At 36.2% G+C, this 72,089-nt stretch overlaps 2 protein-coding genes, 1 long non-coding RNA gene, 1 other non-coding gene and 2 pseudogenes across 4 annotated transcripts in view; 3 read left to right on the forward strand and 3 right to left on the reverse strand.

Annotated features, from left to right (window-relative positions):
* The window catches only part of LOC104732669 (putative serine/threonine-protein kinase PBL7), a 3,044-nt gene extending 1,381 nt beyond the window's left edge, over positions 1 to 1,663 (reverse strand). Inside the window, exons 1-2 of the mRNA XM_010452239.3 lie at positions 492 to 1,663; positions 11 to 268 (exon numbers count right to left, since the gene is read on the reverse strand). Coding sequence (XP_010450541.2) covers positions 11 to 268; positions 492 to 1,110 — 877 coding nt within the window. The 5' untranslated portion in view covers positions 1,111 to 1,663. The remainder of the gene's footprint in view (positions 1 to 10; positions 269 to 491) is intronic.
* A 14,942-nt stretch (positions 1,664 to 16,605) lies between these two features.
* Positions 16,606 to 17,139, reverse strand: LOC147932879 (uncharacterized). The gene has a single exon (XM_087477210.1). The coding sequence runs from the start codon at positions 17,137 to 17,139 to the stop codon at positions 16,606 to 16,608; it is 534 nt and encodes a 177-aa protein (XP_087333336.1).
* Positions 17,140 to 33,824: 16,685 nt separating this feature from the next.
* Positions 33,825 to 33,898, reverse strand: TRNAN-GUU (transfer RNA asparagine (anticodon GUU)). Its single transcript has one exon. It is a non-coding gene; the product is annotated as a tRNA-Asn (tRNA).
* A 6,253-nt stretch (positions 33,899 to 40,151) lies between these two features.
* On the forward strand, positions 40,152 to 45,932 carry LOC104733889 (uncharacterized; annotated as a pseudogene).
* Positions 45,933 to 45,999: 67 nt separating this feature from the next.
* Positions 46,000 to 47,043, forward strand: LOC104733891 (uncharacterized; annotated as a pseudogene).
* A 1,179-nt stretch (positions 47,044 to 48,222) lies between these two features.
* On the forward strand, positions 48,223 to 52,617 carry LOC147932880 (uncharacterized). Its single transcript, XR_015574020.1, has 2 exons — positions 48,223 to 48,498; positions 52,344 to 52,617. It is a non-coding gene; the product is annotated as an uncharacterized LOC147932880 (long non-coding RNA).
* The last annotated feature ends 19,472 nt before the right edge of the window (positions 52,618 to 72,089 follow it).

A 72,089-nucleotide genomic window follows, 5' to 3' on the forward strand; every position in this document is an offset into this window, starting at 1 on the left:
TTTCTCTTACCGTGTAAATAGTGTTCGAGGCTACCACCAGAGACATACTTGTAAACCAAGAATAGTCCTTCTTCAGGATCTATACAGAATCCAAGAAGAGGCACAATGTTGGAGCTATGAAGAGAACTTGCAATCATCAACTCTCTGCAAAATGATTTAGGAGACTCTTTGTCTTCCTTATCAAGTCTCTTGATTGCTAAAGCCGTTCCCCAAATTCCGATTTTGCCTCTAAACACATAGCTACAAGCTCCTCTTCCCAACACTCTCCCTATAAAAAATAACCATTTAATAAAAACACATAGCTACAAGTTCCATTTTGGGACGGTTGACCCGATCTGACCCAAACCCGGTATTTACCAAACAAATAGCTAAAACCTACCAAAAGTTTCTCAAATTTGTACCCAAATTACATGTATTCGAATGTTATTACCAAACAAAGAGTTTTCAAAATTCAATATTTAATTACTAATTTTAGGGTCTTTTTTTTTTACCTTTAGAGAAATTACGAGTAGCTGCAACGATTTCACCGTAGCTAAACCGAACCAAAGTATTAGCGACCGGAGAGATACTCTTCTCAAGCGACCTAGCTCTCGTCCACCTCAAATCATCAGTAGCATTACCAGTAGTCTCCGTAACACCATTCTCCAAATTCACCATCAGAACAGTTGAGGAACCACCGGAGACAGACAGATTTCGACAAGAAGACGAAGCGGACAGAGACGGCGCTTCACCTTTCAGCTTCTCTAGCTCAATCTGTGAACAAAGACTGAACCTAAACGATGAGTGAACTGAGTGTGGATCAGGATTCATATTCTCCGGTGCTGTTTCCGCTAAAAGCCAAGCCTTGTTGTTCTCTCCTCCTCCTCCGCCTCCATTTTTGTTGTTGCTGCCGGAGTTTTCGGTTGAGGTTGATCCAGTTACAGGAGGAAGGAAACAAGCTAAACCCAGATCAAAGATCATATTTTTCAAACGGGTTTTGATTCCTTTCTTGTCATTGTTGTCTCCATCAAGATCTGATGATGATGATGAAGAAGTGAGAATTGGTATGTTCACTGAGCTTGTAGTTTCTGGGGTTTTTGGATGAACTGAGGATCCCTCATAAAAACCCATTTTTTATCTCTCTCTCTCTCAGTGAACAGATCTAGAGAAAGACACAATTACCAAGAAAAAAGCAAAATTTTGATTCTCTCTTTTGAAAAAAATTGATTCTTTTTGAAGAGCTTTGCTTGATGGAAGAGAAAGAGAGAATATATATTTTATTTTTAGGTATATAAATGGGAAAATGAAGAAGAAGAAGAATATTAATTAAGTTAATATATGATTAGTGGTGGAAGGTGGAAGCAAATTTTAATTTTGTATTACCGTTAAGTTGTTGTTGCGATCTTGAGCAAGAAAAAACAGGAGAGCGAGGGGAAAATAATTAGGTATGATTAATGATTTTTAAAAAATAATAATAATTGAGAGTGTTAAAATAATTGAGAGCGTTACAAAAAAATGTAAAAATAATTGAGAGCGTTACAAAAAAATGTAAAAATAATTGAGAGCGTTACAAAACCAATCAAACAAGTGTTTTTATGTAGAAAATATAAATGATTTAAAAAATGTTTTTTTGAGGGTCATATGGGTAAAGGCTGTTTAGCTCATCTTCAAAGGGGACAAGAACAGAGCCCACGAGGTTATGGTTCTCGGAAATAATGGAGAAGTGAGAGAGAAAGAGATAATATTTAAAAAAATTCACAAGTGTTACTATCGAAATAAAAAAATTTTAAAATTCACAAGAGTTACTATATTTAGTTTTTAATTTTTTATTCTCTTGTGTTTTATAATTCGTACATGTGGCGAAATGTAGACATATGTAGGTAAAAAACTTTTACATGGTGTTCGGTGGCCCGGGATACATATTATTTCATGATTATGTTTTTTTTTTGGGTTCATTTAAATACACTGAAATAAAATATGAACCTTCTTGTTCAACAACTATGAAACAATATATATTTGAAGAAAAAATTTATACATGGTGTGGAAAAATAATCATTTTTTGGTATATATAACACTAAAGTATGCTAATTGAATTTACTAGCTATGTAAGAAATTCAAAGAGAATAAAGAAGACAAAAAAAAAAGTTATGGTAAGTGATATTTCATGCTGTGAAGAAGAGTGAGAATTACAACTTTTTTTTTTTTGCTCGTTTATATGGACAATTTTATATAATTATCTGTAACATAGTGACAAATGGTTCTACCATAAACTATTCATTATATAACAAAGCTTAATCTTCTAACACTCATTGGAGATCTAGCCTCACTGATATATATTTTTTTTTCCAATGTACGTACCATTTTGTTGTTTAGTTAACCAAAACATACTAAGAGTTATATTGTGCTAATGACGTGTTATATAATATACTAATGCAATAATAACTAAGAGTACTTGTAAAACATTCCTTGGCTGGGATATTTAAATATTTTAAGAGATGGGAATTACAATAAAATGTTTTCATTCTTATTCATAGGTGAAACTTATAAAGATTTTAGAATTTGTTACTATGTTGAATAGTGATAGGTACGTACGTAGGTCCACCACAACGTATTCAATGAAAATGTCACATTGTGTCCATTTTTCTTTGATAAAAGAAATAGCGGTTAAGAGATAGTCATCATTATCGCAGTTTTGAAGCATATAATATATATATATATATATATTCTTTTTGTATAAAATGGAAAAAAATACGATTTAAATTTTTTTACATCAATACTTTATGTTTTAAAAGATTAACGAGATTAAATAGACTAAGAGACTGAAGGATATATATGTTATATACCATACATCACAATCAGATATTCCAGGGACACACCAAAGGTACATCTTTTTTTTTTTTTTTTCTAAACTGTAAATATTATATAAATGAAAAAGTTTGGTTTTTCAACCTTTACATTGGTTTCTTGGCAAAAAAGATACAAAAAAGCAATACAATCTTCGATTTAAAAAGATAATACACTTATAACCACATACTCATGAGATTCTTGAATTGTTTCTTACACTGGCGTGCAATGATGGAGTTTCGAATCTCTCTATCAATGTCCTTGAAGATCACTGAAGGAAGGATGTGGGCCTGATTATGAAGCAGATTATTTTTCTGTTTCCAGATAGCATATATTACAGTCTAAGCGACCAGCTTTCGGAGTGTTGGTGGTGATGTTGTATTTTTGACTCTTGTTTAGGACATCAAATCAGCCCAGCAGTTGAAGTTGATGTGAGGCAAATGGAGGCGAACGCTAACTCGATTCCAGAGGAACAACGCAAAAAATCGCAGGTTAGCAGTAGATGATCCTGGTTTCCTGAGAAGAGGAACATAGAACGCATTGGGTATCAATGTTCCTGAAACTTATAAAGATTTTAGAATTTGTCACTATGTTGAATAGTGACAGGTACGTACGTAGGTCCACCACAACGTATTCAATGAAAATGTCACATTGTGTCCATTTTTCTTTGATAAAAGAAATAGCGGTCAAGAGATAGTCATCATTATCGCAGTTTTGAAGCATATAATATATATATATATATATATATATATATATATATATATTCTTTTTGTATAAAATGGAAAAAAATACGATTTAAATTTTTTTACATCAATACTTTATGTTTTAAAAGATTAACGAGATTAAATAGTCTAAGAGACTGAAGGATATATATGTTATATACCATACATCACAATCAGATATTCCAGGGACACACCAAAGGTACATCTTTTTTTTTTTTTTTTCTAAACTGTAAATATTATATAAATGAAAGAGTTTGGTTTTTCAACCTTTACATTGGTTTCTTGGCAAAAAAGATAAAAACAAAAAAGCAATACAATCTTCGATTCAAAAAGATAATACACTTATAACCACATACTCATGAGATTCTTGAATTGTTTCTTACACTGGCGTGCAATGATGGAGTTTCGGGTCTCTCTATCAATGTCCTTGAAGATCACTGAAGGCAGGATGTGGGCCTGATTATGAAGCAGATTATTTTTCTGTTTCCAGATAGCATATATTACAGTCTAAGCGACCAGCTTTCGGAGTATTGGTGGTGATGTTGTATTTTTGACTCTTGTCTAGGACATCAAATCAGCCCAGCAGTTGAAGTTGATGTGAGGCAAATGGAGGCGAACGCTAACTCGATTCCAGAGGAACGACGCAAAAAATCGCAGGTTAGCAGTAGATTATCCCTGGTTTCCTGAGAAGAGGAACATAGAACGCATTGGGTATCAATGTTCCTGAAACTTATAAAGATTTTAGAATTTGTCACTATGTTGAATAGTGACAGGTACGTACGTAGGTCCACCACAACGTATTCAATGAAAATGTCACATTGTGTCCATTTTTCTTTGATAAAAGAAATAGCGGTCAAGAGATAGTCATCATTATCGCAGTTTTGAAGCATATAATATATATATATATATATATATATATATATATATATATATATATATATATATATTCTTTTTGTATAAAATGGAAAAAAATACGATTTAAATTTTTTTACATCAATACTTTATGTTTTAAAAGATTAACAAGATTAAATAGACTAAGAGACTGAAGGATATATATGTTATATACCATACATCACAATCAGATATTCCAGGGACACACCAAAGGTACATCTTTTTTCTTTTTTTTTTTCTAAACTGTAAATATTATATAAATGAAAGAGTTTGGTTTTTCAACCTTTACATTGGTTTCTTGGCAAAAAAGATAAAAACAAAAAAGCAATACAATCTTCGATTCAAAAAGATAATACACTTATAACCACATACTCATGAGATTCTTGAATTGTTTCTTACACTGGCGTGCAATGATGGAGTTTCGGATCTCTCTATCAATGTCCTTGAAGATCACTGAAGGCAGGATGTGGGCCTGATTATGAAGCAGATTATTTTTCTGTTTCCAGATAGCATATATTACAGTCTAAGCGACCAGCTTTCGGAGTGTTGGTGGTGATGTTGTATTTTTGACTCTTGTCTAGGACATCAAATCAGCCCAGCAGTTGAAGTTGATGTGAGGCAAATGGAGGCGAACGCTAACTCGATTCCAGAGGAACAACGCAAAAAATCGCAGGTTAGCAGTAGATGATCCCTGGTTTCCTGAGAAGAGGAACATAGAACGCATTGGGTATCAATGTTCCTGAAACTTATAAAGATTTTAGAATTTGTCACTATGTTGAATAGTGACAGGTACGTACGTAGGTCCACCACAACGTATTCAATGAAAATGTCACATTGTGTCCATTTTTCTTTGATAAAAGAAATAGCGGTCAAGAGATAGTCATCATTATCGCAGTTTTGAAGCATATAATATATATATATATATATATATTCTTTTTGTATAAAATGGAAAAAAATACGATTTAAATTTTTTTACATCAATACTTTATGTTTTAAAAGATTAACAAGATTAAATAGACTAAGAGACTGAAGGATATATATGTTATATACCATACATCACAATCAGATATTCCAGGGACACACCAAAGGTACATCTTTTTTTTTTTTTTTCTAAACTGTAAATATTATATAAATGAAAAAGTTTGGTTTTTCAACCTTTACATTGGTTTCTTGGCAAAAAAGATACAAAAAAGCAATACAATCTTCGATTCAAAAAGATAATACACTTATAACCACATACTCATGAGATTCTTGAATTGTTTCTTACACTGGCGTGCAATGATGGAGTTTCGAATCTCTCTATCAATGTCCTTGAAGATCACTGAAGGCAGGATGTGGGCCTGATTATGAAGCAGATTATTTTTCTGTTTCCAGATAGCATATATTACAGTCTAAGCGACCAGCTTTCGGAGTGTTGGTGGTGATGTTGTATTTTTGACTCTTGTTTAGGACATCAAATCAGCCCAGCAGTTGAAGTTGATGTGAGGCAAATGGAGGCGAACGCTAACTCGATTCCAGAGGAACAATGCAAAAAATCGCAGGTTAGCAGTAGATGATCCTGGTTTCCTGAGAAGAGGAACATAGAACGCATTGGGTATCAATGTTCCTGAAACTTATAAAGATTTTAGAATTTGTCACTATGTTGAATAGTGACAGGTACGTACGTAGGTCCACCACAACGTATTCAATGAAAATGTCACATTGTGTCCATTTTTCTTTGATAAAAGAAATAGCGGTCAAGAGATAGTCATCATTATCGCAGTTTTGAAGCATATAATATATATATATATATATTCTTTTTGTATAAAATGGAAAAAAATACGATTTAAATTTTTTTACATCAATACTTTATGTTTTAAAAGATTAACGAGATTAAATAGACTAAGAGACTTAAGGATATATATGTTATATACCATACATCACAATCAGATATTCCAGGGACACACCAAAGGTACATCTTTTTTCTTTTTTTTTTTTCTAAACTGTAAATATTATATAAATGAAAGAGTTTGGTTTTTCAACCTTTACATTGGTTTCTTGGCAAAAAAGATAAAAACAAAAAAGCAATACAATCTTCGATTCAAAAAGATAATACACTTATAACCACATACTCATGAGATTCTTGAATTGTTTCTTACACTGGCGTGCAATGATGGAGTTTCGGATCTCTCTATCAATGTCCTTGAAGATCACTGAAGGCAGGATGTGGGCCTGATTATGAAGCAGATTATTTTTCTGTTTCCAGATAGCATATATTACAGTCTAAGCGACCAGCTTTCGGAGTGTTGGTGGTGATGTTGTATTTTTGACTCTTGTCTAGGACATCAAATCAGCCCAGCAGTTGAAGTTGATGTGAGGCAAATGGAGGCGAACGCTAACTCGATTCCAGAGGAACAACGCAAAAAATCGCAGGTTAGCAGTAGATGATCCCTGGTTTCCTGAGAAGAGGAACATAGAACGCATTGGGTATCAATGTTCCTGAAACTTATAAAGATTTTAGAATTTGTCACTATGTTGAATAGTGACAGGTACGTACGTAGGTCCACCACAACGTATTCAATGAAAATGTCACATTGTGTCCATTTTTCTTTGATAAAAGAAATAGCGGTCAAGAGATAGTCATCATTATCGCAGTTTTGAAGCATATAATATATATATATATATATTCTTTTTGTATAAAATGGAAAAAAATACGATTTAAATTTTTTTACATCAATACTTTATGTTTTAAAAGATTAACAAGATTAAATAGACTAAGAGACTGAAGGATATATATGTTATATACCATACATCACAATCAGATATTCCAGGGACACACCAAAGGTACATCTTTTTTTTTTTTTTTTCTAAACTGTAAATATTATATAAATGAAAAAGTTTGGTTTTTCAACCTTTACATTGGTTTCTTGGCAAAAAAGATACAAAAAAGCAATACAATCTTCGATTCAAAAAGATAATACACTTATAACCACATACTCATGAGATTCTTGAATTGTTTCTTACACTGGCGTGCAATGATGGAGTTTCGAATCTCTCTATCAATGTCCTTGAAGATCACTGAAGGCAGGATGTGGGCCTGATTATGAAGCAGATTATTTTTCTGTTTCCAGATAGCATATATTACAGTCTAAGCGACCAGCTTTCGGAGTGTTGGTGGTGATGTTGTATTTTTGACTCTTGTTTAGGACATCAAATCAGCCCAGCAGTTGAAGTTGATGTGAGGCAAATGGAGGCGAACGCTAACTCGATTCCAGAGGAACAACGCAAAAAATCGCAGGTTAGCAGTAGATGATCCTGGTTTCCTGAGAAGAGGAACATAGAACGCATTGGGTATCAATGTTCCTGAAACTTATAAAGATTTTAGAATTTGTCACTATGTTGAATAGTGACAGGTACGTACGTAGGTCCACCACAACGTATTCAATGAAAATGTCACATTGTGTCCATTTTTCTTTGATAAAAGAAATAGCGGTCAAGAGATAGTCATCATTATCGCAGTTTTGAAGCATATAATATATATATATATATATTCTTTTTGTATAAAATGGAAAAAAATACGATTTAAATTTTTTTACATCAATACTTTATGTTTTAAAAGATTAACGAGATTAAATAGACTAAGAGACTTAAGGATATATATGTTATATACCATACATCACAATCAGATATTCCAGGGACACACCAAAGGTACATCTTTTTTTTTTTTTTTTTCTAAACTGTAAATATTATATAAATGAAAGAGTTTGGTTTTTAAACCTTTACATTGGTTTCTTGGCAAAAAAGATAAAAACAAAAAAGCAATACAATCTTCGATTCAAAAAGATAATACACTTATAACCACATACTCATGAGATTCTTGAATTGTTTCTTACACTGGCGTGCAATGATGGAGTTTCGAATCTCTCTATCAATGTCCTTGAAGATCACTGAAGGCAGGATGTGGGCCTGATTATGAAGCAGATTATTTTTCTGTTTCCAGATAGCATATATTACAGTCTAAGCGACCAGCTTTCGGAGTGTTGGTGGTGATGTTGTATTTTTGACTCTTGTTTAGGACATCAAATCAGCCCAGCAGTTGAAGTTGATGTGAGGCAAATGGAGGCGAACGCTAACTCGATTCCAGAGGAACGACGCAAAAAATCGCAGGTTAGCAGTAGATTATCCCTGGTTTCCTGAGAAGAGGAACATAGAACGCATTGGGTATCAATGTTCCTGAAACTTATAAAGATTTTAGAATTTGTCACTATGTTGAATAGTGACAGGTACGTACGTAGGTCCACCACAACGTATTCAATGAAAATGTCACATTGTGTCCATTTTTCTTTGATAAAAGAAATAGCGGTCAAGAGATAGTCATCATTATCGCAGTTTTGAAGCATATAATATATATATATATATATATATATATATATATATATATATATATATATATTCTTTTTGTATAAAATGGAAAAAAATACGATTTAAATTTTTTTACATCAATACTTTATGTTTTAAAAGATTAACAAGATTAAATAGACTAAGAGACTGAAGGATATATATGTTATATACCATACATCACAATCAGATATTCCAGGGACACACCAAAGGTACATCTTTTTTCTTTTTTTTTTTTCTAAACTGTAAATATTATATAAATGAAAGAGTTTGGTTTTTCAACCTTTACATTGGTTTCTTGGCAAAAAAGATAAAAACAAAAAAGCAATACAATCTTCGATTCAAAAAGATAATACACTTATAACCACATACTCATGAGATTCTTGAATTGTTTCTTACACTGGCGTGCAATGATGGAGTTTCGGATCTCTCTATCAATGTCCTTGAAGATCACTGAAGGCAGGATGTGGGCCTGATTATGAAGCAGATTATTTTTCTGTTTCCAGATAGCATATATTACAGTCTAAGCGACCAGCTTTCGGAGTGTTGGTGGTGATGTTGTATTTTTGACTCTTGTCTAGGACATCAAATCAGCCCAGCAGTTGAAGTTGATGTGAGGCAAATGGAGGCGAACGCTAACTCGATTCCAGAGGAACAACGCAAAAAATCGCAGGTTAGCAGTAGATGATCCCTGGTTTCCTGAGAAGAGGAACATAGAACGCATTGGGTATCAATGTTCCTGAAACTTATAAAGATTTTAGAATTTGTCACTATGTTGAATAGTGACAGGTACGTACGTAGGTCCACCACAACGTATTCAATGAAAATGTCACATTGTGTCCATTTTTCTTTGATAAAAGAAATAGCGGTCAAGAGATAGTCATCATTATCGCAGTTTTGAAGCATATAATATATATATATATATATATATATTCTTTTTGTATAAAATGGAAAAAAATACGATTTAAATTTTTTTACATCAATACTTTATGTTTTAAAAGATTAACAAGATTAAATAGACTAAGAGACTGAAGGATATATATGTTATATACCATACATCACAATCAGATATTCCAGGGACACACCAAAGGTACATCTTTTTTTTTTTTTTTTCTAAACTGTAAATATTATATAAATGAAAAAGTTTGGTTTTTCAACCTTTACATTGGTTTCTTGGCAAAAAAGATACAAAAAAGCAATACAATCTTCGATTCAAAAAGATAATACACTTATAACCACATACTCATGAGATTCTTGAATTGTTTCTTACACTGGCGTGCAATGATGGAGTTTCGAATCTCTCTATCAATGTCCTTGAAGATCACTGAAGGCAGGATGTGGGCCTGATTATGAAGCAGATTATTTTTCTGTTTCCAGATAGCATATATTACAGTCTAAGCGACCAGCTTTCGGAGTGTTGGTGGTGATGTTGTATTTTTGACTCTTGTTTAGGACATCAAATCAGCCCAGCAGTTGAAGTTGATGTGAGGCAAATGGAGGCGAACGCTAACTCGATTCCAGAGGAACAACGCAAAAAATCGCAGGTTAGCAGTAGATGATCCTGGTTTCCTGAGAAGAGGAACATAGAACGCATTGGGTATCAATGTTCCTGAAACTTATAAAGATTTTAGAATTTGTCACTATGTTGAATAGTGACAGGTACGTACGTAGGTCCACCACAACGTATTCAATGAAAATGTCACATTGTGTCCATTTTTCTTTGATAAAAGAAATAGCGGTCAAGAGATAGTCATCATTATCGCAGTTTTGAAGCATATAATATATATATATATATATTCTTTTTGTATAAAATGGAAAAAAATACGATTTAAATTTTTTTACATCAATACTTTATGTTTTAAAAGATTAACGAGATTAAATAGACTAAGAGACTTAAGGATATATATGTTATATACCATACATCACAATCAGATATTCCAGGGACACACCAAAGGTACATCTTTTTTCTTTTTTTTTTTTCTAAACTGTAAATATTATATAAATGAAAGAGTTTGGTTTTTCAACCTTTACATTGGTTTCTTGGCAAAAAAGATAAAAACAAAAAAGCAATACAATCTTCGATTCAAAAAGATAATACACTTATAACCACATACTCATGAGATTCTTGAATTGTTTCTTACACTGGCGTGCAATGATGGAGTTTCGGATCTCTCTATCAATGTCCTTGAAGATCACTGAAGGCAGGATGTGGGCCTGATTATGAAGCAGATTATTTTTCTGTTTCCAGATAGCATATATTACAGTCTAAGCGACCAGCTTTCGGAGTGTTGGTGGTGATGTTGTATTTTTGACTCTTGTCTAGGACATCAAATCAGCCCAGCAGTTGAAGTTGATGTGAGGCAAATGGAGGCGAACGCTAACTCGATTCCAGAGGAACAACGCAAAAAATCGCAGGTTAGCAGTAGATGATCCCTGGTTTCCTGAGAAGAGGAACATAGAACGCATTGGGTATCAATGTTCCTGAAACTTATAAAGATTTTAGAATTTGTCACTATGTTGAATAGTGACAGGTACGTACGTAGGTCCACCACAACGTATTCAATGAAAATGTCACATTGTGTCCATTTTTCTTTGATAAAAGAAATAGCGGTCAAGAGATAGTCATCATTATCGCAGTTTTGAAGCATATAATATATATATATATATATATTCTTTTTGTATAAAATGGAAAAAAATACGATTTAAATTTTTTTACATCAATACTTTATGTTTTAAAAGATTAACAAGATTAAATAGACTAAGAGACTGAAGGATATATATGTTATATACCATACATCACAATCAGATATTCCAGGGACACACCAAAGGTACATCTTTTTTTTTTTTTTTTCTAAACTGTAAATATTATATAAATGAAAGAGTTTGGTTTTTCAACCTTTACATTGGTTTCTTGGCAAAAAAGATAAAAACAAAAAAGCAATACAATCTTCGATTCAAAAAGATAATACACTTATAACCACATACTCATGAGATTCTTGAATTGTTTCTTACACTGGCGTGCAATGATGGAGTTTCAGATCTCTCTATCAATGTCCTTGAAGATCACTGAAGGCAGGATGTGGGCCTGATTATGAAGCAGATTATTTTTCTGTTTCCAGATAGCATATATTACAGTCTAAGCGACCAGCTTTCGGAGTGTTGGTGGTGATGTTGTATTTTTGACTTTTGTCTAGGACATCAAATCAGCCCAGCAGTTGAAGTTGATGTGAGGCAAATGGAGGCGAACGCTAACTCGATTCCAGAGGAACAACGCAAAAAATCGCAGGTTAGCAGTAGATGATCCCTGGTTTCCTGAGAAGAGGAACATAAAACGCATTGGGTATCAATGTTCCTGAAACTTATAAAGATTTTAGAATTTGTCACTATGTTGAATAGTGACAGGTACGTACGTAGGTCCACCACAACGTATTCAATGAAAATGTCACATTGTGTCCATTTTTCTTTGATAAAAGAAATAGCGGTCAAGAGATAGTCATCATTATCGCAGTTTTGAAGCATATAATATATATATATATATATATTCTTTTTGTATAAAATGGAAAAAAATACGATTTAAATTTTTTTACATCAATACTTTATGTTTTAAAAGATTAACAAGATTAAATAGACTAAGAGACTGAAGGATATATATGTTATATACCATACATCACAATCAGATATTCCAGGGACACACCAAAGGTACATCTTTTTTTTTTTTTTTTCTAAACTGTAAATATTATATAAATGAAAGAGTTTGGTTTTTCAACCTTTACATTGGTTTCTTGGCAAAAAAGATAAAAACAAAAAAGCAATACAATCTTCGATTCAAAAAGATAATACACTTATAACCACATACTCATGCGATTCTTGAATTGTTTCTTACACTGGCGTGCAATGATGGAGTTTCAGATCTCTCTATCAATGTCCTTGAAGATCACTGAAGGCAGGATGTGGGCCTGATTATGAAGCAGATTATTTTTCTGTTTCCAGATAGCATATATTACAGTCTAAGCGACCAGCTTTCGGAGTATTGGTGGTGATGTTGTATTTTTGACTCTTGTCTAGGACATCAAATCAGCCCAGCAGTTGAAGTTGATGTGAGGCAAATGGAGGCGAACGCTAACTCGATTCCAGAGGAACAACGCAAAAAATCGCAGGTTAGCAGTAGATGATCCCTGGTTTCCTGAGAAGAGGAACATAGAACGCATTGGGTATCAATGTTCCTGAAACTTATAAAGATTTTAGAATTTGTCACTATGTTGAATAGTGACAGGTACGTACGTAGGTCCACCACAACGTATTCAATGAAAATGTCACATTGTGTCCATTTTTCTTTGATAAAAGAAATAGCGGTCAAGAGATAGTCATCATTATCGCAGTTTTGAAGCATATAATATATATATATATATATATATTCTTTTTGTATAAAATGGAAAAAAATACGATTTAAATTTTTTTACATCAATACTTTATGTTTTAAAAGATTAACAAGATTAAATAGACTAAGAGACTGAAGGATATATATGTTATATACCATACATCACAATCAGATATTCCAGGGACACACCAAAGGTACATCTTTTTTTTTTTTTTTTTTTTTCTAAACTGTAAATATTATATAAATGAAAGAGTTTGGTTTTTCAACCTTTACATTGGTTTCTTGGCAAAAAAGATAAAAACAAAAAAGCAATACAATCTTCGATTCAAAAAGATAATACACTTATAACCACATACTCATGAGATTCTTGAATTGTTTCTTACACTGGCGTGCAATGATGGAGTTTCGGATCTCTCTATCAATGTCCTTGAAGATCACTGAAGGCAGGATGTGGGCCTGATTATGAAGCAGATTATTTTTCTGTTTCCAGATAGCATATATTACAGTCTAAGCGACCAGCTTTCGGAGTGTTGGTGGTGATGTTGTATTTTTGACTCTTGTCTAGGACATCAAATCAGCCCAGCAGTTGAAGTTGATGTGAGGCAAATGGAGGCGAACGCTAACTCGATTCCAGAGGAACAACGCAAAAAATCGCAGGTTAGCAGTAGATGATCCCTGGTTTCCTGAGAAGTGGAACATAGAATGCATTGGGTATCAATGTTCATCCCCCAACGAGCCAGCCTTGTTTTTGTGGGGAGACGATCAAGGTTCACAATCCACATGTTAAACGCATTCCTTGGTGTCGCTCCCTTGAACCACACAAACTTTGACCAAGTTACCTTCATTTGCTCATGGTCGCATAACAGACCAAATTTTAGAGGAGGAGAAGCCAACACAATCTTTTCCATCTACTACCCAGTTGTAAGAGTCCGTATCTTGGTCGATGGTTGGTAGGCTGATACTCGTTAGGTAGATTTGCAGATTTAGAGCTTGGTCAGTATGAGGATCGGCTATGGTCCACCTAATATCGTTACAAACATCATGGACTTTTGCTTGCAATGGAACTCTTAGGCTTCGAGGACCATTTGTGCCTATGTACTTAATAAGAGGACCAAAGGGTGTCCAATTATCAAACCAAAAGCTAGCCTCTCTACCATTTCCTAAGTTGCAATGAACAAATTGTTCTGCTAGATCTCTCAGCCTGAGAATGCATTTCCAATTCCAGGAGTCTACAGCTCTTTCTGTTTGATTCCAGAAACTGGTAGTGGAACTGCAACTATGGAGCCGATGCCAAGCCGCCCAGAGAGAGCCACTTGAGGAGAACAGCAACCAGATCAGGCGTAGGCATAAGGTTCTATTCCAAGTAGCGAAACACCTGAGCCCTAGACCTCCTTCTGCTTTGGGAAAACAAACCTGAGCCCACGCTACCTTTGCCATCCCTCTATTATCAATCCTGCCAGACCACATATATTTAGAACACAAAGATTATATTTTTCTGATCCATCCTAGTGGTAAGATAAAAGCTGAAATCCAGAAATTGACGATTCCTGCGATAACTGTGGATATTAGTTGAAGCCTTCCTGCGAAAGATAGAGATCTTACAGCCCACACTTTAAATCTTTGAGAGATCTTTTCTATCAGGGGTGCGTACTCTGCCACTTTTAGCTTCCTGTTCATCAACGGTAGACCCAAATAACGGATCGGTAGAGATCCCATCGTGAAACCGTAGCTTGCCAATGCATTGGATTTGATAAGGCTTAAACCGGCATGGAATAATTGAGTCTTCTCCCGATTTATTTCTAAACCTGACCATCCTGCAAAACCTTCCAGGGTCTCGTAAATACCATGAAGGGATGAGCTGTCTCCATTGAAGAAGATCATAACATCATCCGCAAACATCAAGTGAGAGATCTCCAATTCCTCTGTTTTGGGATGGTAGGATATATAGACTGATTCATACCTCGACTGAAGTAAGCTGGAGAAAACCTCCATGGCTAGGACGAAGAGGTAGGGGGAGATGGAATCTCCTTGTCTTAGACCTTTAGTACTTTGAAAGTAACCGCCATTCTGTCCATTTACAATCACCGAGAAGCTTGCAGTAGAAATACATTGGTGGATCCATCCAATGATTTTTTCGGGTAGATTGATAGCTCTTAGGGTAGATAAGATGAAATCCCACCTGACAGAGTCAAATGCCTTTCTCAAACCCACTTTTAACATGGCACTAGGTGCAACATCCTTTTTATTATAGCCCTGAACGATCTCTGTTGCAAGGAGAACATTGTCGATCAGCAACCTCCCAGGCATGAAAGCTGATTGTGAATGATTGATGAACATAGAGAGAATTTTCTTAAGACGCCCTACTAGCAGCGTGGATATAACCTTGTAAACAACATTGAGGCATGATATTGGTCGAAAGTCAGACATTCTTGAGGCATTAGTGATTTTTAGGATTATAACCAGGTTGGTTGCGTTCCACTGTTTGAGAATCTTGCCTGACCGAAAGAATTCAAGCACTGCTTCAGTGACTTCTCCTCCCAGAATGGGCCAGCAGCTACAGAATAATTCAACAGTATATCCATCAGGGCCACTTGCTTTATTTCTTGGCAAGGAGAAAAATGCTTCTTTGATTTCCAGAGGAGTGAAAACAGACTCTAAGTTACTGCGCTGAACTTCAGAGCATTTAAACCTGATAAGGCTTGAAATGTCGTCTTGGATAAATGAAGGAGGACCTTGTTCCCCTCCCAGGTTCGCTTGGAAATACTCCACACTGTGAGCTATAATGTCTTCATGGGACTCCAATTGATCATCATTACTGCTGTACATGTAATGGATATGATTCATTGCTTGCCTGGTCGAAGTCATTTTGTGGAAATAGGTTGTGTTCATATCTCCCTCCTGAATCCAGGTTACCCTTGAACGTTGCAGGAAGAAGCTTTCTTCAGTTTTGGATAGGATGAGCCATTTTCTCTGCATTTCCAGCTCTATATTTGCGTTAATCGAGGTAGGATACTGAAGCATTCTGTTTTGAGCATGAATCATACGGTCATGAGCCTCTTGAGTTCTTTTCTCTAGGTCATAGAAGTTTTGTCTACTGAATTCCCGAATTACCTGCTTTAACGCCTTGAGTTTCGCAGTCACTCTAAACATATAGGATCCGGAGGCGGGATAAGAAAACCAATGCTCGCAGACTAGAGGCAGGAAATCTTCACTTTTTAACAGGAAGTTGTAGAACCGGAATGGCTGCTTACGTCTAGGATAGGCTGTGTCGAGCCTTACTTCACAACTTGCATGGTCAGAGAAGTCAGGTTCACCAAAATAACCCATAGAGGAGGGGAACAAGGTAGTCCACTTGTCATTTACGAGGATTCGGTCTAGTTTCTTTGCTATCGGATCATTCTTTTTTTTATTCCATCAGGTAAAAGTATTTCCTCTGAAATTTAGGTCCACGAGGCCAGCTGAAAGTAGAGAATCTCTAAAGATTCTGGTGGGACTGTCAATATTGAGGTCAGTAGAGGTGGAGTGTTCTGACGGAGATAAAGTCTGGTTGAAATCTCCCATCACTAACCAAGGCTTGCCCGAAGCTTGAATAACTGAAGATAGTGTCACCAATTCCTCCCACAGACTCGAACGAGAACCTTCATCGTTAGCCGCATAGATCGAAGAGATAACTAGCACTTCAGCACAGTCTGGAAGATTTACCTCATAGGTAATCATCAGAAGCGATTTGGATATAACCGTCGCCAAAACACTTGGATGCCAGAGAACCCATATTTTTCCCAGCTCAAAGTAATTGTAGTTATTATCAAAAGACCAACCTGTCAACATGGCCTGAAGAAATTTATGTTGCTTTGGTTGCTTCACATGAGTCTCGAGGAGACTGCCAAAAAGAGGAACATGGCTTCTATACCATTTCTTAAAACCGCATCGGTGAGAGGAAGAATTCATACCGCGGACATTCCAACAAAAAACTGTTGTACACATATGGAAGATTACTTAGATTTGGGGCCTTTGCCCCTCGCACTTCGTTGTTGTCTTTGAGAAAACACTTTAGTGAAATTCGCCCCATCCTCTAGATCCAAATCATTGTCCTGTTTGGACGTTAGAGGAGGATTTTGTGCATAATATGTTTAACGTACGTCTTTGTGCTTGTGGCGAGTGTGTTTACAAATTATCATGTGATAATGATGTGTTTGTTTCCACATAAAGTGGCATATATGTTTTTATATGGTGGCACCTAAACTTCCTTACAATGTGGTTTATAACAAAAGTTAAATTTGATGTTATTTGCAAAATAAATGGCTTATAACAGCACAAAAAATAGGGGAATTGGGTTGTATAACCCAAAAAAAAACTATAATTTACAAACTAACCATACTAACCATCAATCAATTATATTTTGTGTATTTATGTATTAATGACAGGTTTTGCCCTTTTATTTTCTTCTTTTAATTTTTTTTTTCAAACCACCACCTCCGGTCAACCTCCGACTTCCGGCGACCACCTAACCTCCAGCCAACCTCCGGCCACCCTCCAGCTACCATCCGGCCACCGTCCGGCCACATTCCGGCCAACCTGCCAATCTCCAGCGACCCTCCGGCCAACCTCCGACCACCACCCCTATCCACCTCTAGCCACCACCCCATATCATCATTTCCACCAAACCAACACTAAAATGGTAATTTTAATTACTCTCTATGTTATTTTCTTAATTGTTTCAAATAGTATGCTATATCCTTCTATAGTTTTTTCTATTTGATTATACAGCAAATTCACCCCAAAAAATATTCATATAGTATATATAGAAAAAAAAACAAAAGTCATGGAGTTTAGATAGATGAGAACATGTACACACCCCTTCAACTTTTGATAATAAATGAACGAAGAATTTAGGAGATAAATTTAGATAAAAGCAAGTCCAAGGTATGCATGGATTAATGTAACTGATTACCGAATAAATCAATTGGTGATGGTACGTGGTCAAAGATTCTTGATTTCATAGTCTAGAAATTAATTCTTCAATTTTTATCAAACCACATGTGTCTACATAGAACTAGCAAACATATATAATATTTGAAGGAAGTAGTTTTCAGAGACCATAGGATATTACATTAAAATTTAATATTAATATGACTATCCTAATTAACTTATAAAACTAAAATATGAACACCAACATTTATCTTGACACCAACATCCTAACTTAAAGGTTATATTAATATGACCATCCTGTTTGTAACAAAAAGGTTTAAACAGAATTTAGATAATTCCATATTTCTACAATATAAAATAAAAGAAAAAGATAGTCCATGAGAACGTTTAAAATATTCGACAGATTTAGTAAAATAAAAACATTCGAAAGTAAATAACTTTTAACCAACAAACACTCTTTAATTCAAATTCACTAATAATCTACCAAGAGTAAATATTCCGTTTTTTTTCTTCTGTTGAATTGATTGTAGATACTAATTAGTGCAATAAAGATTGTAACAAGAAAAGAATGGTCCTAACATGAGCTCATTTAAAGGATAATATTTAGTTATTAGAGAGGAATGTTCTCTGGAACCGACGAGACATATGACTATAACGTCTCTTACTCAGTTACTCTACTCGTTCAACCAAGTAAACGATATATAATATAAGACGACTCATATAAATATTTGAGTTAGAAATAATTTTCACTAAAACAATTAAACCCCCCTTTTTCAAAAAAAAAAAAAAACAATTAAAACCTTTTGATAAATTGCAAGAAAAATTATGAAACTTCGCAAACGCGAAAACTAGACGAAACGGAGAATTGTGAGATGGATAAAGTCTGGGAGAGCATATAAAGACCAAAACATCAACTCAAGTCAAAACTATAATCTACCACACAATGGCCCATTGAAGAACCTTTTTTTTTTTTTTAATTATTATTGTTATTATTGATAGTACGTAGATTTTGATCATTATTGTTATTAACGGTGGCCTAACTTAGCCATACCATGAGTCGTGTAGGTAAACTAACGAGAGGATGTGGTGTGTAGATAGATCGATTCCAAGATGTGATGATGTGATGATGTGATAATGAGAGAGGTCCAAAAGTAGATGGACCGGTACGGTGTTGGTTCGTTCATCTTACCACCGGTGTCGGTTTGGTCATATTTTCACTTTTGAGATAGCATCATTGACACCAATGATGATAATCATCATCATGATCAACTTCAACTTGGATTAGTTTTTATTTTCATGTATACAACACACATCCCCTGCGTACGTGTGAGTCCGTACAATTTTGTAATTATATTTCGGAAGAAGAGTTACGTCATTCATATATATATAAGGATCTGTCCGATGTGCGGGTTTAAAGTTTGTAATTAAAATTAATTTTAATTAAAAAATATATTAAAATTTATTGTACATTATTTATATATATCTTTTTTACTGTAATACACTGATTTATATCCATATACAAATCTTTTATGTATGGTACCATTAAAAGTGTATTTTTTACACCTAGGTATACTATATGTTACAAATGGAGTATTATTTACCACCACCTAAAAAATGTCCATATAAACAAATTAAGCCAACTATTATATGTCTTTTTCCTTTCACTTTTGCATAGTATCTTTAATCACTAAAATTGTTAGCTTAAAACTTCGGCACCCCTCTCCTTGCGGTTAAGGTAACGACTTCGGTACCACCTTTCTCCCATGGAGATAACCTCGGTTCTGCCCTCCTGCCTTATGGGGAGACCTTGCGTCCAACCTCCTCAACCATGGAGAGAAATTTGGCTCCGCCTTCCTCCCATGGGGATATAACCTTGCGTCCAACCTCCCCCACGTTCTTTCCTTGGGGAGATAACCTTGTGTCCAACCTCCTCCACCATAAAGAAAACCTCGGCTCTGCCCTTCTCCTGTATGAAGAGAACATGTTCAGGTCGTTTAGCTATCTCTAAATGGCTTGCTCCAGCAACCAATGAAACTAAAGACCCTTTTCCAACGTCACAAAATCTTTTGATAGTAACTAATGTTAAATTTGCTAATGTATTCATGGAAGTTTCTTTGACACACCATGATATAGCCTCTGTCTCCGACCTCCTATGCATCTATCAACAACGATTTATGTTTTTCCAATCTATCTATATTTGTTGTAAGCTTGTTTTTGATTAGCCTATTTTATCCAACCATTAGGTTGATGACCTTTTCCTCTTTATCTTCTTTTGGGATTGAACGAATGGTAACAATTATGTCTGCACAAAAAGAAAGGTATATGACCAACTAATCAAGGTTGAGAAAATAGAAGAAAATTAATTTGACATAATTAAAGAAATAATAGAAAATTATAAAGACAGTAATATATAAATCTCAAATAATTCAAAGAGGAAATTATAAATTAAATAAAACAGTCTAAAACTACTATAACAAATTTTAAAATACAGTATTGGAAAAAGAAGATGCATCTATTAATCTTGGGGCATTCTCAAAAATGCCCCTTTTTCCATACCCCTTTTTAAAAATACCCCTTCATGTTGACCATTTTTAAAACTACCCCTCTTTATATACAAAATGACCAAATTACCCTTTTTGAGTGACAGCAAGAATATACAGTCATCAAAATCGAAAATATTTTCCCGCCATAAATAAAAAAAGTTTCCCGCAAAATTTTTTTTTCCACCAAAATCGAAAATTTTTCCCGGCAAATATATTCTTTTTCTGCAAAAAAACAAAAGTTTTTCCGCCAAAATCGTAAATTTTTTCCGCCAAAAATATTGAAATTTATACCTTATAAAAACATTGTAAACGCTTTTAAAAACCTTTTAAAAGCGTTTACAATGTGTTTAAAAACCTTGTAAACGCTTTTTAAAAGCATTTAGAAGGTTTTTAAAAGGGTTTTACAAGGTTTTTAAACACATTGTAAACGCTTTTAAAAGGTTTTTAAAAGGGGTTTAAAAGGTGTTTAAACACCTTGTAAACGCTTTTTAAAAGCATTTAGAAGGTTTTTAAAAACGTTTACAAGGTGTTTATAAACCTTTTAAAACCTTTTAAAAACCTTATAAAAACCTTATAAAAATGTTTTTAAAAAGATTTTTAAAAGGTTTTTAAACACCTTGTAAACGCTTTTACAATGTTTTTAAAAACCATTTGAAAACCTTTTAACCTTTTAAAAACCTTTTAAAAACCTTGTAAAAGCGTTTACACGGTGTTTAAAAAACCTTTTAAAACTCTTAAAAAAATATTGTAAAAGCCTTTACAAGGTGTTTATAAGGCTTTTATAAGGTAGAAACCTTATAAAACCTTTTAAAAACCTTGCAAATTTTATTTGGCGGGAAATTTTTTTATCGAAAATTTTTATCAAATATTTTTTGATAAAAAAATTTTGGCGGAAAATTTTTTCGAAAATTTTTTGGCGGAAAAATATGTCCAAAATTTTTAGCGGAAAAATTTTGTTTTTCTTTTTATTGATTAAAATATTTTTCATCTAAGGGTAAAACGGTCATTAAAAATTAAAGGAGGGCAAAAATAAAAATGGCCAAAAAATGGGGTATTTTTGAAAAGAAATATATCAAAAAGAGTATTTTTAACAAATTCTCATTAATCTTCCATTTTTTGGGTCAACATATTAATATTACCTATTCCAAACTGAAAAAAGAGAAAGTAGGAGTATATTTTGGTTTAAAAAAATAAGGAAAATTTGCCTTCCCATTAAAAAAATTTCACCTATAGAACAAAGTTGAAAGCAATATCGTGGTACATAAAAGCAATAGAACAAAGTCGAAATTGTCTATGAAAATCATATGTTGTTGAAAACTTCTTGGTAGACAATATTTTGTAGAACATTATTGTCGTAGTGTTTTTTGTCTCCTTTAAGAATCTGAAGTCTGTAGTTGTAGTGACTCTCGAGAGAGCTACATATAATTGTCTGTGAGAAAAGACTGGACTTGGCAAATATAAACCAACCTTTTTTAAAGCTTTGACTTTGGCTCTTATTGATAGTCATTGCATAGCAAACTCGTACAAAAAATTGACGTCTTTTTAGTCGCGCAACCACAAATTTCTCTATAAATAGCAAGACAAATTCTTCATCAAACATTATATTCTACCTCTCACATAAATTTTTAAATTTAGTAATATCACTTTGTACTTAACTATAATATCTTTTCTTTTCTCTTTTATGTGACTTTTGTAGGCTTTGAAACAAATAAGTAGAGTCAAAATTTTGGAGCATATATATAAAGGCTAGGAGAGAGAAAGAAAAGAGAGAAACCGACGACGGCGATGGCGATGAGATCTGGGTTTTGAATGTTGGGTTCCGGCAAGGATGGGAGACGGAGAGAGGGTCTCTTGCGTGCTCCGTTGGGTGAGAGTAATCGGGGTCAGACCAGAAGTCTGATTCTGATCTTCCAAGGGTCTTCTCCTTTGGTAATAGATTCCGGTTTTAAAAGTGGTAATCTGATGCAATCGGGTCTTTATGGTTTGATTTGGCTTGATCTGAAGATTCCCTTATGGTGTAATGGTTGGGTTGGTAGCAGGATTGAGGGAATGATTTTGGTTACTGATTGGGATTCGATAGTACTTATGCTGGTGATCTGGATCGGGTGTAATAAGGTTAAGATTCGATGGTTGTCTCGCTATGGAAGGTTCTGCTTCTATATCTCATGGATTATGGGATTCGGGAATGATAGTGATCCAATTTCTGTGTGTATTTTTGGAATTTCGTTGATTGGCATATCTCGTCTACTGCGTCGAAGGTTTAGAATGGCTATATGGGTATTTATTTGGAGTCTTGGTCTCATTCGAGTCATCCAGTTTTCTCTTCTTTGTATTCTGCTCTGTTCCTACTATTGCGGACTGCAGTGTGCTATTGTCCAAAGTATTTGGTTGTTGTGTGTGAGACTCGTTATGGCTCAATCATCGTTCCTCAAGGGTAAAGCTCCTCTGGTGCGTACAGAAACTGTGGAAATCTCCAACTCAGTTTTGGCTCAGAGGATTCAGCAGTTTTCTCTCATACTTATTGGGAGGCTGATGAATCCATCGGTTCAAAGGATGGAGTCTTTGGTGTCCACTTTGCCTAAGATATGGAAGCTCGAAGATAAAGTAGTGGGAGCTGACCTGGGTCAAGGTACTTTCCAATTCAACTTTGCAGAGGACGCTGATCTGCAAGGAGACTTACAAAATGGTCGTTACCATTTTGATGGTTGGATGATTTCTTTGGTTAAGTGGGAGCCAATCATATCTTCAACCTATCCTTCTGCCATCAATTTATGGGTGAAAGTTACTGGTATACCGATGCACCTTTGGGAGGTTGCTACTCTGGAGGCTATTGGTAAGAAGATTGGCATCATTCGAGAAGTTGATGAAGAGACAGGTAGCGTTTTTGTTACTGTCAATGGTTTCAATCCCCTTCTTTTCAAGCTGGTTGTGCCATTTGATTTTGGTGATGAAGTGATAGTTACTCTTGAATACGAAAAGATGTTGGGTTATTGTGATAACTGCTACAGGCTTACCCACGAGGAGAGAGTATGTCCAGATCTCAATAAGGTTGTTAGAGATCAGGCTTTTGAAAATCAAGTGGATAAACGAGGGGCTTCGAGACAACAACGGTTGGTGAAGCAAGGGATGTTTCACAATGATGGTGGATGGGAGAAGCCTAGAAAGCATGTTAAGAGAGCTTTGGATTTTCAAACTCATGATGCGTCTGGGGTGGGTAGTTCCAGTTCTTACCAACAGGATAGACATCGGGGTTCAGTCTAGGAACAAAAATGACCGCACGGTACGGCTGCGATGGGGTATTTGGGCGGTAAGCATGGGGTTTGATTGCTACTGGGGAGCATATGGGACATGCTCCTTCTTTTTCTCTTAACCGAAAGGGATCAGGGTCAGTTTGGCCTAAGCCTTTATGATGTCATAAAAAGCTAAGCATGGTCATGGTCATAAAAAAAAGCAGATACAAGAGGTTGTTGGTGATGGACCTATTGCTACAGAACTTGGTGATTCTTAACTGGCTACGGAGATGGAGAGTTCTCCTCAACACGGGAATGGTAAGGAATTAGCAGGGTCGGATTTTGATGAAGCTAACGATGATCTCTTAGAGGAGGGTGAATTCCCGGATGGTAATCTCCAAGAGAAGGGTGAGGCTGCGAGTGGGCAGGGTACTAAACTTTTGGTGGGTATGGGGTCGAGTGGTAATGCTCCAACCGAGGAGGATCTGCAAGGTATTCATACATCCTCTCTTCCTATTGATTTGGATTTGAGTGTTGTAAGTTCTACGTTGCGTGATGTTACTCTAGGTCTCAAGGCTGACGAGAGTTTAAGGCTGTCTAGCTCTCGGCATAAGAAAATAGTTAAAAAAACTGTTTCAACTTTGGCATCTCCCAGCAAACGCTTGCTTGCTAAAGCTTTATCTAAACCTGCAGGTGATGGTCAAAAACAAAGAGAGGTGGGGAAATAGGAGTCCAAAGCCATGGATGGCAAACCTACTGGTGGTAGTCGACCAGTCAAGAAGGGGATGGTGGCTCTCCCGAAACCACCGGCTCAAGCGTGAAAATCATGAGTTGGAACTGTCAGGGCGTTGGGGCAGACCTGACAGAGAACTATTTGGGGGACTTGTGGAGGAAGCATCGACTAGACATTTTATTTTTATCAGAAACAAAGCAATGTTTTTCTTATTTACAAAATTTCATAATAAGTTTGATTATAATAAATTGTTTACTGTTGAACCCCGCGGGGCTAGTGGTGGTTTGGCTTTATTTTTTAAGGATGAGAAAAATTTTTCTATTCTCTTTGATAATGATCGTATTATTGACACACAAGCCTTTATTGGGCAACAATTGATATTTATGTCTTTTGTTTATGGGGATCCGGTCCCCCAACATCGAGAATAAGTTTGGGATAAATTAACGGATATTGGATAATTTTGCATTGATCCCTGGTTTATAATTGGAGATTTTAATGAATTAGTTGGAAATCATGAGAAGCAGGGTGGTGCCCTACGACCAGCATCTTCCTTTAAGCCTTTTATTTCAATGCTTCGGCATTTCGGGATGCTTGAATTTCCTTGTTATGGGGAACAATTATCCTGGAGAAGGAATCGTTGTAATAATCAAGTGGTTCGGTGTCGACTGGATCAAGCACTGGATAACGAGGATTGGCATGGGTTTTTTCCAAATTCGAAAGTAGATTATTTGGAGATGATTGGTTCGGATCATTGTCCAATTTTAGCTACTTGTTTGTCGATGGTCTGGAGACGGCAGAGGCAGTTCCGGTTTGATAAACGCTGGTTGGGTAAGGAGGGATTAGTGGGTGCGGTTGAGTCAGGGTGGAATCGGACAAGGAATTTTCGGATTCCGGGTTTTGTCGACAAGATAAGGAATTGTAGGAATTCAATTTCCTGGTGACAGAAAAACAATGTCAGTTCTGGCCCATCGATCATTACTTCCTTGAAGACGGCACTACAAGAGGCGAAGATGGATGACTCGATTTCACAGGAGGAAATTCGGGGTATCGAGAGGAAATTTAAAGGAGGCGTATCGTGATGAGGAGATTTATTGGCAACAAAAAAGCAGGAAATTCTGGTTAAGGCTTGGGGGAAAAAATACTACCTATTTTCATGCATCTACCAAACAAAGGCGGGTGCGTAATAGGATTGTTGGTTTTTTTGATGTCTATAACGTTTGGGATGAATCAACCTCGGGCATGGAGCATATTGCTACAACATACTTTGAGGATCTTTTTAAGAAATCAGATGGTAGGGGTATTTCATAGATGCTTCAAGCAATTAATCCAATTATTACGGATAGTATGAACAGAGCTCTAACTCAGGATATTTCGGAAGCAGAATTCCGAAAGGCTATGTTTGCCATGCACTCAGAGAAAACCCCAGGTCCTGACGGGATGACGGCTCTATTTTTTCAACGGTTATGGTCCTCTCTCAAGGGGGATTCGGTGTTTTTGGTTAAAGATTTTTTTCGAACTGGCAGTTTTGATCCACTTCTTAATGAGACTAATATTTGTCTCATTCCTAAAGTTGATCGACCGCAGCGGATGGCGGAGTTTAGGCCGATCAGCCTTTGTATTTCTAAAGTTTTGTGTTTTCGGCTGAAGCGTTTCTTGTCCTTTTTGGTTTCAGAAACACAATCGGCCTTTGTTTCTGGTTGTTTAATTACAGATAATATTCTTGTCGCTCAGGAGATGTTCCATGGGCTAAATACTAACCGTCGGTGTAATTCAGAGTTTCTAGCATTTAAAACGGATATGAGCAAGGCATATGATCGGGTTGAGTGGGATTTTCTGGAGGCGGTTTTGGTTCAATTAGGATTTGATAGAAAATGGATTTTGTGGATCATGTGGTGTGTTTCGTCAGTGTCGTATCATGTTCTTCTGAATGGTCAGCCCCGTGGTTTTATTAGACCACAGAGGGGATTATGTCAGGGGGATCCTCTGTCACCATATTTATTTATACTTTTCACAGAGGTTTTGATAGCAAATATTAAAAAGGCTGAAAGGGAGCAGAAATTAAAGGGTATTACCATCGCCCGTGGTAGTCCTATTGTTTCGCATTTGTTGTTCGATGATGATAGTCTGTTTTTTTGTAAGGCAGAGGCGACTGAATGTAGGACGGTAATGGATATAATAGGTAATTATGGTAAACCCTCAGGACAAGAGATTAATCTGGAAAAATCCTCTATCATGTTTGGTAAAAAGATCCCTTCGGATATACGATCTCAGTTGAAATCAGTTATTGGTATTTCTAAGGAGGGCGGTATGGGTTCTTATTTGGGTATTCCTGAAAACTTGCAGGGATCTAAAACTAAGGTTTTTAGCTACGTAAAGGATCGGTTGGATGATCGAGTAAATGGTTGGTCTGCAAAGTATTTATCGAAAGGTTGCAAGGAAATTATGATTAAATCGGTGGCTTTGGCACTTCCTACCCATGTTATGTCATGTTATAAATTGCCACAGGATTTGACATCTAAGTTAACGGGTGCTATTCCCACCTTCTGGTGGAAGTCTAATGATAAGGCTCGAGGTATGCACTGGGTTGCTTGGGATCAATTATGTAAAGAGAAAAGTGAAGGGGGTCTAGGTTTCTGAGCTCTAGAACAATTCAATGATGCAATGCTGGCCAAACAGTTTTGGCGGTTAATTCATAATCCGACATCCTTAATGGCTCGGGTGATGAAAGGTCGATATTTCAGAAACAAACATCCTCTCATGGCAAAGAAACCAAATAACCCTTCCTTTGCATGGAGGAGCATTTATTCAACCAAGGGGTTGGTGGAATAGGGAGCAAGATGGGCGGTAGGTTCTGGTTGCTCTATTTCGGTTTGGCGAGATCCATTGTTACCGGATATCCGTCCAAGACCAGCGAATGGTCGGGGGAGATTGTTGCTCCCGAGCTTGATGGTTAATAATTTAATTAATCCAGTTACGAAGGATTGGCATTTTCCTATTCTTGAGGATTTTTTTGATCCGGTGGATGTACCACTTATTCGGAGTATGCCGGTCAGTAAAACTTATCAACCGGATAGATTATTATGGCACTTTACTAAGTCAGGGAAGTATTCTGTTAAATCAGGTTATCAGTTAGCCCGGGAATTAATTGCGAAAGTTGAGTATGGGCCGTCGTGTATGTCCCTGCGGACTCAATCGTGGAAATTAGAGGTACCCCTGAAGATTCAACATTTTTTCTGGAAAATTGCCTCGGGTAATCTTCACGTGTTAGAACGGCTTGCGTATCAAGGTGTCCATTATGATGTTTTGTGTAAGCGGTGTGACTCGGCGACGGAGACTATAAACCTCGCGCTCTTTGAGTGTCCTCGGTTGCGATGTATTTGGGAGTTGGCTCCAGTGTTGCTCGAACCAGGAGGTATTCCATATGCCTCTATCTATGCGAATTTAGACTTCATATTCTGGCAGGCGACTTCTCAATCCGGGGTTTCTGATATATCTTTTCGTCTCCCCTAAATGTTATGGTCACTTTGGAAAGATAGGAATAAAAAGGTTTTCCATGGCATCGAGTTAGAGCCAATTGAGATTTTAAATCAAGCGGCTAATGATAAATTATTGTGGGAGGAGGCCAAATCTTATTCAGTGAGAAATCTGCACCCCTCGCCCTTAGTGGAGGAGAAGGGCTCTTTTCCCCGCTGTCAGGTTGATGGTTCATGAAAAAGTACGGCCCCTTTTAAGGGTCTGGGTTGGTGGTGTTGCAATGGTGAAGATTCAACGCTTCTTTCGGGAGCACAGAGTCTCAGACGAGGCCTTACTCCCCTACATGCAGAATTACAAGCACTGATCTGGGCTATGGAGTCTTTACTGGCGGCTGGAGTTGTTTGTCAGGCTTTCGAGACGGATTGTACCTAGCTAGTTGTGATGGTGCAGATTGGCCTGCTTTTTTTGAATCTACTGGAGGATTTTTCGCTGCTCCGAACATCTTACCCTTCCTTCACCCTAGTCAGGATTCCACGTAAGAGCAGATTGCCTTGCTCGGTCTTCAAGATCTTTAATTTCTGAATCTACTTTTGTAAACTCTTATCTTCCTGTTTGGGCAACTAATCTTGGAGTACTCTTTTTGTTCATGTTTTGAAATTAGAAAATGTTGTTCAGAACTCTTATTTTGTTTATCAATATTGTACTTTGTTTTTTATGTGACAACTCGTCCCGTGGATCCCACTAGTGGGATCCACGGGACGGGTTGTCACACTTTTGATCTATTCTATAAATTTAAAATTTAAAAATTTAGTTCTAGATAATAATTCATAAAATATTAGATTTTTAGTTTATAGTTAATATATCTTAGTTCCTACCGCTTCATATCACTTATGTAAACAATATTCCTACCAATTGGCTTTTTTGAGCTAATCTATTTAAGTTGTTGACAAAAAAGTTAATATATTTTAGTTATAATATTAATGTTAACTATTACTGAATGTATTTTAAAATAATTAAACATATTTTATTATGTTTATTTTTACCCACGCATCGCGTTACCTAAGCAATTTGTATGATCTTGACTTTTCGTTATTTTCACAGTTTTGATTTCCATCTATAGTGCTCATGTTTAAAAATTCTAATTGAGTTTTATATATTGGAATGACCTCTTCCTCTCTCTATATATATGACTAAGATATGAGAGATACATATCTTTATATTCATTTTTTTTTCTTCTTTTTTTTTTCCACAAATTAAAATATATTGATTAAGGCAAATCGTTACATAGAGTGTTTCTTAGCCATGGTGGCTTTGTTACAGAGTCAGAATAATAAACAGAAGACGTACAACCAAACTTTGCTAGACTATCTGCAACTCTATTACACTCTCTTTTTGTAAAGATAAAGGAAACTTTTAAGATTAGGCCAAGGATTTCAATATAACGTAGGATTGTTTTTGTATAAGTTTAATTATTGTACAATTTTTAGGATTTTCTTTAGGATAACTACATGTATCTTTATTATAAAATTATATGTATGATTTCTTTTATGTTTTGAATTATGATTTTTTTCGTTTAGACGATTCCTTTTTCTTTAAAATTAAAAAATTGTATAATTTACAATATAAATAAGATTTTATTATTATTTTAATAATCTATAACATAATAAGATTTTGACAAATGTTGCGATCTTATGAATTAGTAACTTTTACAACATAATAATAAGATTTTATTATTATTTTAATAATCTACAACATAATAAAATTTTGACACATGTCGCGATCTTATGAATTAATAACTTTTGAAACCATACTTTATATAATAAGATATATATATATATATATATCGATGTTTTATATATATCGAGGGTTAGTTTAGTGTTGACCCATGCGGTTAACTAACTACCATTTTGCTAGTATATTTAATGAAACGTTTAACAAATATTGTAATATACACATTGTTAAAAAGACTTAGCAAAATTGGAAGGCCAAACATAAAAATAGTTTGTGTTTAGAACATGTAGTGTTTTCGGTGATTGAGATAAAGTAATTCTAGACACTCAACGAATATTTTTTTTTTAATGAAATTCTAAATCAAGATCCGTAGGCAGGAACGAAGCAAACGAAAAATTACCCGACCACCTTACAATGATACAAATGGTGAAATGATCCAAAATTAATTATATTAGGTGATAACCCGCTACGCCGCCGGTTTTTTTCTTTTTTTATTTTTGTTCTTTTTATAATTTTGAATGTCGTATGATTTGATCATTGTAATGTCTAATTTTCTTATCATTCACTAATGCAATTGAAATTAACTTATGAACAAGTACTCTTTTATATTGAAGTATTTTTCTAGCTAGCAACATTTTCAACACAATTTTGATTCGTTCATAATTTTGTTTGGTTTGAAAATAGAGAAACTTTGCTAGATCTTATAAAGACAAACAAAACTCATGAACAAAGTAATTTTTCACACAATTAGCTTACTGAGCAATGTTGATTTTATTTGATTTTTTTTAATGTCCGTATCAATTTTGAGTAATTTTCTCCTTTAGAGCCCAACCCTTCCCTTTCATCACAAGATCTTTATATAAGATGAAAAAGTTCAACTTTAATTACTGACGATGATTTTTACAATTAAATATATACAATGATTAATAAATCATTAACCTTTAGAATAGAAGATGAAAAAAAGTTATATGTTTTAAAGTTAATATTATTTATGAACATGTGGCAGATGATGGAATAATGATGTGTCACTTATGATGTGGTAGAGAATTAACCAACTTTTGTTGACAGTACAAAAAATTTACCATCTTTCTTATATAAAACAAGATTAAATATAAAAATTACGAAACCTTTCAAGATTGTTCGATTATCTTCCAAAAGTACGCTAACCTAATCTTTTATATTTTAGGGTAGAGGTAAGAATATACACACATATATTATATATTATATGTGAATGAAAAAATATATATATATATATATATATATATTCTAAAATGTGAAATTATTAGATTGTAGATTGTAATAATTTGACGCAGGAATGCATGAACGTGAGACAGAGGGAGAAACATATCAAAGTCCATTTATATACATGTTTCTGTTTGGTGCTAACAGTACATCTTCATTATTTCATATAAATATTTTATAATGTGTTGAGATGTCCTTTTCTCTTTCCTTTTTTAAATATAGCACAGTTGTTCTTTGTTAAAAGAGTACTATGTTAATTATCTTTTCCATACGATTAAAAAATTATTTTAATATTTTTATATGTTGTCGTGTTTTTTGCTATTTCTCTAATACCCTTTTTTTTTTTTTGGTTTTACCTTTTTGCTTTGAAACAGACCAAGGTTATGTATTTTTTCCACACAAAAAAAGAGTAAGGTTATATAGCTAAGCCCTTTCATTAACAAGTTTAGATCGAGTTTATTATAACTTCTTATATATTGTTTATTATATAAACTATTATGGACTGTGGTTATATAATTATTTCTATTACAATGGCGAAGGTTAATGAAATCATGGGGTATATATGTATTATTCACTTTGTCTACAACCCAAAAATATACACAACCGAGATCAATTAAAACTACCATATTCAATAATGATCGAAATCTTCCTTACTAATAAAATAGTATAAAATTGTGAAAGAGTAAATACTTTTTTTTTACTGCCATATATTCAAAGAGTAAATACTTATTTTTTACTAACAAAATTGTGAAAGCAAATTGTTTCGTCTAGTTCCATATTATTTGTGTCTAGTTTATACGTAAAGAAGGCCAAACTCAGTAATTACTTCTACACTATATGAAAAAGTTTTAAATAGTCGTCGCCTTACTTCTACAAAATATTATTACAAACAGTATAGTATCAAGGTAATAATATTAAAATGTAACAAGATTATTGGAACTATATCTCCTACCATCTAGGCAAATCGGAATATTCGAGACCGGCAGCACCGTGCATGGAGGAGCATGTGACAGATTTTATGTACAGACTGCAAGTCATCAGTTCAATTTTGTTTCATATGATGTCCCCAAAGGGCAAAGGGACCATATCATTTAAACCTAACTACAAAATTTGTATGAGTAAAGGAAGAGTTCCTATTTGTGTGTCTTTTTTTCTTTTGAGCAACACTTAAATGACATGAGTTAAGACGTATAACATGTAACAACTGATCCACCCGTTAATTAAACTAGATATCTAGACATAAACTTATTAGATTAGCGAAAAACAATGATGTCTCTTGTAACAGATGAATGAAAAATGTAAATGATTCAAAATAAACTACTACATCCCTAACGTACATATATGTATACACAATTTTTTTTGTTTGTAATCATAAATTCATAATATATTGTTATAATCATAATAGAGCAAGTTTAATACAGAGGTCAACTAGTCGATAAGGATATTTTTCAATGAAATTTATTTGTTTATTCATTAGGGTAGTTATATTATTCGATTAACAGAACATGAGAGGAGACAAACATCACATGGTGCATTAATTGTCTAACTATTATTTTTCAATCAAGATTCGGCTAAAGCATACTCCTCGACCAAATGGATTTTTAGAAATCAAATTTTCAGTACATATAATCATGGCACTAGCTATATAAACACTATCAAATGCTTTTTGGCCAGGTAACAACATTAATGTTCGTTCACATGGTAAAATGATTTGAACAGATCACAGCACCCATGTAATTCTTATAATCACCACTTAAGATTAATAATGAATTATCTTGCATGTGCATGGATTACATGTATATCTTATATATGATAAATTAAAGGGTAATTTTTCTAAAATTTTTATAGATAAAAAATAAAACGAAAATTGTATCTTTTGATGATAGCTAGAAAAGTCAGACTTACTGAATCTAAAGGGAAAAAATTATATTATAGAAACAAAAAGCAAAGGATGCCAAAAACAACATGAAAGAAAACAAAAAGCTACATTTATTTTTGCGAATACAAACGCCAATATATATCAAAGGAAAAAATAACGTACCAAGTTATGCCAAAATGGATTCATTAGTACGTTTGATAAAATAAAATAAAACAAAATAAAAAACACTATATACTCGAAATAAAAAATAATATAGAAGTAGACTATTGTTTCGTCTTTTTCAATTTAAAGGCTTATGATGATCACCTATACTTATGTTACTACAATCTAATTAATGTATGTTATCGTGAGTTGGTGACTATGCTTTGATTGTGATGCTAAGAGCCACAAGTTAGTGACCTTCAAATCTGTTCACATTTAATTGTTGATAACTACTACTTAACCAACCTAAACATAATTTCCCCACATTTTAATTATTTCTAACGATGATTAGACGTAGCATTGTTGTTTTAATACTGGCATTGAATCATATTTTGGTTTTAAATAGAAAACTTTATCACTTAAATATTATGTTTCTGTGCCCAAAGATTTTTTTTTCTTTTCTAAATCCATTGTTCCGTTACAGAATGGACCAAACGATGTCATTCGAGCAATATACATCAATTAATTTAAAATAATGCGGAATTATCTAATATTCATTTGACTAGTAAAATGGTGTCACATTTTACAAAAAAAAAATAAAAAAAGGAACAAATGCAAAACTGATACACATTTTGGGTACACCTTGCGGGCCTATAATATGCTGTATATATAACATGAATCAGAGTATGGGCTTCCTAAGGCCCAATATCATTGGAAGAGCGAAAATAAAACGCTAGAAGGAGGGGTCGAACCTCCGACCTTGTGGTTAACAGCCACACGCTCTAACCAACTGAGCTATTCCAGCTTCTTGGTGTTATATCAAACATATATAATATAATTAACACAATATTCCTGTGATTAAGGCAGGGATTTATTAAATCCCAGAAGCTGCAACACAAGAACAAACTCTGTCGAAGTGTCAAGTACGTAATGTGGTCAAAGGAAATATTTTTGGCTCTATAATTTGAGCAAAAATTATAAACTGTTGTGTGTCGGCCTAGTTGTGTGATTATGTGGTTCTGAATATCAATACAACATTGTATGATGGTAAGAGTTGGGCCTAACTAAACCTACAAATGTTTATAGATTTTGTGCTGAATTTTATTCCAAAGTTTTTACATGCTTAGTTTAAATCTAATTTTTAACGATGCATGGGTCTAACCTATCGAAATAATATCTATCGATACCTATAACACTAAATGATGCACTGGGACAAATTGAGAGATGGAAGATTCAGTTAGGATAACACCCAATGTGAAAAGGTTATAGAAAGTACAAACTATGCTTATATAATAAAATAAATAATGTATTTATCTATCCATGTGGCATCCCCGTCTAGATGAAGCGGTAATGAAAACAACGTAAGAGCATCCAAGAGGAGGAGAACAAATCAAAACCTAATTCTATTAAGATGCATCCAAACTCTAACATTAGTTTTTGTTGGTGAGTCATACTTAAAAGTCTGTAGACTTTGGTTTGAACTCAAAGCTTACTGAATGGTAGTGCAATTCAAATACCGTTAATAAAACGACGTTGTTTTAGTTGGTTAGACAGTTAAAACTCATTTGTGTAAAAATTAGTCGTTTTATCTATCCATGTGGCATCCCCGTCAGCGAACAATGTAAACTAACAAGATCTATAAATTTGTAGGTTTTAATGTATTTATCTATATCTTTTCCTTTCTTCTGGTGCATCCACGTTAGCATTCTTTCTTTAATACTAGGTTTTGAACCCACGCTACGCGTGAGTTTATTTGATATATTTTGATAAAAATTATATATGATTGATTACAATAATAAAATATTATCTCATGAAAAAATTAAAATTAGTACTAAAGAAAAAATAAATTTCAGGTACACAAATTCTTAAAATATAAAAATCAGTTGGGTTATAAAATCAAATATGATAAAAGTCATGAATATAACTCGACGTCCAGACGAGACAAATCAAACTGATGACCTCACATATCCTAAATCATTTATTTGACCACCAGAAAAACGAAACAATTTTATAATCATGAATTTAACTCGTTTTCATATTTAATTATTCAATGTTTTCTTATTCTTCATATTTTTTCTTGTCATTTTCATTGTCAAATTTTGTGTTAATTGTCATCGTAACTTTTACCGTTTGGTTATTCGTTATACTCTTTTTCTTCTTCTTCCTCGTCAACTTCTTCACATTCTTCTACTGAAAAATATTTTTTTAGACTACCACACAACTTGTTAACCCATCAAACTCCAAGAACAAAATCATTTCTTTTCTCATAAAATTTGTGAAATTCATGAACACCAGCATAGTCAACACATGCACCCAATTATTGACAATTTTATCCATATACTTATTTGGTTTTAGATCCACGCGTTTAGAAACTTCTCAAACCAAAATCCTTACTTGGTTTGTAATATTTTAAAAACATAATAAAATATACTAATAAATATTTATTTAATATGAATCATATGATATATAGAAATATGAGTAAACTATAAGAACATATTAATTATAAATATATAATATCAATTATATTATATCATCAAATAATATCAACCTTATCATATTATCAAATAACCGTAACCATATATAACAGTAACCGCTTGAACCGTAACTGTATTTAAACGGTTCTAGTTAAGGTTACAAAAATCTCTAACCATAACCGATGGTTAATAAACCTTAACCGTGACAACCATAACCCTGGTCATGCCTATGTATAGCTAATAAAACATGTGTGTTTGTCGTCCATCTTTCTTCTTTAAACCTCAAAATTTGACTCAAACATCAAATAAAGGTCTTGCGATGTCAATCCTTCTTCCTTAGACCCAAAAATAAAAAATTAATGAAAGTATATCAACTCATCTATAGAATCATACACAAAAATATGTTTTACAGCTCATAAGAAATAAAAAACACAAATGTAGATAAATAAGATAATTTATGTTTTACATCAATATTTATAATATTTTAAACTTTTAAAAGGTTTCGAAATATAAAATTTGAACCTTCTAAAAAATTTCAATATTTATAATATTTTAAACCTTTAAAATTTAAAACTTATAATATTTAAAACTTTTAAAAACTAAGAACTTTTAAAAGTTTCAATATTTATAATATTTAAACTTATAAATTTTTAAATATTATAATATTTTTTTGAAACTTTTTAAAGTTTTAATTTGATCAAATAAAACACCAGATTAAACAAAATAAAACTTTAAACTTGGACGCCTGATAAATCAAGCTTTCCTGCTCATTCATTGTTGGAAGCATATTAATCTTATTTATACTGGTTTTGAACCATTGTCTAAAAAAATTTCTAGCCGATGTGGAATATTGTGCATAGTTCTTTGATTTCCATAAATTTAAAATTTTCCTTTTTCTAAAAAATTCTGTAAATTTAAAAAATGTTAATGAATGACATGTCAAATCATGATAGTTGTTTAAAATAATTCTTAATATAGAAAATTCTGGAAATTGTACAAAATGTTAATAAGTGATATGTCAAATCCCTATTTGATGTTTTAAATCCTAGGTGGACAGTTTTAGGAGCTTATAGATTCTACTTTTTATTAGTATAGATTTTTAAAATTTAGAAATTTTAATTTTTTAAAAAACCTTTTAAATGTTAAGAAATTTTTAAAATTTGAAAATTATAATATTTTGAAACATTTTTAAAGCTAAAACTTTTAGAAGTTTCAATATTTATAATATTTTAAACTTTTAAAAGGTTCGAATATAATATTTGAACCTTTTAAAAAGTTTTTAAATATTATAATTTCAAAATTTTAATAGTTTAAAATATTATAAATATTTAAAAACTTTTTAAAAGCTAAGAGCTTTTAAAATTTTCAATATTTATAATATTTAAAATTTAAAAAAAATTTAATATTATAATATTTTTTGAAACTTTTTAAAGTTTTAGTTTGATCAAATAAAAAGCCGGATCAAACCGAATAAAACTTTTAAACTTGGACGCCTAATAAATCAAACTTTCCTGCTCATTAGTTGTTGGAAGCATAGAAATCTTATTTATACTGGTTTGAACCATCGTCTAAAAATTTTCTAGCCAATGTGGGATATTGTACATAGTTTTTTTTATTTCCATAAATTAAAAATTTTCCTTTTTCTAAAAAATTATAGAAATTTAAAAAATGTTAATGAATAACATGTCAAATCCTGATAGGTTGTTTAAAATAATTCTTAATATACAAAATTTTGCAAATTTCTAAAAATGTTAATCTGTGACATGTTGAATCTCGATTGGTTGTTTTAAAGCTTAGGTGGACAGCTTAGAAGCTTATAGCTCATACTTTTATTTAGTATAATTTTGGGTTTTTCGGATTGTACTTAGCCCAATATTTTGTAGAGTTAATTCAGGCCCAGCACGATTTTTTATTAACCCGTTGGGGCTGTCTTCTCTAGGCCCAGCACTATGGATTTAACCTATTTTGGCCTTTCCTCCGCGCTGTGTCGAGGATGCTCCATCTCCACCGTCCTCCATCTCCACCGGTTGCTCTTCTCCTTAACTCACGATGATATGATCGTGGCAAGCAAAGAGCCAGAGGCTGCAGAGCAACCGGAGGTGGTGGGAAGGATCACTCGTTCAAGAGCTAAGCAGATGGCCAAGGAAGCTCATGCACTCATAGTTGACGGGTCATTCAACCTACCAAGGATCCAAGTCTTCAACATATCCAACCTGAAGACTTCACCCGGTAATGATGACTAGGTAACTTAGGTGAGAAGTTTGTACTCTTTTTCCCATAGCTGAGTTTTGTCCCAATGGGTTTTCTCAGCATGGTTTTTAATGAGGCAAATAGATCACTACGTCGAGTTATCTAGAAGTCATTACCAAAAGGGGAATAATGTACTTCTGTACTAGTTCAGGCGACTTCTGTAACTACTACAGGTCGTCTAGACGTTTTGCTGTTTTTCTTATTTCCTTAAAACGTCTTGTTGTTTTGGTTTTGCACTTCTTGTTGTTTGGAGTGTCGAGCCCTAGGGTGTTTAAAACCCAAAGCTACGCCTCTTTTGTTTTTTAGCGAAGAAGTTGTATGAACAAGTATTGTCAAACTTTTTCCTCAATTTGATTTCTTGAATACGTTCTTGAATTCTGGGTTTCTATACACTTTGTGATTCAGAAACTCTTCATTTGTTACTATCCATATAATCATCAAACAATCCTCACCATCTCACCATTGTTTTCATCATTCGATCTTCACACTTATCATCACTCAAAGTCATTCGGCCATCATCATCGTCGATTCTCGTTACCATTTACCAGTCATCAGCCTTCATCAGAGTTCTATCCTAGGGAGATCCTATCATGTGGTATCAGAGCCAACTCTGTGCCAAGGCTAAGCGATTCTAAGAACCCTAATCTCTAGAGTTTTTGCTTAATTTCGTTTGTTTAGTTTTAGGGTTTGAAATTTTGAGATTCGTCTGTGTCTAGATCGAGTAGGGTTTAGTTTTTGTTGATTCGTTTGAGTTTAGGAGTTAGTTTTGTGTTGTTTCGAAATTAGACTGCAATTAGGGTTTAATTATTTCGAGTTTGTTCGTTATAGGGTTGGGTGTCGATCGATTCTCTTGTGGTGTCGCTCGATACTAGGTCTGCAGTCGTGTGTTTTTCTTGTTTAGAATTCAGAGTCTTAGAGTTTATTTTCGTTTTTCTCATTCAAAGAACAAGTTACTGCGAGTTTCTTCTTTGATTTGCAGGTACAATGGAGCTATCTCCAGAAGCTATGGAAGCTTTGAATCAAGCCATGTCTAAGCAAATAGCAGAAGCAAACAAGTTAATGTCTATTCAGTTTCAGCAACAGATGGAGCAGCTCAGTAACAAGTTTGAGAAACAGTTCAAAGACATAGCTCAAGCATCTAGTGCTTCAGAACAGAGTTCTACAGAACCGCCTAGTCCTAATGAGGCCCTTCGTTTAGCTAAAGGAAAGGCTCACGTAGGAACCTCTTCCAAGCATACACGGATTAGAACAGCTAAGTCACCTACTGGGGGAAGAGAGACTTGTTTCAATCAGAGGAGAAGCACTCAGGGTACAGAAAGAGAGCAACGCAGAACCGGCAGGGAACATATACACCCACGACGAGCTGAACAAGTAGCTGGGCATCGAATCTACATTGAGTCAGATAGAGAGTATTCTGAAGAAGAAGAAGTTTCAGATCATAGTCAAGAGATAATGAAAAGAAACCGAAACAGAGATCATGGCAGGGATTATGATCCTTTGAGGCAGCAGCTGAAGCACCTTAAAATTCAGTATCCTTCTTTCCATGGAACCAATGATCCAGAAACTTATCTAGACTGGGAAAGGAAGATGGAGTCCAATTTTCAGGTTCAAGGTACTTTTGAGTTGAACAAGGTGAAGATAGCCATATCCGAATTCAATGGCTATGCTTTGTTGTGGTGGGAGCAGTTGGGGCTTACTAGACATCGACAGAGAGAGCCTGCTATCACTACATGGGAACAGTTAGTCACGCAGATGAGAAAGAAGTTTGTGCCTACACAATATCAGAGGGAGATTCTTAACAAGCTTAGGCGTCTCATTTAAGGCACTAAGTCTGTTAGAGACTACTATCAGGAGCTGGAAACACTTATGATCAGGGCTGATCTAAGGGAAAGTGAAGACATGGTTATGTCGAGGTTTCTTGGGGGTTTAAACAGAGAGATTCAAGACAAGGTAGAGTTGCAGGACTATGAGGATGTGCAAGAAATGGTACATAAGGCAGAGCTGATTGAATCGCAGATCAAGAGAAAGGGAGTAAGGTCTACATTCACGCCTAACATGTCCAAGCCGAGGGAGTTCAGCAAACCCGCCTTCACCAAGGACAGCAAACCCGTGACAGCCACAGTCAAAGATGAGGTTAAAATCGACTTCAAGCCCAAGAGTAGTACCTCTACAAGTCATATTAGGTGTTTCAAATGCCAAGGAATGGGGCATTATTCCAGAGACTGTCCAAACAAGAAGATGTTTCTTCTTCAAGAAGGAGGAGAGATTGTGCCAGTAGACAGTTCAGAGAGTGAATCAGAGTCTGAACTCGGTGAAGAAGGTGAACCAGCAGTCATGGGAGAGATGTTGGTAGCACGTAGGGCTTTAAGTGTTCAGGTCCACCCAGATGATAGAGGACAGCGTGAGAACCTATTTCACACACGGTGTATGGTTCAAGACAAGGCCTGCACCTTGATCGTTGATGGTGGAAGCTGTACTAATGCAGCTAGTGAAGAGATGGTACAAAAGCTTAATCTTAAGACTACTTCACATCCAAGACCTTATCCGCTACAGTGGTTGAACAACAAGGGTGCTTTGACAGTTTCGCAGCAAGTGATGGTGAAACTAGCGATTGAGAAGTATGAGGATGAGCTGCTTTGTGATGTTATTCCAATGAAGTCAAGTCATATCCTTTTGGGAAGACCATGGCAGTTCGACAGAAGAGTGTTCCATGATGGTTACACCAACAAGCAAACGTTTGAGTTCAAAGGACGCAAGGTCACTCTTCTACCGCTTACACCCAGTGAAATCTACAAGGACCAGCTTCACATGAACCGCAAGGATACATAGAAAGTGTCTCACAGCCTGTACATCAATCACAGCAAGTTCAACAAGCTATTTGATCCAGATATGACCACATTCATGTTTGTGTACAAGGAAACACTCACCAGTACTAAGTCAGCAGGAGAGCTTCCACGCGAGATGATAGAGATTATAGAGGAGTACAAAGATGTGTTTCCAGAAGAGATACCTCCAGGCTTGCCTCCAATACGTGGGATAGAGCATCAGATTGATTTGGTACCAGGTTCAGCTTTACCGAACAGACCAGCTTACAGAACTAATCCAGTAGAAACTAAAGAGCTTCAGAAGCAAGTAGAAGAGCTGATGAGTAAGGGACATATCCAAGAGAGTCTCAGTCCATGTGCAGTACCAGTATTGCTTGTACCAAAGAAAGATGGTTCATGGAGGATGTGTGTTGACTGCAGAGCTATTAACAATATCACAGTGAAGTACAGACACCCAATTCCGAGATTAGATGACATGTTGGATGAGTTATGTGGATCAATAGTCTTCTCAAAGATAGATTTGAAGAGTGGGTATCATCAGATCAGAATGAAGGAAGGAGATGAATGGAAAACAGCTTTCAAGACCAAGCAAGGGCTCTACGAATGGCTAGTCATGCCGTTTGGTCTCACCAATGCTCCTAGCACCTTCATGCGATTAATGAATCATGCTCTCAGACCGTTCATAGGCATCTTTGTGGTTGTGTATTTCGACGACATACTCATCTACAGTAAAGGTCTAGAAGAACACTTAGAACACATCCGCCAAGTTCTAAATGTTCTTCGTTCTCAATCCCTCTTTGCTAATTTCTCTAAATGTTCATTCTGTACTACTGAGGTTGTTTTTCTAGGCTTTGTTGTCAGTGCAGAAGGAGTTAGAGTGGACGATGAGAAGGTCAAGGCTATCAAGGAGTGGCCAACACCCAAAAACGTGGCAGAAGTCAGGAGCTTTCATGGACTAGCAGGGTTCTACAGATGATTTGTGCAAGACTTCAGTACTATTGCAGCGCCACTTACAGAAGTTGTCAAGAAGGATGTAGGATTCAGATGGGAGGAAGCACAGGAGCAGGCGTTTTCAACCTTAAAAGAGAAGCTTATCTCTGCCCCTATTCTTTTGCTTCCTGATTTTATGAAATCTTTTGAGATTGAATGTGATGCTTCCGGAGTGGGTATAGGTGCTGTTTTGATGCAGGATAGGAAGCCAGTAGCTTACTTCAGTGAAAAGCTAGGAGGATCAACGTTGAACTATCCTACATATGACAAGGAGCTGTATGCTTTGGTTAGAGCTCTTCAAACATGGCAGCATTACTTGTGGCCCAAGGAGTTCGTTATTCACACAGATCATGAGTCCCTGAAGCATCTCAAAGGACAACAGAAGCTCAACAAGAGACATGCCAGATGAATGGAGTTCATAGAGACTTTTCCCTACACGGTTAAGTACAAGAAAGGTAAAGATAATGTAGTTGCAGATGCATTATCCAGGAGGTACACTCTCATTTCTACTTTGTCTTCTAAGCTTGAAGGTTTTGATGAAATAGTAGAACTGTATGACACTGACATCGATTTTGCTGAGAGCTATGGCAAATGCCATAAGTTTGCTTTTGAGAACTATTATAGGCAGGATGGATATCTGTTCTTTAAGGATAGATTGTGCATACCAAGAGGATCCATGAGAGAGCTGCTGATCAGAGAAGCTCACGGAGGTGGACTAGCTGGACATTTTGGAGTATCAAAGACTCTACTTGGACTGCAAGAACACTTCTATTGGCCTCAAATGAAGAAAGACGTTGAGAAGGTTTGTTCTAGGTGCCATATCTGCAAAATGGCGAAGGGTAAGGTACAGCCTCACGGCTTGTACACTCCCCTACCGATTCCTTCTCAACCTTGGACTCATATTTCTATGGACTTTGTTCTTGGCTTACCTTGAACCAGAAATGGTAGAGATTATATTTTTGTTGTGGTTGACAGGTTTAGCAAGATGGCTCACTTCATTGCAAGTCACAAGGCGGACGATGCTGTTATTGTAGCTAACTTGTTTTTCAGGGAAGTAGTACGCCTACATGGAATGCCTCAAGTAATTTTTTCAGACCGAGATACCAAGTTTCTAGGACACTTCTGGAGGACGTTATGGGCTAAACTAGGCACCAAGCTTTCATTCTCAACCACATGTCACCCGCAAACAGATGGACAAACCGAAGTGGTGAACAGGACACTATCTACACTCCTCAGAACCTTAGTGAGAAGCAATCTCAAATCATGGGAGGAATGTCTACCACATGTGGAGTTCGCATACAATCATGCTAAGCATTCTGCTACCTTATTTTCTCCTTTTGAAATTGTTTATGGTTTTAATCCACAATCACCTCTAGACTTGATCCCTTTACCTTTAAGTGTGAAGTGTAGCTTTGATGGCAAAGAAAAGGCTGAACAGGTGAGGAGGATACATGCTAAAGCTAAGGAGAACATAGAGAAAAGGACCAAGCAACATGAGAAGCATGCGAACAAGGGGAGAAAGGAGCTCATTTTCGAAGAAGGAGACTTAGTGTGGATTCATTTACGCAAGGAAAGGTTCCCAGAAGAGAGGAAGAGCAAGCTTCTACCACAAGCTGACGGTCCATTTGAAGTCATCAGGAGGATCAATGACAACGCATATCAGATTGATCTTCAGGGTAAGTACACTATATCATCAACATTCAATGTTTCTGACTTGCTCCCTTATTATGCAGATTCCGATTTGAGGACAAATCCTTTTGAAGAGGGGGAGGATGATATGATCGTGGCAAGCAAGGAGCCAGAGGCTGCAGAGCAACCAGAGGTGGTGGGAAGGATCACTCGTTCAAGAGCTAAGGAGATGGCCAAGGAAGCTCATGCACTCATAGTTGACGGGTCATTCAACCTACCAAGGATCCAAGTCTTCAACATATCCAACCTGAAGACTTCACCCGGTAATGATGACTAGGTAACTTAGGTGAGAAGTTTGTACTCTTTTTCCCATAGCTGAGTTTTGTCCCAATGGGTTTTCTCAGCATGGTTTTTAATGAGGCAAATGGATCACTACGTCGAGTTATCTAGAAGTCATTACCAAAAGGGGAATAATGTACTTCTGTACTAGTTCAGGCGACTTCTGTAACTACTATAGGTCGTCTAGACGTTTTGCTGTTTTTCTTATTTCCTTAAAACGTCTTGTTGTTTTGGTTTTGCACTTCTTGTTGTTTGGAGTGTCGAGCCCTAGGGTGTTTAAAACCCAAAGCTACGCCTCTTTTGTTTTTTTAGCGAAGAAGTTGTGTGAACAAGTATTGTCAAACTTTTTCCTCAATTTGATTTCTTGAATACGTTCTTGAATTTTGGGTTTCTATACACTTTGTGATTCAGAAACTCTTCATTTGTTACTATCCATATAATCATCAAACAATCCTCACCATCTCACCATTGTTTTCATCATTCGATCTCACACTTATCATCACTCAAAGTCATTCGGCCATCATCATCGTCGATTCTCGTTACCATTCACCAGTCATCAGCCTTCATCAGAGTTCTATCCTAGGGAGATCCTATCACACGATCCATGCCGTTTCAACATTTGATGCCGTTTCAAGTCTTCCAGTCCTCTACTTATCCTTCCATGTCTTCCATCACAATTGCTGCTGTTTCGTTCGTAACTGTTAATTATGTTCTTCCATCTTCTCTAATTTAATGGACAGTCCACTACTTCTTCCTTCAATTGTCGTAAGTCCTTCTGTTATATAAACCAATCTCTTGCTATTGTGATTTAAGGTCGACTTTATATAAACCAATTGGCTAAGGTCTGCTGGTATGTGTTGGCTTTTGCTCTGTTGTGGAGTGATTTTGAAAAATATGTCTTCACCCAATTTTTTACTATTTGGCCACATGTTATTTGCAGAGCTTGTAGAATAATTGAGGTAATAGAAGGCCAAATGTTGTTTATTTTAGTTAAGCTACGTGCTGATGCTATCTTCATGATGCTCAACATATTTTCTTTGCAACTACTAAAGTGAAAGTGTAGTGATGTATTTGAATTGTGGTTGGTTATTTGTAGGTTGTGGCGATTGTCAAAACGTGCACTCCAAATGGTCTAGGTGATGTCATGGTGACTCTTAAGGTAGAAAAAACATACCAGTGTGAATGGTTTGGTTTCTTTCAAGCACCATTTAACATGTGTCTCAAATCAATGTGTTTCTCTGGTAGGATCCCAAAGGAACAGTTGATGCCAGTGTGCACAGAAAAGTTATCTCCGAGAGTGAGTTTGGAAGAGATATACGAGTTGGTGCAGTGGTTATACTTAAGCAGGTTTGTTGTTTTTATTAAGGAGATAAAACAAATCTCATGGTTTTGATGTTGCTACTGTGTTCTCATTCACTTTTGGTAATTCAATGGAGAGGGAAGAAGATATACTGTTTTTCAGGTTGCAGTCTGCGCACCTTCACGGTCATCAACCTATCTTAACATAACACTGAAGAACATCTCCAAGGTATTTCTCTGGTTTCTTCATTGGAATATATTTACATCTTCATTAGACTATATGAACATTTCTGAACGCTAGAGAGTTTTCATTCACAGGTTATCACAAAGGACACTCCTGTTTTACAAAAGCAGAACGATTCTGAAATGGGTGCCAAAAATCATGTTCCTGTGAATGGTAAGTGAATAAATTTCTTTTGAGCTTCTTCCACAGTTTTTTTATCAAGAAACTCATACCTCTAATTTGGTCTAACAGAAAACGAGGAAGATTTGCGATGGCCTAAACCCAAAGTGTTTAGCGTGGAGCAAGGAACTACCCAATGGATCATGAACAATCTTAGAAAAAATGCTAAAAAAAGCAGTGAAGCACTCAATGATGTAGAAATGGTAGAAATTAATCCAGCAGAGGGAAGCAACTTATGTCCAGAAAAGAGTGTGACCAAGAATCATTGTGAAGTTAGAATGGAGCAGACCCATTTGGGAAAACATAATTCAATCAGCCAAACAGAGGCAACTGTATGAAGATGTAGCTACTGAGACGGATACAGGTGATGGCATCAGACCCGCAAAACAGATCAGAAGAAGTCCTGATGAGCAAGAGAGTGTAATGGGAAATTCTGATGAAGTTACAACTCAAACTATGGTCCACAAATCTCAACCGATGGCATCAACAAGCTCGGTGCCACAGTGGACGGACGAACAACTTGAAGAACTCTTTGCTTTTGACTAAAATGGACAGATTAAATATCTTTTGATGTAGCAACAATTCCACTTTTTCAGATAGAGAGCAGGAAATAGAATGTAAAGCAGTTACCAAACTTTTACAAAGCCTTAGTGTAAACTCTTACTTTTGGACTTACCAAATTCATAGCATAGCATCCATGGTACTTCTATTCAACTTGTTCTTTCTTTGTCTTCATTGAGTTATATAAACCAATCTCTTTGCAATTTGCTACTCTTAAACCATTTCTTTTGAGTTTTTTGCTTTTTTATCTTCTATAAGTTTCTTACTTCGTTGTTACAAAGGTACTAATGGTGGATGGAAATGGAATACTTCATCCATGAGAAATAAATACGAACTTTCTCTGTTTACCTTAGTTTGTAAGTTGCATCTCAAGATCTGTAATTTACGGTGTTGGATGTTTTTGTGTCATAGGATTTGGTTTGGCATGTCATTTAGGTGTTCTTCTCACCTCCCTACCATTGGGGTCGGAAAGAACGTACGAACTTCTCAGAATCTCTCTTTGGAACCGTTTTTGCTTGTGTACATCATATTGTGCCATCGGTCATTACTATTGAACATATATTTTGTAACATTTCAGCTGCATCATGTGGATGGTCTGAATCAATTTGAGGTGAAACTTCAGCTCAAAGAAAACAAGCATGAGCAAGTTATCACTTTGGTAGGGAACTCTGGATTTACTTGGGGAGTAGTAAGTGACTTTGCCTTGACATTTTCTGTCTATAATATGCCGTGTCTCTTTGTTTATACTATGTTCTATTAGTAGTGATTAAATCACTTTAAGTAATGAAACTTCTCCATTGTGGTTTTGATATCTTTTGTAAGGAAGTGAATTTAATGTTCAAGTTTTTAAAATTACTTTCAACAGGGATTCCGTCCAACTCTGAGTTCTCTAAAGCCCATATACATTTCGGTTGGCCATCGCATATCACTCGACTCTGCTGTTGAAATTGTCAAAATGACCTGCAAGTACCGTGTTCCCGAACCTATTAGACAGGTAAGTGATACTTTTAGATATGCCAACAAACAGATAGTTATTTTGTGAAGTGGAAAAGTCTTTAAATATTAATATACAGACTACTATATGCAGGCAGATATGAGATCAATAGCATATCTCCAGAAGCATCAAACTGAGCCTTTTAAAAGTACTTGGACTGCGACGACCGGATCAGGTAGCTTCTGATGTTTTCTCCACCATTCTAACCCCATCATATTGTTAAGTTCTGATAAGTAGCTCACATGTCCCTTTACTTCCTTTTTTCTACTAGACTGAAGCTTAATCTCTCGAACGAGGCATTGAACACTATTCCACGTTACATAGAACTCTCCAAAGACTTTACTTCGATGGATAGATCACGTCGCTGAAGCCCCGCCCTAATTCTCTCCTTCATTTATCTAATTGACTCGAGAATCGCAAGCTAAACCAAGATAATCAATGCTGTATTCAATACATTGGAATGTTCTTTACATACATACCGTAAAGCTTAGTGTAAATAGAAAGAGTAGGAAAAATGGTCTCAGGTCATGGTATTATTTTAAGTTGTTTGGGGACCTTTTGTGATATTGGGAGATTTCACTAGTAAAAAAAATTTGTATAGCTACGATAGAGTAACGATTTCGTGGCTAATTTCTAATATTAGTCACGAACTCTATATGTGATAATTTCGTGACTAATTTGAGTCACGAATTTCATATGTGACAATTTGGTGACTAATACAGTCACAAATTGAATTCGTGACTAAATCGTGACTATATATTGTCACAAAATTATTGCATAACTAAATCATAGCTTATTAGTTACGAAAAGCCACCAAATTTCAGTAACTATTTAATTTTTATAATTATATCCAAATTTTAAATTATACCCTTAAAACAAAATTCAGATCATTATATTCACCTAAAACTAATATTTAGACCACTTACATACATAATTTACATAAAATCATTATCTAAAAGCTAAAGATTATCAAATTTTTAACTCCAAACCAAAAATTTAATCATTATAATAAATTAAATCATATAATAATTAAATTTTTTAATTTAAATCATCATTTTCTAAATTATAACTGTAAACCATAAATCATTAGTAAACATATTGAAAAAAAATTAGATAATAAAAACATATAAAAGATGCAACAAAAATACTAGATTTTCATTATATATATATATATATATATATAAAATTACTAGCTTCTCATTGGTTGTTCCACAAAGGTGAGGATCACTATCTAATTAATCATCCACCGTTGATGAGACTAAATCTAACGGACACCAAACTTTTTTTTTCTTTGTTTCCTGAGTAAAAGCAAATTGTCTCTTCTCTTTTTTTTTTTTATTCTCTTCTTCTCCATTCATCTGGTACGCCTTCTTTTCTTTCTCTTTCTTTTTCTCTACTTGTCTAAATCTTTTCTTTGATTCATTTTCTTCCATATCTCGCTGTTCTAGCCTCTGCCACCGCTCTTTTGAGCCACCGTTCACCACCACCACAGAGTGAGAAGCACAATCTTGGAGAAGTTCAACGGCGTTGTGATAGAGTCCGATCCGATCCAAGTTTCGTTTTCTGCAATTTCTTAAACGACAACAACAACGAGCCCATCACCCTGCAGCCACCACCATTTTAAAAAGGAAGAGCAAGAAAGTTTCAGATTTTTTTTTTTTTTTTTTTTTTTTTTTTTTTTTTTTTTTTTTTTTTTTTTTAAAGGGGATATCGGTATATTGAAAATTGTAAGAGAGTACAATAGTAGGCTCAATGACAGCTCAAGCACGATCTAAACAGTTGACCAGAAACAAAGGAGGGTTAAAAAGACTGGAAATTTGCGAACCAGAGGTAGAGAAAGTGTTCTTCAGAGGGAGTGTTTGATCTTGCAGATTTGTCGAGGGCAATCAATTTTCTCCTAAGAAGTAGCTGGATTTCTTTTTTCATCCTATCCGTGGAGCGAAAGTCAGTAGAATGAATTCTTGCGTTCCTCTCTGACCAGATGAAATAAACTAGGGCATGGAACAGAAGCTTGCAAATCACATTGAGTCTCCCATTTGTTGTAGGTCTCTTTATCCAGGAGAGGAATCCATTGTAAGAGCTTGGCAGTTGAGGGAGAAGATGCGCAAAGAAATCAAACCATAAGACCTTGGAGTAAGAGCATTGGAAGTATAGGTGATCCCTTGACTCTGTCCCAGCAAGACAGAGGAGACAAGAATCAGGAACTTGCAGATTCCAGCTTCTCATTCTGTCTCTTGTTGTAAGTCTGTTTAGAGTTGTTAACCAGACCATGAAAGCCATTTTTGGTATGCGCTCCTTGAACCAAACCTGAGTGTGCCACTGAACTTGAGAACCAACAGGGTGGAGATGATTCCATGTTCTCCTTGATGAAAAATTACCATGAGTTTGATCCGATGTTAGTTTCCAAGCAAAAACATCGTCTCCAAGAGTTGAGTTAGGAGTTGTTTTGTCCTGTAAACAGGATCTGAGCAATTGTAGTTGAGCATTCCTTCCACGAGAAATGGTCCATTCACCATTCCTTGAAGCTCCAGCAACTGTTGAAAGAATTCCAATACCAGAAACGCGAGGACCATTCTCTCCAATAATTTCGATCAACGGTCCTAACCCTGTCCAGTTATCATGCCAGAAGAGAGTATTGTTACCCGATTCAATGTGCGAGTGAATAAAGGGTCTTGCAAGAGCCCTTAGCTTCACCAATCTCCTCCATATCCAGCTTCCAACTGTTCTAAAGTCAGCAGTCCAGAAGCATCTACCTCTTATAAGATGCTTCTTAACCCAAGAAACCCACAGCGAACCAGCTTGAGAAAAGAGTAGCCAGATGAGCTTCAACCCGAAGACTTTATTCCAGCCTGCCAATCTCTTCAGACCAAGACCCCCCGTCGATTTAGGGGAACAGACAACCTCCCAGGAAACCTTAGCTCCTCTAGCACTGTCCGCTACACCCTTCCATAAGAAGGCAGAGCAAAGTCTCTCCAACTGCTCCAGGCACTTTGATGGAAGTAAGAACACTGAAGACCAAAAATTAATAGTGCTATTGATCACCGATTGCAGAAGTTGAAGCCGACCAGCAAAGGATAGATGTCGATGAGTCCAGCCAGATATTCTCAATTTTACTCTTTCAATTAAAGGCTGATAATCCGAGTCAGAGAGCTTTTTTGTAATGAGAGGAACCCCAAGATATCGAACAGGCAGAGAGCCATGCGTTAGGTTTAGTCTTGAGGCTAGAGACCGGATGACATTCCTGTTATCACCATCAAGAAAAAGACAAGATTTAGCCAGATTGATACCCAGTCCCGATGCTAGCTTGAACTGCTCCAAAATTCCCAAGATTCCAACCAATGATGATTCAGACCCATCAAAGAAGACTAAGAGATCATCAGCAAAGCTCAAATGAGTGATCAGAGGATCTGTGCACTGGGGATGAGGATTAATCCTTCCCTGAGCTACAGCCATGTCCAATTGTTTCGATAAGATATCCATGACCAAGGTAAACAGAGGCGCAGATATGGAGTCCCCCTGTCTCAGGCCTTTTTTGCCCGGGAAGTAGCCTATTAGTTCACCATTGAGTGCAACAGAGAAGGAGGGAGTAGTGTAGCAGGTTACCAACCAATTGATGAAGGTAGAGGGCAGTTCAAATGCTTTTAGTATGTTGGTGAGAAAAACCCAATCCACATTATCGAAAGCCTTAGATATGTCAATTTGTAGACAACCTCGAGTTATTGGCCCTGGTTTGTGAAAGTCATTGACTAACTCTGAAGCCAATAGGACGTTTTCACAAAGCAATCTTCCTCTTATGAACGCAACCTGATTCCTTTGCACCGCCTGGTCCGTGAACAATTTTAATCTCCTTGCCAGAATCCTTGAAATAATCTTGTAGATGGTGTTGCAACAGGAGACAGGTCTGAAATCCCCTAGCTTTTCAGCCACTGTAATTTTTGGTATGAGAGCAATTATCGTTGCATTTACTTGCTTTAAGAGCTTCCCAGTGATAAAAAACTCCTTGACTGCTTCCAAAACAATCGGTCCAACCGTTCCCCAATCATTTATGAAGAAGTCTGCAGTAAAGCCATCAGGCCCGGGAGCCTTGTTTCTCGGGAGAGAGAAGAGACTTGAAGTTATCTCCTCTGGTGAAGGAATCAGCTGAAGAGAAGCTGCCAGCTCCGCACTACACCTGAACTGGGTTAAACTCTGTATGTCAGCAATTGTCAATGGTTGCACTGTGGTGTTCCTGGTTCCAAGAAGCTTTTGGTAAAATCCAGTTATCAGATCCTTAAGGTGATCTATCTGAGTGATTCTATCCCCCTGGTCATTGAGCAGACCAGTAATCTTGTTCCTGATCTGATGAGCTTTGACAGAGTTGTGGAAGAATTTGGTATTAGAGTCGCCTTCAGTATACCATCTTATCCTTGACTTCTGCTTAAGAAACGATTCCTCAGCTGAGGATAAGAATAACCACTTCTTCTTCATAAGCTTTTCCTCTTGAAATAGAGACTGAGTCGGGTTGGTAAGAATTTGAGACTGGATTCTCATTAGTGCTTCTTGAGCTTCTGCTGTACGGGCTTGGATGTTACTAAAAGCTGTTCTGTTGAGGGCCTTGCAACTCAACTTAACCTCCTTAAGCTTCTGACATAGCCTAGACATTGCGGAGCCAATATGATCTTGCCCATTCCACGCATTCTGTATAAGAGAAGGATAATCAGGGTGACTTGTGAAATAGTTGTAGAACTTAAAAGGTACTTTCCTTCTCTGCCTATCATTCGAGTGAGAAACCAACATAGGAGAATGATCAGAACCACAGGGGGCATCATAAAACACATTGGAGTGGGGATACGAATTTATCCAAGATTCATTTATAAGACACCGATCCAGCTTCCTAGTTATGGGATTCTCCTCTTGATTGTTGTACCAAGTATGATTTGCACCTGAACCAGCCAACTCCAGAAGATCGCAGCTGTCTATGCAATCTTGGAATTCTGCCATTCCAGCCAAAGGTAGTGGATAAGGATGTAGAGAATAATGATCCTGCGCTCTAAGAATCTGATTAAAGTCGCCGAGAATCAACCAAGGGTGGTTCCGCTGAGCACCATACTGATAAATCTCCTCCAAGTCAGACCAAAGCTCGCGCCTAGCCACCATACAGTTTCTCGCATAAACGAAAGAAACAGTACAGGAAAGATTCGTAGATGGATCAAAAACCCCACAAGTAATGACCTGATCCGTCTTTTTGAAGATGATAACATTCAAAGAGGGTTGCCAAATGAGCCAAATCCTACCATTAGGAGCAGTAGAAGAGTAGTTGCTGACTGACCTCCAACCTGGAAAAGTGTGTGCCAAAATATGGTCCGCATTCTGTTCCTGGACCCTAGTTTCCAAAATACCTCCTATAAGAGGCCTATGCGACAAAACCCAACTCTTAAGTTGATGCTGCCTTGAGGATGAGTTGAAACCCCTTGTATTATAGCAAAAAATCTTCATCATCATAGAAGGTTTCAGATTTTAGATCTGTTGTCAAACGAAATCCTCACCCTCCAGCCACCACCACCTTAGAAAAGAAGAACAAAAAATCCAGATCATAGATCCTTTGCCCACCGAAACCCTCACAGTCGATCTACCACCAGATCCGACGCCCCAAGACCACCGGAGAGATGACGGAAAAAGCATATCTATTGAAACATTCTTTTTATTTATTTTCGTTAAAATCATTATGCTTTTGTAATAAAATTATTTTGTTTTATAAATAAATATTTTTCAGATTTTAAATCTTTTTTTTTTATTAAATTTATATAAGAAAGTCACGAATTACTCAGAATTAGTTCGTGGCAAAAAAAAGCCATAAATATTAAAGTGGCTGTTTCGTGACAAACCAGCTACGATACACGCGTGACTAAACCGTGGCTAGACAGCTTCGGAAAAGCCACGAAATAAAAAAGTCACGACCCTATAGACACGATTTTTTTTTTGTGACTACTCGTGACTATTTCATCTTATAGCCACAAATTTTTTACCTCAGCCACTAAATTTTTTGTGTCTATACATATTTTTTTTACTTGTGTTTTGGGGTTCTCCACAACAATTTCAGTGGTCTTTGGTTTGGTATTTGTAACACCCGCAAACCATTTTCTTGGAATTTTGGTGAGGGTGTCGATCGACACCACAGGAGGTGTCGATCGACACTGGTTGTGGCCGGTTCAGTCGGTTCGTTTTTAATCGTCCGGTTTGCGTGGTTGGTTTAGGAAACCCTAAAATCGGGTTTTAAAAGGGGAACTCGACCTTTCTCTTCCCTTTTGGCCGTTTTTGAGAAAAGAAAGAGAGAAAAAGTGTTCTTGAGCTTTTGGAAAGAGATTGAGAGATTCCTTGCTGTTCTTGAGAGATTTGGAGCTAGGAAAGAGTTAGAAGCTTGCTAGGAGGCTTGGATTCGTTGTTTTTGGTCTGAATCTTCCTGCAAAGAGGTGAGTGCATGACCATAGCTTATCTAAGCTAAGATCTCTAGATTTTATGTGATTTGGTGCTTATGTGGTTGTTTCTTTGAGTTCTCTATGGTATTTCGTCGCTGTTTTGGCTGGGTTTGGCTTCTAGGAATGCATGGAGCGGATTGGAGAAGATTGGAAGCGAGATTCGGAGTTTTTGATCGAAGGAAATCGCTGCTCGGCATTAGTGTTGGTCGACACCTGTTGGGGTGTCGGTCGATACCAACGCGAGGACGGCTCAAGACTTTGGCGAGTGTTGATCGATGCCATGTGGAGGTGTCGGTCGACACAAACTAGGGTTTTCGGGAGTGTCGGGCAGGGTGTCGGTCGACACCAGATTGTCATTGTCGATCGACACCATCTGGTGTCGGTCGACACCCTTCATTCAGCTACGACGGATTGCTGTATGCTTTGTATAATGCCTGGTTTGTTTTATTGATTGTTGTTTGTGGCATGTAGAGATCTTATTGCTTGTGTGTATAGCCCAGTAGATGGGAGGATTGCCTCACTGAGTGTTTATCAAATACTCATGCATCTCAATTTGTGTTTGTGGTGCAGGTAAGGGCAAAGTGTGATCGTGGAATCAAGGCAATGAAGAGGAGGATGTTCTAGGGACTCGATTGGATGTTGTCTGGCATTACTAGGCTGTTAGAATTGAGTCGTTATCAACATTGCTAGGTTGCCGGTTTCATGTTTCTTGTTGTTTGGTATTGGGATATTGCTTATGCTATGATTATTGGATTATTATTGGATATTGTTATTGTTATTGTTCTTCCGCTGTTGATTGTGATTGTGGTTAGGTGGCTAGTGGATATGGGACCACTAGTTGTAGTTTATTTATATATATTATTATTTATTATTTATTAAAAAAAAAAAGGTCGGTTGTTTCATTTTGGTATCAGAGCCCTTACGGTTCTAGGTTTGGGTTCACTAGGTTTCTGTTGTGATGTTTGGGATTGCATGTCTTGATTGATTATGTAAGTTAGTCAATTGTGTGTGGCATGGAGTCCTAGAACATCCTCTTCGAGCCGACTGTGTGATTCCACGGTGAGTTTATGTTTTTGTGTTGTATTGGAAATTGTTTGCTTAGCCTTATGTTCATGGTAGTGCAGATGGTTAGAGAGGATGCTGTGGCTGGTCGAGGTCGTGGATGCGGACGTGGTCGTGGACGCGGACGTGGTCGTGGTAGGGGCAGAGTCCCAGTTGTTAGTGAGACCGAGGACCAGAGTGTGACAGCTGAGGGTGTTGGCGAGTCGCAGGATGTTCTGGGGGATTCCGTGAGTGTGGCAGGAGGGGGCGGTGTTGATGCTCTAGTGGCCGGTGATGCTAGGGTCCCAGATGTGGGAGTCCCAGCGGGTGGAGTCCCTGGTACTGACGTTGCGGCTATGCTAGTAGAGGTGTTAGCACGGTTACCACCAATGGTACCGGCTCAGGCTCAGGTAGTGCCACCAGTGGTGGCGGAGGAGCGGCAGACAGTGGTTGCGGATGTGGGAGCTCATGGACGTTATTTGTCTATGCTCAAGGAGATGAATGGTCTGTTCACTGAGAGGTTTTCGGGTGGTACAGATCCTACTGTTGCGGATGCGTGGAGGACGAGTGTGGAACGTAACTTCCATGCTCTGAGATGTCCTGAGGAGTTTTGGGGTCTACTATTTGAGTGGTGATGCTGAGTTGTGGTGGAGATCAGTGGCTGCTAGGAGAGTGCAGCGGGAGATGACTTGGGCTGACTTTGTCTTGGAGTTCAACCGCAAGTATTTTCCTAGAGAGGCATTGGATCGGTTGGAGGTGCAGTTCCTTCAGTTGTCTCAGGGGACACGGTCAGTGCGGGAGCTGGACTTGGAGTTCAGTTGACTTTTTTGTTATGGGGGTCGGGCTTTAGAGTCTGAGGAGGCTCAGATCAGGAGGTTCTTGAGGGCTCTACGTGATGATTTGAGAGTTCACTGTAGAGGGCGGAGTTATGCTACGCGTGCAGAGCTGGTCGAGACTGCAGCAGAGATTGAGGAGGATATCCGGGCACAGTCAGTGGCGGTAGCTCTAGCAGTTCAGCCTAGTAAGGCTCAGCAGCAGGGTGGTTCTAGCAGGGGCGGTAGGCATGCTCAGGGAACCAAGAGGAAGTGGGAGGCTACGCAGATGTAGGGTGGTGGGAGTTGCTTCAAGTGTGGGAGCAAGGATCATAAGATTGCTAGCTGTCCCAAGAGGAGTGCTCCGACGGCAGGGCCTCGAGTATGTTATCATTGCAGGGAGACAGGGCACATCAGGCCCTTGTGTCCCAAGTTGCAGCCGGCAGCAGTGGCAGCATTACAGCAGGTGCAGCCTGGAGGTCAGCATGTGGCACAGATTGAGCAGGGGCCACGGGTTTACACGACAGCAGAGACTGGTGGAACTAGTGCCGGGGCGATCACAGGTATAATCTCTGGTACTTAAACTTTGTGAATTTTAAGTAGGTTCAGATTGTATATGTTTCCTGTGATAAAGTGTTAGGTTCTCAACACATGAGGTTTGTGTAGGGACCTTGTTGGTGGGCAGGTTTAAGTCCCATGTTATGTTTGATTCTGGAGCTTCTCATAGCTTCATTACCCTGGAGTGTGCAGAGTGTGCGGGGATCCTGGAGAGCGTGCAGGAGTTGTCAGGGTTGCGGGAGGTGAGTTCCTGAGAGTGATTGGACGGGCCAGAGGAATTGATATTCAGATCGCAGGAGAGTCGTGGCCAGCGGATTTGCTTATCAGTCCAGTGGAGTTATATGATGGTATTCTCGGGATGGATTTGTTGCATCGGCATAGGGTGCACTTGGATTGCCATCGGGGTAGAGTGGAGTTTGAGCGTTCAGGAGGGAAGTTGGTTTTTCAGGGTATTAGACCAACTTCGGGGAGTCTCGTGATCTCAGCCATTCAGGCTGGGAAGATGATCGTGAAGGGCCCTGAGGCTTATCTGGTTACTATATCTATGCCAGAGTCAGTGGGGAAGTCGACGGTTAGCGGTATTCCGGTAGTGGAAGAGTTTGAGGATGTGTTTCAGTCTTTGCAGGGATTACCACCATCTCGGTCGGATCCTTTTACCATTGAACTGGAACCAGGGACAATGCCGTTATCCAAGGCGCCTTACAGGAAGGCTCCAGCAGAGATGGCAGAACTGAAGAAGCAGCTAGAGGATTTATTGAGTAAGGGATTCATCCGTCCTAGTGTATCACCGTGGGGAACGCCGGTGTTGTTTGTGAAGAAGAAGGATGGGAGTTTCAGGTTGTGCATTGATTATCGGGGTTTGAACCGGTTCACTGTGAAGAACAAGTACCCTCTTCCTAGGATCGATGAGTTGTTGGATCAGTTGAGGGGTGCTACTTGGTTCTCTAAGGTAGATCTGGCATCGGGTTATCATCAGATACCGATAGATGAGGCAGATGTGAGGAAGACTGCTTTCAGGACGAGGTATGGGCATTATGAGTTTGTGGTGATGCCTTTCGGGTTGACTAACGCGCCAGCAGCGTTTATGAGATTGATGAACAGCGTGTTTCAGGTGTTTCTGGATGTGTCTGTCATTATTTTCATCGACGATATCATGGTTTATTCTAAGAGTCCTGAGGAGCATGCAGTTCATTTGAGGGCAGTTATGGAGAAGCTGCGGGAGCAGAAGTTGTTTGCCAAGTTGAGCAAGTGTAGTTTTTGGCAGCGTGAGATGGGCTTTCTGGGTCACATTGTTTCTGCAGAGGGGGTTTCTGTGGATCCAGAGAAGATTCAGGCTATCAGAGATTGGCCTAGACCGCAGAATGCCACAGAGATCATGAGTTTTCTTGGATTGGCAGGTTACTACAGGAGATTTGTGCAGGGGTTTGCAAGCAGAGCACGTCCGATGACTAAGTTGACAGGGAAGGATGTTCCTTTTGTCTGGTCAGAAGAGTGTGAGGAAGGCTTTGCAAGCCTGAAGGAGATGTTGACTACTGCGCCAGTGTTGGCTTTGCCTGAGCAGGGAGAACCCTATGTGGTTTATACAGATGCATCTAGAGTTGGTTTGGGGTGTGTTCTGATGCAGCATGGGAAGGTGATTGCCTATGCTTCGCTGCAGTTGCCTGTGCATGAAGGCAACTATCCTACTCATGATTTGGAGATGGGTGCTGTAGTTTTTGCCCTGAAGATTTGGAGATCTTATCTTTATGGTGCAAAGGTACAGGTGTTTACAGATCATAAGAGCCTGAAGTATATATTCACTCAGCCTGAGCTGAACTTGAGACAGAGGCGGTGGATGGAGCTTGTGGCGGATTATGATTTGGAGATAGCCTATCATCCTGGTAAGGCTAACACAGTTGCAGATGCTTTGAGTCGGAAGAGGATAGCTTCAGCTCAGGAGCAGGAAATGGAATCTCTGGTAGGGGAGATCAGTGCTTTGAGCTTTTGTGTTGTTTCATAGGAACCGTTGGGTTTGGAAGCAGTAGATAGAGCAGATCTTCTGAGTAGGGTGCGGTTGGCTCAAGAGAAGGATTTGGGGCTGGTGAATGCCTCTAAGGATGTGGATTCAGAGTATCAGGTCTCAGAGAATGGTACTATCTTGGTGCACGGTCGGGTTTGTGTGCCCAAGGATGAGGAGTTGAGACAGGAGATTCTGAGAGAGGCTCATGCGAGCAAGTTGTCCATTCATCCAGGAGCGACTAAGATGTACCGTGATCTCAAGAGGTATTATCATTGGGTCGGGATGAAGAAGGATGTAGCTAGTTGGGTTTCGAGGTGTGATGTGTGTCAGCTAGTCAAGGCTGAGCATCAGGTTCCTGGCGGTTTACTGAAGAGTTTACCCATTCCTGAGTGGAAGTGGGATATGATCACCATGGATTTTGTGGTAGGATTGCCAGTGTCACGGACCTTTGATGCTATTTGGGTCATTGTGGACCGGTTGACTAAGTCAGCACATTTTCTGACCATTAAGAAGACTGATGGAGCAGCGGTCTTGGCTAAGAAGTATGTGAGAGAGATAGTCAGATTGCATGGGGTGCCAGCGAGCATTGTGTCTGACAGGGATTCTAAGTTCACTTCGGTGTTCTGGAAGGCATTTTAGGCAGAGATGGGCACTAAGGTGCATATGAGTACAGCTTATCATCCCCAGACAGATGGACAGTCTGAGAGGACGATCCAGACGCTGGAGGATTTGCTGAGGATGTGTGTGTTGGATTGGGGTGGCCATTGGGCAGATCACCTGAACCTGGTAGAGTTTGCTTACAACAACGGTTATCAAGCGAGTATCAAGATGGCTCCTTATGAGGCTTTGTATGGGAGACCATGTCGTACACCATTATGCTGGACTCAGGTGGGGGAGAGGAGCATGTTTGGTGCTAGTTTTGTTCAGGAGACCTCAGAGAAGATTCGGGTTCTCAAGCTGAACATGAAGGAGGCTCAGGATAGGCTGAGGAGTTATGCTGATAGGAGGAGGAGAGATCTTGATTTTCAGGTAGGAGACAGAGTGTACCTCAAGATGGCCATGTTGCGGGGTCCGAACAGGTCATTGTTAGAGACTAAGTTGAGTCCGAGGTATATGGGTCCATTCAGAGTGATTAAGCGGGTTGGACCAGTGGCTTATAGACTGGAGTTACCTGAGGTTATGCTTGCATTCCATAAGGTTTTTCATGTGTCTATGTTGCGGAAGTGTCACCGTGAGGGTGAACAGGTGTTGGCTAAGATTCCTGAGGATCTTCAGCCTAACATGACTTTGGAGGCGAGACCAGTGAGGGTTCTCGAGAGGAGGATCAAGGAACTTCGGAAGAAGAAGATTCCTTTGATGAGAGTCCTGTGGGACTGTGATGGTGTTGAGGAGTAGACTTGGGAGCCTGAGGCAAAGATGAAAGCAAGGTTCAAGAAGTGGTATGAGAAGCAAGCCGCACCTTGAGCTTGTTTAGCCTGGTTCCATCTGTAATCCGTGGCTGGAGCGGGAATGGAGTATTCCAGTCCATCTCTCTTGTTACTCGGTCGCTTGGGGTGGTTGGTTGTGCGACTCAGTAACAAGATGAGGTGGTGCTTGGGGTACAAAGTTTCCGTGAGGCGGGGTTCTGGAGGAAAGTTTCCTGAAATAGAAGTTTCCAAAAATGGAAAGTGCTAAATATGGAAAGTTTTACGGGAGTTAGAATTTGTCCATTTTAGTGGTGGAGAGCCTTGGAGGGGCTTGTGTGGCCTTAGTGGCGGACTTTCGAGTCAGTGTACCATGTGTGGCAGTATTCTTTTGTTATTGTGTGGCCTTTGTGGCAGGCTGTTTAGCCAGAGTGCCTGTTTAGGTGGTCCTTCGGGACAGACGGTTCTTCGGGACTGATGGTCCTTCGGGACAGACGGTCTTTCGGGACTGATGGTCCTTCGGGACAGACGGTCTTTCCGGACTGATGGTCCTTCGGGACAGACGGTCCTTCGGGACAGATGGTCCTTCGGGACAGACGGTCCTTCGGGACAGATGGCCCTTGTGGCGGGCTGTTTAGGCGGTCCTCTTTAGGACATTTGTTTGGCCTTGGTGGCGGTCTTCTTTAGCACACTTGTTTGGCCTTGGTGGCGGTCCTCTTTAGGTCATTTTATTTGGCTTTGTGGCATGTATATGATCCTTGTGTGGTCATGAGGTATTCCAGTGAGGGGATATGTGGTTGGTAGGACATTGAGATGTTTTACGCGAGCCACGGGAAGGAAACCTGGATAGGGATAGGACTCAGACGTGTTCAGAATTGTTTGCTCGCGGCTCTTGGAGGACTTAGGTTCTCCTAGTACTGCCATATTCAGAGACTTTGTGGCTTGGGAGTATGGTTGGTATATCGACTTCGGACGACGGTCCGGAGGCGCGCTATAGGGTGACGACCCGAGAGACGAGTTTGGATTTTTCCTTATATATTATGGCATGCAGACTTAGGTCTGATGAGGAGCCAATAAGAACTCGAGGTCTAGGCCTATGAGTAAAGGAAAGTCCAAAAGTCGAGAGCAAATGACGCCTGGAGCGTGAGTCTATCGCCTAGAGATGACCTTCTGTAGATCGGTCGGAGGAGTGCGGGCCGGGGAGAAGGTTGCACGGGAGTCCTTGGCTGATGGTCGTTCGAGATTTGAGGACGAATCAAGATTGGTGGGGGAGAATTGTAACACCCGCAAACCATTTTCTTGGAATTTTGGTGAGGGTGTCGATCGACACCTCAGGAGGTGTCGATCGACACTGGTTGTGGCCGGTTCGGTCGGTTCGTTTTTAATTGTCCGGTTTGCGTGGTTGGTTTAGGAAACCCTAAAATCGGGTTTTAAAAGGGGAACTCGACCTTTCTCTTCCCTTTTGGCCGTTTTTGAGAAAAGAAAGAGAGAAAAAGTGTTCTTGAGCTTTTGGGAAGAGATTGAGAGATTCCTTGCTGTTCTTGAGAGATTTGGAGCTAGGAAAGAGTTAGAAGCTTGCTAGGAGGCTTGGATTCGTTGTTTTTGGTCTGAATCTTCCTGCAAAGAGGTGAGTGCATGACCATGGCTTATCTAAGCTAAGATCTCTAGATTTTATGTGATTTGGTGCTTATGTGGTTGTTTCTTTGAGTTTTCTATGGTATTTCGTCGCTGTTTTGGCTGGGTTTGGCTTCTGGGAATGCATGGAGCGGATTGGAGAAGATTGGAGGCGAGATTCGGAGTTTTTGATCGAAAGAAATCGCTGCTCAGCATTAGTGTCGGTCGACACCTGTTGGGGTGTCGGTCGATCCAACGCGAGGACGGCTTGAGACTTTGGCGAGTGTCGTTCGATGCCATGTGGAGGTGTCGGTCGACACAAACTAGGGTTTTCGGGAGTGTCGGGCAGGGTGTCGTTCGACACCAGTATGGTGTCGGTCGACACCAGATTGTCATTGTCGATCGAGACCATCTGGTGTCGGTCGACACCCTTCATTCGGCTACGACGGATTGCTGTATGCTTTGTATAATGCCTGGTTTGTTTTATTGATTGTTGTTTGTGGCATGTAAAGATCTTATTGCTTGTGTGTATAGCCCAGTAGATGGGAGGATTGCCTCACTGAGTGTTTATCAAATACTCATGCATCTAAATTTGTGTTTGTGGTGCAGGTAAGGGCAAAGTGTGATCGTGGAATCAAGGCAATGAAGAGGAGGATGTTCTAGGGACTCGATTGGATGTTGTCTGGCATTGCTAGGCTGTTAGAATTGAGTCGTTGGAAACATTGCTAGATTGCCGGTTTCATGTTTCTTGTTGTTTGGTATTGGGATATTGCTTATGCTATGATTATTGGATTATTAGTGGATATTGTTATTGGTATTGTTATTCCGCTGTTGATTGTGATTGTGGTTAGGTGGCTAGTGGGTATGGGACCACTAGTTGTAGTTTATTTATATATATTATTATTTATTATTTATTAAAAAAAAAAGGTTGGTTGTTTCAGTATTTCTCTTAGTTCACCGTCTGTATGCAACTCGCGGGACATATATATACGCAAAGAGGTATTTACCTTGAAAATCAAATAAAATAACCAAATCAACCCAAAGTAACACAAGCAACACTTTCAGAGAATCAATGAAACACAAAAAAAAATCAATTAAAATTAATTGGCAGCACTTCACAAATCTATCACCAAAGACAAAAAAACAAAGAGATGAACACACCTTTAATAAACTAAAGAGATTCATAAATACAAATGAAAAAGACAACAAAAAAACAACCTGGATTGTATCAAATTACAGCAAGATAAACAATAAAATTAATTTTCCCCAAAGCACAACTCACATTGAATCCAAAAAAATCACTCGGCAAGAAAAAAAAAATTACAACTAAGAACAGAAAAAAAAAAACTCACAAGTTAATTAGGAACCCTAAAGAAGCCAAGTAGCCAACACATTTTCATATAAACAAATTTGCAACCCAAATCACATTTACCTTTAACAAAATCAACAGGGGATAACCAAAAATCACCTACAGATGCAAAGCAAGCAGGGAATCAAACAAATACATAAACCCCCAAAAAAAACAAAAATTGAATATTCAAGGAAAAACAATTACCAAAAGGATGACTGGAAAAACAATTACTAGCATGAAAGATATAATTTCAATCCTCATATTGTCCTCCACATCATAAACATTGCTCTTCTCCTATCCGTTCAAGAGGACATCAAATTTTCAAAAAGAACAAATACATTTCCAATTCAATAACATACAAATAATAACCCAATAAACCAACACATTATAAGCCTTACAGAGAAATTGGGCCCGACTGAAACAAAAAAAAAAAGAAATGTTAATTATTGATTTTTATTATTTTTAAAAATTACTCCAACAATTTACAAAATACATATGAAAAAATAAAATAATAATCCAACCAGAAAATGACAAATAATAATTAATTAATCACAGCTAACAACTACAGAAAAACAACAACTTCAACTACACAATGTTAACTTCTAATTATAATTTAAAAAAACATTAAAAACAAACAAGATGAACTTAATTGTTTTAAAATAAACAGCAAACTAAACTAAACTTGCTGCAAAACCTATTTTTATAAAAAATGTCCAACAAAACAACATAAGGAGCCAAAATCTAATACAAAAACAAACGTAAAATATGAATTTACTTAACCAACATAATAGTATACACAAAAAAACTAGGAATACATCTTAATCTAGCTACCGCGCGTAGCGCGGATCAATTGCTAGTTTATAATAAAATTCTCCCTCTCTTTCATATTAGATATAGTTTGAGGAATATTATTTTGTTCTAAAATAAGTTTCAACTTTATGTAAAAATTCAATGTATTTAATAGTTTTTAACCAATTATATTTTACTATATGCTTTCTTATTGGTTTGTAATTAATCATGTTAAAAGAGATAAAGTAAAGGAGACCTTTGTGATTTCTTAATCTGCATGCAAAAACTATATAAATTACATTTAATATGAAAGAGAGAGAGAGAGTCGTATGTAAAAACTATTGAAATCTGAGCAAAGATAAAATATCAAATTCTAGAAGTCTTTTAAGTTTTTACCAAATCATACTTACAATAAAATAAAAATAATTTACAAAAACACCATACAGTGTAGCGCATGTTTTTATCTAATATTGATTTAAACTTTAGGCTATTTACTTAACTCATCTTAACTATATCATTTCCAATGAGGGATTCTTTTTCTACCCCCCACTATTTCATTTTAAGTGATGTTTAAGGTTTGAACACAATTAAAAACATCGAATTTTCATTTAGTTTACCTCTTTTACGTAAAAACACTATTAAATGAAATAAATTCAACCAAGAAGAAAACTATAGTGCAAATATGATTGGTGAAAAATATATTTAATATATTTTTTCAGAAAGTTGAAATCATTACTTAAAATGAAACAAAAAAATATTTGGTAAACCTCACTTAAAGTAAAACGGAAGGATGTTGACAAGAAAAGAAAAAAAAAGTAAAACGGAAGTAATTTTGGTAGTAATAAGTATAGTTTAAGAATTTATTTTTTGTTTTGATACAAATTTTAAGATAAATTTATAGTAATTTATTTGTAAATTATGTTATGTTAAACAAAAAATTAAACTGTCACTAGTATAATAAACATTTTATAATGACGTATGACTTTATTAAAGTAAGACTTATGATATATATATATAAAGTTTTTAAGTTCATAAGATGTTACAAATTTTGATTTAGTGGTCTGAACTGAATAATATTTAGTAATCTATAATTTAGTTCATTTTGTATCTTTCAGTTCTGATATTCTATATTATAGATTACTAAATATTATTTAAAGTATATGCCAATTTCATTGTTTGAGTTTCATCTTCATAGTAAAGTTAACCTTGTGGTTCTCATAGACCCTATATTGTAGTATCTTTTAACTCCTAGCTTATACATCTCTCCTCTTAAAATATTTTGTATGTAAATAAATGTAAAAACAAGATATATTAATTAGCACTTAAATGCTTAAATGTAACCAAATCACTCTCAAGACAGTATCTAAAGAAATTGATACAAATATTTGCATATGTTATTACACAACTTACTAAATGAAGTATCACAAACAAATTTCATTTATAGCATAACTATAAACAAAAAACAAAATCAATATTTAGTTTCAAAACAAATAGGTGTGTTCTAGCCATAAGTTTTTTTTGGACAAACAAATATAAATAGAATATGTTGAAGCCATAATAGGTTTAATATGCCTATCTATCAATATTTTCATGAAACACATTTAGGTGTGTTCTAGTTATCTATTAATCTTTTTTTTTTATTTGGTATGATGTATCGGTACAAACTCCAGGTAAATATCCTTTAAATTTTACGTATTAATAACATAATGAAGTTTGATTTCTATATGGTATATTTTACTTACTTCTAAAAGTTGAAAATCGTACAAACCTCGTTTCATAGTTATAACCAATTCTATTTAAATAACACATTAACAAAAAAAATCAAATGTAGATGATATTTTATACATAATAAGTTCATAATTGATGTACTATTTCAAGCTAGCAATTGCTATTTTTTTCATCAAAAATAACAATTAATTTCTCACTTATAATTATCATTTTATCACCCTGTCCAAACTGACCTTTGTTTCCAAACATATGAAACCATATTATTAACATTTATCTTATCTATACTATTAAAAGGGAAGCATTTTTAATAAGTAGACATAGCGTTAGAAATTATTACAATGAAATGCCACTCAAATAAGAATAAAGATATGTATAATCCTTAAAGCCAAACAAATATCAATTCATAAGGAATTGTGGAGCCAAACAGATATTAGCCAAAAAAAATCGAAAATAAACGCGTATCCAAACAGAAACAAAATAAGAAGTTTCCTAATAATGCATCATAAAGAAATTGTATCAGTTTGAATAATTAAGATAATCGACATTTTAATTACTCAATATTTTAGGAAGTTGTTAAAGTTGATTCCATAACAAGCAAAACTTAAATTCGAAATTATGTATATGTAAACTTATTTGATTTGGTTTTATACTGTGAGATAATTACGGAAACAACAAAACAATTTAATACAATTAAATAAAAACAAAATAAAAACAGTCAAAAATATGTTTCCTTTATATGTAAACAGTCATATTGACAGTCTACCAAGTATAACAAACATTAAATATATTTTTAAAAATTAGAAATTGTTATCTTATTTACCTAAACTACTAACTAAATCTTTCAGAGTAATTTTAGGAACCATAACAATTAATTTTTTTTTTTCCTATAAACCTAAATTGTGACAGCTTATTTTTTTTTGTATAAATACTGCTTGACAAACTGATTACTCATATTCATTTATGTATTCTATTAAAATATATCTTCTGATGTTTCTGTAGTTCCATTAAAATTTAAATATTTTTTACGGTGTTTTCTCACATAACTTATTGATTTGTTTCAGATCTTCGTCCAGTCAAATTAACTCAATGATATCTTGAGTATCTAGAAATAAGAAGAAAGCAGAAAATGCATGCAACAATTAAGTTATTATTAGCAATTGAAGAGGTAAGTCACTACACCAATAATAAATTAAGTTCATGTATTATATAGTCTCTAAATTACATGGTATAATAAAATATAACGTTATTGTTGACACATAACCCTCAAGTAAATAATATATATGTAGTCTAAGCAGATTTTTGAACTTGCATGATTGAAAGACCTTTAAAAATGAATTACAATTGACACTGCAGAGTAGAAGGTGTGAAAGACAAGCATGCAAGGTAATAAGGGAGTAGTATAATCAAATAAATCAAGGGACTTCAATATTGATGTGAAGAATTTACTTTACTTGTGATTGGTTTTACTGTTTCTAGACTTATATAGATGAAAAGAACATGTAATACTTGCATCTATCCACACATAGTGTAAGATATATATTTATGGTATAAAAGATAAATTGTTTATTAATATATTTGTGACAACCCGTCCCGTTACCCCTATAGGCCCGAACTTGGCCCTGCAGGGCATCGATCCATCAATTGGTGGCAACTTATCCTGTGGGAAAGTTGTTAAAGGGTGGGGACCAGGGTTCGAGGAACGCCTGGTGCACCAATGACCTACTGGTGGATTATGATATCCACAGTGATGGGTTAGATCGATGCCCTGCAGGGCCAACTTGGAGTCCGTTGGGACGGCTAGCGGGGGCCTAGCAGGGTCCACAGACAGTCCGTTGGGACGGCTAGCGGTGGGCTAGTGGGGTCCGCGGGACGGGTTGTCATAATATTTTATAAAACTGTTTTGAAATTGTAAATTCACAGTTTTGGTTTAATATTTGACTAAAGCGTAAAATATTTTTGAATGAAGGAAAAATACCAAAAAGTATATTTATGACTGTTGGATCCTGGTCAAATAAACAAGTGGATCTTTGTTTACAAACTAATCGAATTTAAATCAACAACTTGATAACTAGCCAAAATTTAGGAAAGTCATTTTTAAAGTTTCCATAACAAATGAGGTAATTAAGATTGATATTGTATATATTCCAACTTATTTAATTTTGGAAGTATATTATTTGATATTTTTAAACATGGCCATCTAATTTAATATTATTAAGTAAATACAAATCGTCAATCAATATACTAGATTTTTATTTTTTAAAAATAAACAAAGTTGTACTAATTAATTCATACTAAAACAAATGGAAAAAAAAAACTAAAAACGAATATGAATTCATATTATTTTTTCAATTATAAAAACATTTATTATAATTGTCATATATAATCTAACCATAATTTAATATTTTAAAAAGTAGCATATTGCTCCTATAAATTTGGAGTTTAGATTCATTAGTATCTCAAAAATTTGAATATCATAAATTTTCGAAATTATTAATTCAAAATATATACTAATTGAAAATTGTAGGGATCCTTCGTTTCATAAGTTAAAAATTCAAATTTTTATTGTTAAGGATAGTTTTAATGAATAAATAGTAACGATTAAGATTCTAATAAATTTTTGAGACAATGACAATTACACCTACTTTTCCAAGACTTGCTTTCATCCACACCCACTTTCCAACCATGGTGTACTTTTGAAGGAATTTGACATAAAATCTAGACAACTTTACCCTTGTCTCTCTTTTAAGTTACTTTTGTGGTAATTATTTGTGGCCCTTAGATATATACTATGGAGGAAGATCCAAAGGCTACAAAGGAGATGTGATTAAAATGTAACTAAAATTTTTTTGTCTTTGTCCAAAGAATTAAAAAGTGAAGTTTTTTTTTCTTATTCAATGATCTACTCTTCTCTCTCTCTCTCTCTCTCTTTTTCTATCATTCTTTTATCTTTATTATCATTTATTTAGTTATTATTAATAAATTTTGTATATTTTTTTGCACAAAAGATTATAATTACATTTTTTCTATATTTTAAGATGCACTTTGCTATACTTTAGATGAATAAGTTATATACTATCCAATTTTAGCTGAACATTTGTTTTATGATAAGTGGATGGTACATTGTGGATAATTACTTGATTAGACTATTAAATTCATAATATGAGTATGTGATTTGGTTGGTTGGTTGGATGTGGTTTTGTGGATGCCCTTTTATTGATGTCTTCCGCATGTGAAGTAACATGAATGACTTATGGTATATGGTATAAAATTTAGGGTTTAAGGTTTAGGTATTATGGCTTATGTGAATGATGTGTCTATATTTTGGGTTCAGGATTTAGAATTTAAGATTCAAAGTGTAGAGTTTAGTAATACCCATCAATTCCGGTGTCTATGACAACGAGTCCACATGGAAACATGTTTATTGATCGGGGTTATAGTGCAATTTTTTAGATAGAAAAGTATGTTTTTTGGATTTTTTTTTTGTGGATACCAATGTACACATACCAAAGAACCATCATACAACAACCACACAATCAAATCCATAGACAGCACGAGCTCGTTGCATCATTTTTTGTGTTGGAACATAAACATATACACACAAAATGGTTCATAAAAAAAAAGACCACACTAATTTATTTAAAACATTGAATATCAATCATGTAGATGAGTAGCTATGGATATTTATTTTATAATATCTTGCTCATTCTAGATGAGGAGAAATTTGTTCAAGATAAATTAGCCATTTAGATGTCTTTTATCCAAACGTTTTTGCATCAATTTTTTTTGTTTGTAATCCAGTTTTTCTAAAAGATTATTGAGTTTTGATGTTCAGTTTTTTTTTTTGTTGTTTTGAATTTTTTAAAAAGAAAACTAAGAATATGTGAGGTTGAAAAAAAAGAAAAAGATGAAAGAGCAAAAAGGCAAATGAGAAAGAAGTATATTTATTGTTTGGTTGAGAAAAAAAAATGAGGTTGGATTTAAAAAATAAAGTAGAAGAGAAAAGGAAGAAAGAAAATGATACATGTAGAGAGAGAGAGTTAGAGATAGTTTAGTAAGTTTATGGGGCAAAATGTTATTTCATAGGGTAAAAGTATAGTACTAGTAAAAAATAGGTGTGTATGTTATTAGATGTTGGAAAAGTGGGTGTGGGTGCTATTTTCTCTAAATTTTTGATATTGTTATTAATTAATGCTCATAAATTTCAAATGTGCAGGTAAAATTTACAGTTTTTGGTTAAAATTGAATCAACATAAACCTAATTTCATATACAATATATATATTTGTCATTGACAAAAGTCCGATTTATAGTCAATCCCTACTACTCGGGGTAACGCGACTTATCGAAGTCGAACTTCGGTGAGATCGGTCGAATAGATGATGGTCAATATATATATATATATATATATATATATATATATATATATATATTTTTCATTGACAAAAGTCCAATTTATAGTCAATCCCTACTACTCGGGGTAACGCGACTTATCAAAGTCGAACTTCGGTGAGATCGGTCGCATAGATGGTGTTGTAACCACTTCCCACAATATATTTCTTATATGTAAATACTATGCATATGTGTTTTGTGGATTATCAAGTTTAACATAATACTTGTTGATCACTAACCCTGATCACATTCGATCCGGGTTAGCTATCATGTCGATCTAAATGATAACAACTTGATGAAAGCAAACCAATATAAGTTTATGTTATAAATGCTATATCAAATAAATTTATCTACTAAAAAAACTCAGTATATACATGCATGTTTGAATCTCTTACATATTCCTTATTTTGTTGGACTGAAATATACAATGTCAAATAGTTAATTGAAAACTTAATATATAAGGGACGTGACGTATTTACTGTTCCAAAATAACATAACACATTTCTCTTACTATTTTTTTAATCTGATTATCTTTGTTGATAACATAAACAAATTTGATCATTCTTTTATCTAAACTGAATTAAAAAAAAAATCAAATACAAAATTGGTTGAATATGGATATTGAATGTTGATAACATTTCTAGAAAAAAATACATTTACAACCAATGCTAGAGATTTACACACTTAGCCTAAGAGATTAGATTAGTAAGGGGTTTATTGACAATAATGAATCGGTTCTTATTGCCGGCTTGGTCATGTTTCTCCAATGAGAGTTGGGTAGGGGAGTGATCAAGGTTGATTGTTTCTATCACGAGAGTGTTTTAACAAGATTTTAGAGATTCATTGTCTAGGGAATATTTGCTTGAAGCATGTAAGACATCTGTATTGGTCAGGAACACTTAGGATTCGATTACCCCATCCTTAGAAGCTTTCATATTTTAATTGCTTGCATTTTATTTCATCACTCGATCCCTTACCAGAACAGGTAAAATGATAGGGTTTTAGACTAACAATCCTAAAATGATAAAAGAAAAGAAAGTAAACAAAGAACCACACTACCTAATCACTCGATGCAAGCATACGAGTACAGGATCAGGTGGGGTGATCGAGTAAGCAAATCGGATATGAACAACTCGAGGTATTACTCGATGCAGGTTATCTTGTACCTGATCGTGTAAGGGATCAAGTAATGAAAGAAAATGCAAACAGTTAAAATACGAAAGCTTCTAAGGATGGGGTAATCGAATCCTAAGTATTCTTGACCAATACAGATGCCTAACATGCCTCAAGCAAATATTTCCTAGACAATGAATCTCTAAAATCTTGTTAACACACTCTTGCACTAGAAACAATTCAACCTTGATCACTCCCCTACCCAACTCTCGTTGGGGAAACATGACCAAGCAGGCATTAAGATCCGATTCATTATTGTCAGTAAACCCCTTACTCATCTAATCTCTTAGGCTAAGTGAGTAAACCTCTAGCATTGGTTGATTCAAGCATCTCATCTACACCTCTTGGAGGTAAAACACCTTAGATCTAATCTCAACCTCTTGGTCTGTTGACAGCATTAAAAACACCAACCTAGAAGGAAATCTATCAAACACATACAATCAAACTAAGGCATCTTAACCGATCAAGAACACAAAATCATCTATCCCATCCCTAGAAACTTTACTACACTACTCGGACATAATAACAAGAAACATAACAACAAATGAGAACGAAAATTGCATTATAATAAACGGTAGAGTAGAGTAGAAAGAATATAGGATAGAAATCTAAAGAAATGATAAAAAGTTATGAAATAAAATGTAAAACAAAAGGGAAAAGTGTTTGAGTTCTCTCACAGAAGCTCTCGCTCTCTGGTTTGAGGGTCTGTGGCGTGATCGTTTGCGAGCTAGGAGAGGAGGGATTTATATATGGAAACCCCTTTGACCTAGCTTCCCAGACCTGCCCGATGGTCTACTCGATGGTGTACACGAGGGTGAAGTCGGGTTACTCTTCGGGTAGATCTTCGGGTTGTTCTTCCAACTCTTGGATCCTCCTCAATCGTGTTGGGGTTCGGACTTGTCCTTCCAGCTCGATGGCTCCTTCGGGTACATGCTCGGGTTTGTCCTTGTTTTTCTCCATTTTAGGCTCTTTAGCACCTGTTTTTAAACAAAACATGCAAATGCAAAAATGCAACACTTTAAATGGTCTAAAAGTGAATTCCTGCAGTTAATGACCTAAAAATGCTAAGTTAGAGGTATGAATAATGCAAAATATGGACAAAAAAGGATGCTAAAAACATGTAAATTAGAGAGTTATCACTTAGTTTTTGAAATCAACCCGGCACGTATGTGCGGATCCGAATCTAGTTAAAAATAAAATTGGGGAAAATATTTGTTTAAAAACAACATATTCAAATTCAACACTTTTCAACTGAATTTTACCTTTTGATGTTCAAATCTTAACTCAACTTATTTTTCATGTGAATGTCGACAAAATGTCATTTGAAACACAAAACTATGCCCTTTCAGAAAAATCTTCACGCCAATAAAACTCGTATGTTACTCAGAAACATTGTTGATTAGATTTTGTGTAGAAAACCTAATTTAATCCATTTGTGTTTTTTTTAATAAAGATTAGACTCTTTTTCTTTTGAAAAGAGAGTCTAATCAAACAAATTTTATACCTAAGAATTGACAAAGATAATTTGGTAGATATATAGTTTTATATATGGTTGCATTCTCGAATGAGACCACTTTAATATTTATATCTCAAAATATAAATTATTGAACTAATAAAAACTGAAATTTTAATTCAAATTATAATGTAAATTTCTAAAAACGAAATAAAATATATTGGAGTTTGATGACGTGTGTTATGTTGATATTGAATGTAATATACATGATGTCTAACCTTTTTTTTTTTTTTTGGACAAAGATTTGATTTCATTAATCAAACAAAGATGATTTCATTCAAACCATTGAAATAAAGAGAATGCAGCTTAACACAAAGTAAGAGCAACAACAGGGGGGAAAGTAGACACTAAAGCAAATACTACATAAAGGTAGCTCGACGAAGGATCCATGAAGACTTGGGAACTGATG

Source organism: Camelina sativa, chromosome 12 (assembly GCF_030686135.1).
Source record: "Camelina sativa cultivar CO46 ecotype springtype chromosome 12, ASM3068613v1".
Lineage (NCBI taxonomy): Eukaryota > Viridiplantae > Streptophyta > Magnoliopsida > Brassicales > Brassicaceae > Camelina > Camelina sativa.

Bases quoted from the DNA above. Each gene is read 5' to 3' on its own strand.
- LOC147932879 (XM_087477210.1), bottom strand. From the start codon at position 17,139: ATGAATTCTTCCTCTCACCGATGCGGTTTTAAGAAATGGTATAGAAGC.